General features: G+C 41.1%; 5 protein-coding genes across 9 annotated transcripts; 1 reads left to right on the top strand and 4 right to left on the bottom strand.

The window, feature by feature from the left end:
* Positions 1-18,466: 18,466 nt before the first annotated feature.
* On the bottom strand, positions 18,467-29,943 carry npc1l1 (NPC1-like 1). Its single transcript, XM_026188402.1, has 21 exons — positions 29,707-29,943; positions 28,229-28,390; positions 27,178-28,086; positions 26,500-26,793; positions 26,185-26,408; positions 25,976-26,076; positions 25,700-25,872; positions 24,988-25,116; positions 23,901-24,083; positions 23,694-23,808; positions 23,308-23,573; positions 23,031-23,120; positions 22,751-22,941; positions 21,058-21,185; positions 20,799-20,928; positions 20,658-20,713; positions 20,402-20,552; positions 20,053-20,284; positions 19,664-19,777; positions 19,386-19,548; positions 18,467-19,273 (listed from the first exon to the last, which is right to left on the bottom strand). Exons 1-21 carry the CDS (start codon positions 29,746-29,748, stop codon positions 19,074-19,076), a joined length of 4,053 nt encoding a protein of 1,350 aa, XP_026044187.1. The 5' UTR covers positions 29,749-29,943; the 3' UTR covers positions 18,467-19,073.
* Positions 29,944-37,289: 7,346 nt separating this feature from the next.
* On the bottom strand, positions 37,290-39,030 carry nono (non-POU domain containing, octamer-binding). Its single transcript, XM_026186724.1, has one exon. The coding sequence runs from the start codon at positions 38,764-38,766 to the stop codon at positions 37,438-37,440; it is 1,329 nt and encodes a 442-aa protein (XP_026042509.1). The 5' UTR covers positions 38,767-39,030; the 3' UTR covers positions 37,290-37,437.
* A 77-nt stretch (positions 39,031-39,107) lies between these two features.
* Positions 39,108-43,647, top strand: pold2 (polymerase (DNA directed), delta 2, regulatory subunit). 2 transcript variants are annotated; one of them, XM_026186723.1, is made up of 11 exons: positions 39,108-39,270; positions 39,466-39,693; positions 39,792-39,913; positions 40,000-40,123; positions 40,207-40,321; positions 40,402-40,600; positions 40,731-40,811; positions 42,135-42,292; positions 42,609-42,736; positions 42,825-42,926; positions 43,071-43,647. In XM_026186723.1, the coding sequence occupies exons 2-11, from the start codon at positions 39,468-39,470 to the stop codon at positions 43,229-43,231; spliced, it is 1,416 nt and encodes a 471-aa protein (XP_026042508.1). In that variant the 5' UTR covers positions 39,108-39,270; positions 39,466-39,467; the 3' UTR covers positions 43,232-43,647. The 2 variants fall into 2 exon arrangements, with proteins under 2 accessions (XP_026042508.1, XP_026042506.1); XM_026186721.1 differs by having other exon boundaries at positions 39,461-39,693.
* Positions 43,437-56,768, bottom strand: aebp1b (AE binding protein 1b). 3 transcript variants are annotated; one of them, XM_026186720.1, is made up of 23 exons: positions 55,840-56,768; positions 54,819-54,992; positions 54,677-54,733; positions 52,903-53,295; positions 51,065-51,130; positions 50,514-50,579; positions 50,121-50,204; positions 49,030-49,101; positions 48,826-48,935; positions 48,384-48,523; positions 48,216-48,300; positions 47,985-48,129; positions 47,817-47,905; positions 47,455-47,578; positions 47,021-47,217; positions 46,714-46,890; positions 46,388-46,551; positions 46,098-46,249; positions 45,690-46,001; positions 45,455-45,594; positions 44,657-44,756; positions 44,403-44,569; positions 43,437-44,310 (listed from the first exon to the last, which is right to left on the bottom strand). In XM_026186720.1, the coding sequence occupies exons 1-23, from the start codon at positions 56,069-56,071 to the stop codon at positions 43,933-43,935; spliced, it is 3,624 nt and encodes a 1,207-aa protein (XP_026042505.1). In that variant the 5' UTR covers positions 56,072-56,768; the 3' UTR covers positions 43,437-43,932. The 3 variants fall into 3 exon arrangements, with proteins under 3 accessions (XP_026042505.1, XP_026042504.1, XP_026042503.1); XM_026186719.1 differs by having other exon boundaries at positions 45,690-46,013; positions 46,110-46,249; XM_026186718.1 differs by having other exon boundaries at positions 45,690-46,249.
* A 3,246-nt stretch (positions 56,769-60,014) lies between these two features.
* Positions 60,015-69,414, bottom strand: elmod3 (ELMO/CED-12 domain containing 3). Of its 2 annotated transcripts, none has more exons than XM_026187905.1 (13): positions 69,331-69,414; positions 67,501-68,217; positions 66,661-66,732; positions 66,473-66,547; positions 66,321-66,387; positions 65,899-65,967; positions 65,707-65,795; positions 65,375-65,498; positions 65,128-65,250; positions 64,880-65,010; positions 64,671-64,747; positions 64,436-64,563; positions 60,015-63,917 (listed from the first exon to the last, which is right to left on the bottom strand). In XM_026187905.1, the coding sequence occupies exons 2-13, from the start codon at positions 67,600-67,602 to the stop codon at positions 63,667-63,669; spliced, it is 1,308 nt and encodes a 435-aa protein (XP_026043690.1). In that variant the 5' UTR covers positions 67,603-68,217; positions 69,331-69,414; the 3' UTR covers positions 60,015-63,666. The 2 variants fall into 2 exon arrangements, with proteins under 2 accessions (XP_026043690.1, XP_026043691.1); XM_026187906.1 differs by lacking the exon at positions 69,331-69,414 and adding an exon at positions 69,085-69,324.
* Between the last annotated feature and the right edge of the window lie 792 nt (positions 69,415-70,206).

Genomic DNA, 70,206 nt, shown 5'->3' with positions numbered 1-70,206 from the left:
GCTTTGCGTTGGTGTAGGCGCCCCGTGCTAGCAGTGTCCAAGCATTTTGTTTTTTTCCCCTTTTCATACCGCCCCCCCTCCCCCCACCCTGCAATGGCTCTGCGCCCCCCCCTAGGAGGCGGGCCCCACACTTTGGGAAGCTCTGGCCTAGCCCCATCTTATCTCTCTGAGCTGCTGCAGCCTTATACACCCACCGGCTCTCTCAGGTCAGCTGATCAGCTGCTCCTAAATGCATCTGACTGAGCGTAAACTTAGAGGAGATCGTGCTTTTGCCGTAGCAGCTCCAAAACTGTGGAACGATCTGCCTTTAGAGATAAGACAGGCCCCTTCTCTGCCTGTTTTTAAATCACTCCTGAAAACCCATCTATTCACCCTGGCCTTTCACTCCTTGTGAGATGTTGGTTTTTAGTTTTACTTCAGTTGTTTTAGTTGATTCAATGTTGTTTTAGCTTGTTTTTAAATATAGGGCTGTTTTAATTTTTATGTACTATGTTTTATTTTTTACTGTTTTGTTTTATTCCATTGTTCTTAACTTATTTACTGTACAGCTCAGTTATTCTCCTGACTGAAGTTTGATCTGTTTAAGGCATCCTGCCATGCGATTGCATTTGTCCCTGACCACCAGAAACCCTCATGCTAACTTTTATCGAGTGGAAAAAAGTTAGCATTCATCCTCCAGCTTCACTGTGTTTCTATGCTAACATAGCTGTGTCGCTAGCGATCATGTAGCAATCAATCAATCTTTATTTATAAAGCACTTTTCATACAAAAAAAAATGTAGAACAAAGTGCTTTACATGGTTAAAAGCAGCCCACCCCACCCTCCAACTCACTCCCCACACTGTCATTAACATAAACGATGTGAATACACACACACACACACACACACACACACACACACACACACACACACACACACACACACACACACACACACACACACACACACACAAAAAGAGTAAAATTGGGCTGGGTACGCATGAGCCAAGTGAGGAAACACTATAACAGGGAGCCGTCTGCACCGGGAGCCGGTCACAGACCGTAGCCTCCAGGCTGGGCACACAGCAGGAGGGAGGCAAAGAAGCCCCCCAGCCAGGCTGAGAGGACCCCAGAGCCCCAGCAACCATGGTCGATCACAGCCCCGGTGCAGGGAGCGCCCTCTGAGGAAACACTGGAGATATGACACAATAGGATATATACAGGGTAAAACGATAAAATAAATGAGAACGGGATACAATATAAATAGAGTAACAAGATTAAAAAATAAATCAATAAATATTAGGTAAAGCCTAAATTAATAATAGAATAACAGGATAGAATAAATAAGCATAAAATAAATAAACGTTAAGTAAAAGCTAAATTAAAAAGGTGGGTCTTGAGCCTGTTCTTAAAAACATGTACGTTCTCTGCGGCCCTGAGCTCCTCCGGCAGGCTGTTCCACAGACGAGGACCATACCACTGAAAAGCTGCCTCTCCGTGAGTATGTGTCCTGACTTTAGGGACAATCAATAGGCCAGTACCAGAGGACCTCAGGGTCCGCGAGGGTTCATACGGTAAAAGCAGATCTGAGAGATAAGAAGGCCCAAGACCATTAAGACATTTAAAAACCAATAAAAGAACTTTAAAATCGATCCTGAAACACACGGGGAGCCAGTGCAGCGATTCTAAAACCGGTGTAATGTGGGCCCGCCCTCTGGTCTTCGTCAGCACACGAGCTGCCGAGTTTTGTAAAAGTTGTAAAGTTGAAATATTCTTTTTAGGAAGACCAGAGAGCAGGGCATTACAGTAATCAATGCGACTGGTAATAAAAGCATGCATCAGCATCTCCGTGTTTGCCCGAGAGAGAATAGGGCGGACTCTGGCTATATTTTTTAGATGATAAAATCCAATTTTGGTTACATATTTAACATGTGGGATAAAACCAAGCTCAGAGTCAAAAATAACACCCAGGTTTTTCCACTTGTAGCGAAGGACATAGTGAAAATGCCTCTAATTTAGACAAGAGTTTCTCTCTCTGAGCCTCGGGACAGATGATTAAAACTTTAGTTTTGTCCTGGTTAAGCTGTAAAAAGTTTTCTGCCATCCAAGATCGTATATCTAAAATACAGTTAAAAAGGGCATCCATTGGTCTGGTGTCATCAGGAGACACGGAGATGTACAGCTGCGTGTCATCAGCGTAACTGTGGAAGTTCACTCCATGCCTCCTGATGACACCGCCGAGAGGCAACGTATACAAATTAAAAAGTACAGGGCCTAGAACCGACCCTTGAGGCACACCACATGTCATTTTATGGATCTTAGAGGAGCATGTATCCATACTCACCATAAAAGTTCTGTCAGAGAGATAGGAAGTGAACCAGTTGTGTACAGCACCAGAGAGGCCCACCATGTGTTTCAGTCTGTTTAAAAAAAAAAAAAAAAAAAAAAAATAGCGTGGTCTACTGTATCAAAGGCTGCACTTAGATCCAGTAGCACCAGGACTGAGAGCTTTTGGGAGTCCCAGTTACATCTAAGATCATTTAAAACCTTTAGGAGAGCCGTCTCTGTGCTGTGGTTCACCCTAAATCCAGACTGGAATATCTCCAGGATCTGTCTATCATTCAAAAAGTCATTAATCTGAGTAAAAACAAGTTTTTCTAAGATTTTACTTAAAAATGGTAAGTTGGATACAGGTCTGTAGTTATTAAAATCATTACAATCCAAATTGCTCTTCTTTAGAAGGGGCCTCACCACTGCCGTTTTAAAGGCAACAGGGAAGACACCCAACTGAAGAGAGCAATTCATCATGTATAAAAGCTCAGCTTCAAAAAAATCCATAAAGTGTTTTAAAGAGTGAAGAGGGGATTGGATCTAAAAGACATGTGGTGGGTCTCACTGTGGAGAAAACTTTCTTAAGGTTTTCAGCATTAACCAGGACAAAGCTGTCCAGTGTCTCCTCAGGTACAATCGAGCCCTCAGATGTGTTTAAAATCATATCGCGATTAGATAAAATGTCAGATCTGATGGCGCTGACTTTTCCCCTGAAGTGGTCTGCAAACTGCTCACAGAGTGACTCTGTGGGGGTTCTTTGGGAGCTGTTAAAATCAGGGTTAAATAAATGATCACATCATTATATACCAGCTAGTCCAACTTCAGTAACCCTACAAAAGTTACTGCTGTTTAGTGTTCTGTCTTCATTTCCCATGGAAAAGAAATAGTAAAAACTAAAAGACTTGCATCAGATTTGGCCTACTTTATATAGTGAGTCATATTCGCCCATCCTTTTCTTCTTTAAATGTGAAGTGGTGTTGGAATTTCCAAGTAAGAAATGCATTCCTGCCCTGCTGCAGGCTCTGTTGTGCTGGCTCCGAGTCCATTGTGTAACTGACGGCATCAACATCAACAGTACATTCGAGCTTCTTTGTTGCGGCTCTTCCAACCAGTGGCTGCGGCAGGCTAAACATGAGGACACCAATGACGCGCAACAATTAACGCACAAAACACTTCTGTATCATTTGCTTCTTTATTTTCACATGCAACTGTCCAAACCACAAATCAGCATATGGGATTAACTATCAAACAAACGCACAGACTGCACAAACAAATAACTGCAACTTACGAATAACTGCACTAGCTACTATGTCAAAATTACAAACTGGTCTATGGCATCAATTAGTGCACAAATATACAAACACCATCAAGTTACAGTCCAAATATATCACAATCATTCAAGCTGCTATCAATTGCGATCACGTTGTGTTCAATTTGCATTCATATTGCAATAATATTACGATCATGTTGCGGTATGTTGCAGTCAACAGAAAGTTTTGCCTCGTGCTCACCCTACCTTCTGCTCATCACATTAGGTGCTGTGAACAAGTGAGTGCAACCACATTTATCTTATACCACACCCATGAGACACGCCCCACACCCATGACCAATACAGTGAGTCCATTTAAACCAACCCACTTAGTCAGACGGAAACAACTCATATGGCTCCTACACTCTTATTACGTGTTTTATTTGGGTTTCCGGCAATGCGTTTAATTACCAAAATTAGAGGTGGGATAGCCTAACATATGAAACAGAAAATGACCGCTGTGTAATCCATTTATTTCAGTAACTGTATTCTAATTATCACCTATTTAAACTGTAACTGTGACGAACTGGTTACTCATATTTTGTACTTTACATACCTAACACCTGTACATGTATTACTCCCCAACACTGCACTCAATAATGTTAATGTGGTTGTGTTGAGTAATACTGCGAGTGCTGATGTAAGAGCTTTGAGATGCATTTGTAGATATTATTACGTGTTTTACAGTCTTTATGGTGCTAGCTTAAAGTTACGGTGTAAAGGTTATCTTATATTGTGGTAAAGCGGTTACTATTTAAATGGTGTCTAGACAGAAATATTAACTCCTGTTATGACTAAGTTGCTAAGTTACTAGTTAATGAAGTTACCAGTAACATGGTTAAACGCATTCACAGATTCACAGTAAATATCCCGATTAGCTTCAATGGATCTATAATAAATTTCTGCTAGTTCTAGCGCTTCATTTAAACCGTATGATACTCATACTTACCCAGAGTCAGTGTAAAATAAAATTCTACCTGTGTGAACAAAGTCTGGCTCCTTTAATCCTGCATGACAAACTTCAGGATGCAGGTTTATTGACCCTCTTTCCTGCTGGCACACCTGTGACACCTGAGAGTCAGCTAGAAACTTACAGGAATGTTTACTTCATGCAAAGACTGATAGACTCTGTAATACTGTAAATGATCAGTAACTTAGGTTAATACTAAACATTTGTGCCTCTCTGTCTGTGCTGAACCATTTAGAATCAGGTTTTGAGTCAGGCTGCATTGAGTGTGGGACTTAAAAGCATTAGGCTTGAGGATGGTATGAAAATCTCTACTTACCTTCTACGCTATATTTTTGTTACTGATTTATTAATACATTTTACATTGTTTCTTTTGTTTATCAGTAGAGAGAACACAGATTTCAGAGGCGCAAAGAGAAGCACTGTTGCTTCATACTTAATACTTTAAAGCTGCATTAGGGGAAGACAAGAAGCAGAAGTACTTCCAGGCACAGCCGCAGTGAGGGAGCAGACACCTTACACTGAGTTCAGAGAAGTCAGAATTTCAAGAAGCGTCTGAAACAGCTCAGGTTTGGAAAGAAGCCTTTTATGTTGGGTGTTATAAAAAATATACACATATTTATAAATACATTTTATAATAACAACTATAATATTATTATAAATAGTAGTTATTCTCTTATTATTATAAATAAATATCAAACATTTCAGTTGATTTTCTATCACATATATTGTGTTAGCCCTGTGATAAACTGGCAGCCTGTCCTGCTTTTGCCCTGTGGCAGCTGGGATAGGCTTCAACCTCCCACTGTCACGATCCTGGGTCTTTTGACCCAGCGTTTTAAGTTTTAGTTTATTTTTGATGTTTATGGTTTATTTTTAAGTTCATTAGGTTATCTAAGCTCATTTGTTTATTTAGATTCCCCTTGTGTCTTCTACCCCTGTGTTTTAGTCTCCCTTTGCCCTTTATGTGTTTCATGTCTTATGTTATCAAGTTTATATTGTCTTGTCTGCGTCTCATGTTTCCTGTTTTATTTTGAAGGTCTGTGTCCTATGTCAGTGTAGTCAGCTTTGCTTCCTTTGTCTGAGTAGTGTCAGCTGTTTCCCCATGTGTTTCCACTTCCCCCTAATCACCCTTGTGTGTATTTATTCTGTGTGTTTCTGTTCATTCTTTGTCAAGTTGTCTGTTGTTCCATGTCTCCAGGAGTTTCCATGTTTATGTTTTTTGCAAAGTTCAAGGTTTTGTTCTTTCCCTTTTGTGTTTAGCATTCAGTTTTCCCAGTTTAGTTCTAGTTAGGTTCTTTCTTGTGTGGATCTGCCTTTTGTTTTTGTACTCTTTTATCAGCCACATTAAACGGCTCGCTTTTAACCTGACCATGTTTTACCCAACAGACATTTATTTCAGTGACTCTTTTGAATTTAACGGACTTTGGATTATTTCCTGTGCAGGAGGAGGAGAAGGAGGCTATTCGGTAGTGATGTGCAGATGAAACTTCATGAAGCACTGAAGCTTTTCATCCAATTGGTTCATCCCAGCGCAAAGCTTCTTGAAGCTTCATTTGCTCTAGTAGGACACCTACTGGACGTAAAAATATTAGTTGGCATGAATTTGAAGAGTGTGGCCTTTTGCACACAGCCTGTAAATGTCAACAACAAAAGGAGTGTGTAAAACATGTATATTGTAGTGATGGCAGTATACTGTGTATATTTATACTGGCAGTATGGAAAATGATCATTTACTGTGAGGTGAGGTGTGGTTGGGGTGTGGACAGTAGTTGTGCTTTTGTAACGTTGAGGTATGGACAGCTACACACTCCTGCCTGTTCACATTCTGTTAAAACTAAATGTTCACTGCTTTTATGACCTTTTTAGTGGGGAGAACATAGCTAGGATTTAATGATTTAACAAATCTTTTGAATCCTTTGTCCTCCACATTGCTAAATGGCTGGGAGTCCTCGATCACCATGCTAACTAGGTCTTCATCTATTTGAGATTGTTCTCCTGAGGAAAGACAATAAAGACAAAGCACAAATATAAATATCACACACATAACTTATAACAGTTGTATAATATTGTTATATCATTTAGCAACATTACTGCATGCTATATTATCATTGCATTTGATGGCTCACCTGGTCTTGCTCCTCAATCGGCGTTCCCCTTATTCTCATGCAAAGCTGTGTAGTGCCTAAGCATGGATGAGGTGTTGTTGTTATATCCCAGCTCCCTGGCACATAGCAAACACTTCACCTTGTACAAAAGTAAAGACAGCTTAACATAAATTGTATTGCACCATCAGTATTATGGAAATACATCTTCTGTAGAAATTTACATACCTTGTTGGGAGGAATAAGATCAAAATGTTCCCACACAGGTGAGGATATCCTCCTCTTCTTAGCTGGCTCCATTCTCTCCTGACTTTCTCTCATAAACCTCCAAACTGTCTCCAAATTCTCACTAACCGCAACTCTCCATCAAACACCCACATTTTTGAATGAAGTCTGAGGGGTTTATATCGCTGTCGTAGCTCGCGGCAAAGTTCGAACCACTTCCTGAACCAGTCACGTGGTACAGCCGGGCAGCGAGGCTTCAGACGTCATCATTTTCAGCTCCTCCCATAAATGAAGCAAGCCTCGATACGCGCATCGCAGAAACGCTCCCTCAATTACTCGACACAAGCTTTGAAGCCTCGATAGAGAATGTCACATCACTACTATTCGGGCTCAGATGACCCGGATAGCCACGGCTAACCCAAGGTTTCTGGATTTTCTTGCCTGATGATTTAAAGAACTTTGTTACTGCCTCAACCTCAGTAGTAATATAAAGGCACTTTTTTAACTAGTTTAGGAGCACTTTTCTTTTGTGCTCTGAAAGACACAGAGGCTAGTAGTTTTTAAAACAGAGTACCACAAACAACATGTATCCTTTTAGAAATAAACTTTTCTTGTGATACTTCTAAAAACCACATATTCTTAACTAGCCACAATAGCACTGTATCGACCCCCCAATGTTCCTTTAATGCAACCTATAATTGTCTAGTAGCCACACAAACGCACTGCAACAGTAAGACTTGATGAGACAGAGGGGGTTACAGGTAGGGCCCCAACAGTCAGCAAAACAAGTCATAAAACAATAAAAGCTGCATACTTATCAAGAGCATCCCAGCACACACATCCCAACTGTAGTTCCATAGTTTTTCACCTTTTTTCTTTACAAACTGCTCTTTTCATCTCTCCATGTCAGAGGTCAACTGAAACCAAGTCCACCTATATAAAAACACCCCATCAGACACACAGTATTTTCCTCAGCACTTCACAACTTTCGCAAGGTATATCGTTTTAACTTTTTTTTTCGGACCCCGGACACAGCGCTGTGAGGTAGTTAGCACACAATTTGGCCATGTAGAAAGCATCGTTTGTTTGGAACGCGTCATCACTGTTCATACGAGTTTAATTTAATCAAACCTCATTTTAGGATCTACGTGGTTCCTCATCACTCGCCGATTCATCATTTTATTTAAATATCTGAATTTTCAGAATGGTGATCCAAGCGGGACACAGAGGCTGCTAGTTTTAACGCACCAGAATGCCGCAAATATAAATAAAAGCCTGACTATCGAGTGAGCCTAGCCGCAGCGACACATTTCTTTCAAATGGATGCCTGCTATGGGGCATAGCCTGCAGGTGCGTTGGAGCCGACTTTGCTACCCGCACAGAGCGTTTCGGACAGTCGGGCACTGCTTATGCAATAAAGAAAAACAACAATACAGCATGTTTCTCTGCTCCAAGACATCCGCGGTCCTTTCACACGGTAAGCATGTCTGTTATACCCAGCGCATAAATGTCTGTATGTCAGCGCTGATTAAACCCTGTTTAAAATGTGACACGTTTGTTGTCCAAAAACATTTCCTCTAAATTTGCAAAGTTACTGATTTAAAATCTGCTCTAAGAAATATTTCCTGTGATCTAAAATTTGGCACATTTATATTTGTGTCTGGTAACAACAGCAGCAAATGTGCTGTACAGCTGATTCTTTTGAGGGTGTAGCGCCTTCAAAGGTTGACGTAGGCACCATGTAGAGTTATAAAACGGGGTTTATTCTGGTCTCGACGACCCGGGAGAACTGCTCAAAGAAGAAAACGATTTTTTTTAAAAACATCACATCAAAATGCATTCTTCTACTTTGTGTAAATCAATCACAACGTAATTAATCACAGAAAATAAAACATTTAAAGAACACAAGCAAAGTAAGCTGACCTCCAGGAGGGGCTAAATAGTCCTTTGTGGCCTTACTATCTTTTTCTAACTTATTTCTTGCACTTATTTAATTTTGAACATTACTTTTTCCATGTGTGGAGCTAACCATGTGTGCTAGCAAAAAAGGGGTTGGGTGGAGACCCAAAAATGCAACCAACTCTACATTCCACTGTTCATCACCAGATGGTGCAAAAGCGCAAGAGCCAGACATAAAGCATCAAATCCAAAAGTCCTTTACAGAGGGTTTTTATCATTATTATTATTATTATTTATTATTTAACTAACTTTTTAAATGTTTCACACATTAAACATTAATGCATGAATGGATGTGTATTTTAAAATGAAATACTTACAGAAGACATTGTTAATTATTAACAGCTTAATTATTGTGCTTTGTATATGCTACATGTATATATAGTACATGCAGTATGACAGGAACACAGAGGTTTAGTGCCAGACTTCACATAAAAAGTATCAACTATGTTAGGATCCATGATTATCATGTGTGGTGTTAGTTTACATTAGTGGCTCCTCTCATGAAGGTGTGTGGATCTCTCACCTCTCTCCAAATTGTGGTTGTGTGTTTGATGCTGAAACAGATGAAGACTGCTGATTGGCTGAAGTAGGGTACAATATATATTTTTGGTTTTTGGTTTGGGCAGTGCTCACCGCTACATTAAATAAACTGCTGCTCGTGTGTGTTTGTAGGTTCTCAGTCATCCAGCTCATGGTTGTCTAAGGAGCCTGGAAACACTTCAGCCACCTGGAAATACCCAGCCTGCAGAGTACATCATATGATTTATTGATTTATTTTGTGTTCATGTCACATGGATGGATGTGAAATTAATTTATGATTGTTTTGTTTTTTGTCTGTTTCTAGAGGAGACGTCGTTCAGGTTGCAGGACTTGGTGGTTATAGAGTAAATGCCACCGGCCACACACGTAAGACCATATTTTGTTTGATTATTTCACAGTTAATGCTAGAATCTGATTTCGGTTTCTGTGACTGTTTTATACTTACATTTATGTTTTTTGTTTAATACTGAATGAAGAACAAGTTTTTTTCTTTTTGTAAATTTTGGAGTAGATATACTGTGCGCCAAGTTCCTTGTTTAAAAATCATTTGGAAACATAACAAAAGATGAAACATCATTCTACTCACAATTTTAGCTTTTGAAAGATTATGAATAACTTTTGTTCTTTTCCTTTTTCTCTAGTCCCTGATGAACCACCTAATCTTCAGTGTGCAGACATGTGTGTTGCTGACTGTGAGCCTACCAGATACTCTCAGTGTACTGCATATGTGCCATATAACAACAGGCTGTGTCTGGAAGAACATCAAGTAGATGCACGTGGGGTTAGTTAACTGCTAATATTACTGTATATCATCTGTGTATGTTTTAGATATTTTGGGGAGCACAAACTACATTTCTCTTCTCTCAGGGTGATTCTGGTGGTGGAGTGATTTACAACAACATGATTTATGGTGTAATCAGTTCTGGTTTTGAACGTGTCTGTACTGGACCAGCTGTTACTGTGAATGTTTGTTCTGACATGAACTGGATAAATCAGAAAATTGCTCAAAATAATGGAAAATAACTGAATGAAAATAACATCCAGAATAAACAATCATCTCTACATGAAACTTGTGTGCTGTGTGTTGTTTCTACTCTAGAATATCTTCATGTTAACTGCAAATTGTGAACCTTTTTCTTTGGTCTAAAATATTGTGTCAGATTTGCAGCTTGTGTGTGTTTGAATGTGGTGTCAGGTGTGTAGCAGCTCATCCTGTTGTTCAGAAACTCTCAGACTCACACTGTGAAGATGCAGAAAGGCTTTCTGATCAGACATGCCACCAATCAGCTGCAGGGCCTGAACATGATAGACTTCATAAATCTGAGTTGATTGTTGGGGGTGGAAATGTTTACGTGGAGGCTGTTGGCCTCCGTGCACTGAGGGCATTAAAATAAATACAGTAACCATCAAAATAAGTTTTGTTGATAAAATACATTTCTTGAAACCGTCCATTGTTTTGTCCGAACTCTAAAAACTGAATCCAATTTTCAAACTAAAAGCAGTGCTTTCAAAATTTACACTAAAGCAAAAAACCTACAAGAACAAAAAATAAACAAAATAAAATTATAGTACATAGCGACATATGTGTTTTATTTCTCATAACACATCATTTCCATCTTGTCTTCAGTCCTGCATTTTTATACTTCTAAGACCAAAATGAAAACTAAACTCTTCATATTCACAAACACTATTTGTTTCAGGATTTCATCATGATTCATTTTCCATATGAGGCAGTGCTTTCAAATTACTTTTGAAGTAGTACAGAGAAATTACTCTTCTCCTCGTCTTTTAAATTGCATCAATATTTTCCAACTGAGCAGTAAAAGGACACGGAACTCAAACATGAAGCATCAACGTGATGTTTAGATGTCAATTAATATTACAATAAGAGACTAAAGTAACTCGCTTTGAACACTTCAGTTTTCTCTCTTGATGCTGCTGTTTGTTTCCTCCCCCACTTGTATTTTTCTGCACTTCAGTGAATGTGCATAGCGCCCTCTGTTGTATGTTTGGGAGAACTGCACTACATTGTCATCAAACGAAACTGTGCAGAGGTGGAAAATGAGCAAAGGAAGCACATCAACTGAAGAAGCTTCTTGGATCAGAAGTTAAACATCATCCAGAACCTTAAAGAAGTAAAGTCGCTTTCTTTCCAGGCTCCTTAGACAACCATGACCTGGATGACTGAGAACCTACAAACACACGAGCAGCAGTTTATTTAATGTGGACCTGAGCAGTGCCCAAACCAACAACCAAACAATTTTTACTGAACCCTACTTCAGCCAATCAGCAGTCTTTATCTCTTTCAGCATCAAACACAAACCACACCTTGAAGAGAGGTGACAAATCCACAAACACCTTCAAATGTAAACACACATCACACATGATGAACATGGATCCTAACATAGTTGATACTTTTTTTTGTAAAGCCTGATACTAAATGTATGCAGGCCACCTGAACTGCTTTTTCTCGAGTGCCGCCCACTGGGTTGGTCACTAGAACTGTGTGTTGCCATCACTGGAGCTGTGGTTGGTCTTTTAGATTATTTAGACTGGGACTGTTTTTTGTTGATTAGGCGGCATAGTGTCCTGACGGCTGCCTCTGTTGTTTTTTTTCCCAGGAGGAGGAGAGTGGAGCACAGGTGGACAGCAGCCATGGGAGCAGAGAGCACAGAGTTTTGGGTGAAGACATGACACAGGAGTCGAGGGAGCTCAAGGGATTATTGTGTTGTCTTATTTACTCCACTGTAAATAAAGAGCACTGTCCATCGCACGAGTCCTGCTTTTGGGTCCTCCTTCCCCACTTCACAAACACTGAAACTAATTATACAGGTAATAATAAAGGAACCAGAAGTTCACATCTATAGCTTTAAATTTTGATAAATCTGTCAACACAACCATCAATAATAGAATAAAATACAAACAAACACTGAAACTAATGAAAAATTACACATGATATATGAACTGTGGAAACTAACTGAACAATAAAACTCAGAATAAACAAATTCAAACATTATATGAAAGGTATAAACTGATTTGCATCTTATTGATTTGCAGGCTCACTTTGCTCCAGGACTTGACGACTGGCCCAACCCGTACAGTCTTTGGCTCTTAATACTGAATGTTGAAAACTGATACTCATGGACACCTTATTTCAGCCTCTTTACTTTGCATAAGAGACCCAAAGCATTACATTAACATGATGTTGTCTAGTGGACCAGCACGTCCATTACATGTTTTGCCGTTATTGCTGTTTGTTACGAGTTCAAATATTGAGGGTGAGCACAAAACAATAATGGTCCAGAAGAGCTTCGGTCAAACAATGATTTTAATGAACACGCGCGTGGGGAGATGAACACTGCCCACAGACAGCATCGATCTCCGCCCAATGATACACAAGCAGTTGTTTTATACCATCAGGGTTTACGTTTATGACGCCCCCTCATGCGTCAAGCAGATACAATACATGCATAAGTTTCAAAACCACAAATGTTCTGTTGACGACTTTGGACACATTTAAAAGGACATCTTCTCCGTCTCGAGGCCAGGTGCTTCCTATTAATCTTCTAACTCTCGCTTATCTCCTGGAACAAACTGTCCCTTAGGCAGACACAATTTTGCAGTCACAAGCTTTTGCAAACTATTATTTGAACTCTTACCTAAATATGAGTCTAACTACTGTTTGTGTGTGTGTGTGTCTCGACCTCCAACGCACTCAGCCTCACCCCGCCCGTTGATGCTTCTAACCTTTTACCAGACAGCTCTCTGTGATAGGTGTAATAATCTTAACTAAGAACATGTGTAATCTATTGAATAAATGCTTTGATGAAATGATAATTAATGTAATGGTAATGATGATGGTTATGAATAGTAGCAGTAAAATATTTCCCTGATCTCCACACTCCCGCTTTTGACCTCTTGACCACAAGAGGTCACCATACGTTGCTTGTGTCACTCCTCGGCCCACTCAGCTGCTTCCATGTCCATCAATGGCATCATGGGCCCGGGTCACCGTTCCCTCTCTAGCCGTCCTCTGGCCCAGGGAATGAGACAACACCCTCTGAGACATCAGACAAAAACAAACACCTTTCCCTACTACGCCTCCCACACTTACCTCCTCAATTGGTCTCTTAATTCTTCAAACTTGGTTCAAGCTATCATGTTTGGGACTCTCTAATCAAAAGCGAGCCTGACTTATGGCCTTGGCTCCCTATTTCGTCTACCTTCAACAATGGTGGGGGTGAAGCTCCCGTGGAATGTGCTCTCTGTCTCCTCTATTATCAGAAAAAGCAAGGTCCTGACTCTCTGAAAACAGTATTTCTTATAACTCAGCAGTATAATGTATCATAAAACAATATCATTCATTCACAATAAATCAGCAGCCTAATGTAATACAAATCAGTTTAACAAATGTAATACTTATCACCTTCTTCTAATTCAGGAGAATAATGCAAACTAAAACTACATAATAATTTCACAATCATTAATCAGGGGCATAACGTGGCATAAGATAATATAATAATCTCACAGTCCCCCTTTGATCTCTTTTAAAAGAGATCACTTACACCCTAGAATCCAGGTTTGCGAGGTCCATTTCTTCTTCTTAGTCCTGAGGCCCTGTGTCCCCGTTTAACGAGTGGACCATATTGGACGACCTCTGTGATTGTGCAGTTCAGATGCAAGAAAAACTATGATTACAACAACAATAGTAGTTAGAGATGACACTTCCATCACTCTCCAGTTCTCCCACAGCTTTATCTTGGTGCTCCAGTTTCCCCAACCTCATTTTGGTGCCACTTTGTACCTTTCAAATGTACTCAGACTAGAACCTCTGTCCAAGGAGCTTTTAACCTTTACTTTATTGCTGCAACTATCAGTGTCTTCCAGTCGGATGATTCTCTGCTTTTCTTTCTTCGACCTCAGGGGTTAGACCACCCTTAAGTCGTTGCACAGATCAGGGGATTATTCTGCCCCAATTTTCAAGCAACGATCTGTGTATTCTGGGGTCACAGCCGTGTCCCCCTTCTTACCAAGAGCCTCTCGAACCTCGTTGATCTGGTGTTCTTGGTTTTTCGCCAACCCCTTCATGGTTATTGCTGTGTTTATGGGATCCATCCTTTTGAGGTGACTAGCTGGAGCCCAAACTGCATGACCCTTGGCCCCAGTTGGTGTCTCGGCAGTCTCCACGTCTATCTCTGCTGCGAAGGATCCTCATATCTCCGTGACCTCGTCTGGTGTCTGTTCCTTTCTCTGTAAGACAGAAAACCAAAACACCTCTCTGTCTAGCCTTGATAATCTAATGTTATTATCCATTGTTCCTCTAGTGATTCAAAATTGGTTTAGCATATTCAGAATGTTCAGGACGCTCTGACCCAGGGACTTATTCTAATCATAATCTATGTGTGTGTAAGCGTGTTTGCATTTAGCCCTCTGCACTCAAAGTCAGTACCTGCAATATATCAGTCCGGTCCATCACGCCGAACGAAGCTTATGACCTTCTAAAGACTGAGTGCCAACTCATTATGAGCACATTTGCAATGCGTATATGAAAATAAAAATAACCACTTATTTTAGTAAAAGAAATCAAAAACAAATTAACCATTTTTACTTCTAATCTTTGCCACCTTTTTACAAAAATCATGTGTTTCTTTCAGCCTTCCGTCCTACGATTTCCTCTCCAGTGCGATACTCAGCTTCTCATGAACACAGGGATTTTATCCTCTAAACCAGGGGTCACTAACAGGCGGATCGGGGTCCGAGTCCGGACCCAGTCGCCATCCTATATGGACCCGGACCTATAGTTAACAAAATATTAAATTATATTTAATTTTGACGGGGCGATTCAATTTTAAGCGGTAACCTTACATTGTATTAGACCAGGGAACATACTAACCAATTGTGCGCGAGTTACGCCACCCACGTGACACTACTTAGCCAATCACATCTGCGCATTCAAGGCGATCGCAACGCTGAGTGCAGACAGAGGAAAGACATGGTGAGAGGTGAATGACAAGCGAGACGATTAACGATACAGTGAGACAAGACGTGAGCGGGAGTCACAAGAGGTAAAACAACTATGGCGCTTTCAAAAAAGAGAAAAGTAGACACCGAAAATAGAACTTTCAAGACTGAATGGACTGACGCATATATGTTCATTCTTCCGGCCGCAAGCAGCAAACCAGTGTGTCTCATATGTTCAGAAACCGTGGCACTGATTAAAAGTGGCAATGTCAAACGCCACTATGAGACAAAGCACAAAGCTTTTGAACAATCATACCCACCCAAGTCTGAACTCAGGTCCCAGAAAATTAGCAGTCTCAGAGCCCAGTATGATCAGTCCACAAGGATCTTAACCAGTTCTTTCACCGCCCAACAACGTGCTCATGAATGTTCCCTCAGAGTTGCTTGGATTTTAGGTCAACACAAAAAGCCCTTTGCAGGTGTTGTCAAAGAGTGCATGAGTGCAGTAGCAGAAACATTACTTGAGGGTAAACAAAAAGAAGAGCTTCATGACAAAATAAAGCAAATACCTATGTCAGCATCAACAGCCACAAAGAGAAGTGAATTATTAGCTCAGGATGTGCTATCCCAGCTGGAAGAAGCTATTCATAAGACACCATGTGTAGGCTTGGCTGTAGATGAGTCCACTGATGTGTCTGACAATGCTCAGCTGTTAGTTTATGTAAGGTTCTTCAACAATGATAAGAAAGAGTTCTGTGAAGACCTGCTAGGTGTAACTTCCCTTCACAGCACTACAAGAGGAGAGGATATTTACCTGGCCATTAAGGAAATGTTAACAAAGCGAGGAATAGAGCCAAACCAAGTGGTTTCAATAACCACAGATGGAGCCCCTGCTATGATGGGGAGAGAGAAAGGAGCTGTAGCAAGAATGAAAGAGGACAATCCCGAGCTAATCTCTTATCATTGCATTATTCATCAGTCAGTGTTATGCTCCACCCTGTCAGACGAGTATGCTGAGGTGATGAAAACAATGATGAAAATGATTAATTTTCTCAGGGCATCTTCTTCTTGTCAGCATTACATGCTCAGGGAATTTCTCAGAGAAGTTGATGCACACGCTGATGATCTTCTGCTTCACAACAATGTGAGATGGCTTAGCAAAGGCAGGGCATTGGAGCGATTTTGGTCCATCAGAAGTGAAGTAGCAGCTTTCTTGGAAGAGCTGGAAAGTCAAAAAGCAACAAACTTTTCTCTCTTTTTAAATGATGGGAAAAACATGGATATTGTGGCCTTTTTGGTTGATATCACTTCACACCTGAATGAACTGAATTTGAAGCTGCAGGGCAAGGACAATTCAATTTGTGAACTGATGACAGCTGTCCGCTGCTTTCAGAGGAAACTTGAAGTGTTCAAAGAAGACCTGCAAGGAGACTATGCACACTTCCCAACAGTGAAGGAACAGGTTCAGGGACAGAGAGATGTGTCCTCTTTTGTTGACTTTGTTGATAAGCTGATTGAAAACTTCAGCAAACGTTTTGATAGCTTCAGCTTTGGACAGCAGCTCACCATGTTCATAAAGAACCCATTTGCCATCACTGATGTCAGAGGGTTCTCAAAGGAAGTCACACAGCACTTCAAGTGGGCAAATGCTGGGCCTCTTCAAATGCAACTAATTGATCTCCAAGCAGATGTGGCCCTGAAAGAGCAGTTTGGAAGAACTGAACCTGCCACTTTCTGGCCCCAATTGGTCTCTGAGACAGCTTTCCCAAATCTGAGGAAAGTAGCCCTGTACATCTTGACCATGTTTGGCTCCACATACAGCTGTGAGGCAGCTTTCTCCACAATGAACATAATAAAAACTAAATATCGTTCCAGGATCACCAATGAGCACCTACACATGTGTATGAGAATGGCCCTGACACCATTCCAGCCCAGATTTAAAATCCTAGTAGAGCGAACTAAAGCTCAGTTCTCTCACTGAACAACAGAAAGTTGGGACGTGGAATATAAGGGGGAAAGAAAGAGAAACTGTAAAATTGTTAAAATGTTTTGATGTTATCTGTTGAAAATGTATTGAGACTGTTTAGTCGAGATGTAAAATGTAAAGAAAAAGGGAAACTTTTTTTTTCTGAAATTAAGCACTTTGTTTTAAGATGCACAATTTAGCCATTTTATTTATTTTCTCTAATTCATTTTAAACAGCAGCCCTATTTCTAATGTAGGCCTACTGTGTGTTTCAGTGTTAACAATAAATTTTGTTGAAATGTTTTAACTTGTATTTTCATTGATTTGACAGTCTATTGTTCATACGTTCAGATATAAATTAAAAAAAAAAAAAAAAAGTTGCTTCTCTATCACAATCATAACGTAAGTTAGACATTATGATGTCCCGGACCTCTGCTTGAGAAGATTTTCTCCAACTGGACCTCCTCAAATTTTAGTTTAATACCCCTGATCTATAGGATAAGATGCACTTGTATGACCATTTGTTTTGTTGCGGTAGGATTCCAAAATAACATTTCTTTTCTATAAAGTAATTTAGCTTAAAGCTGCAATGACATATTCCCATTTTAAAAAGAAAATGAACTATTGAAACAAAGGTGCAGGGTTTAAAAATGTAAATCCTTACTATACGTCTTCCTTTTCTGACCTGTTTTTGATCTTAAACTCCTCTTATATATCGTTGTTCTTTCGAATGAAACATCAAATTCATCAAATTTTAGGAAAAATTCATGTCTTATAGCCAACCCCAGCCCTCCAGCTTAATGTCTTCCACTAAGTGCTCATATAAACTACCGCCGATAAATGAGACGTGTGATGTCAAGAACGTGATCAGCAGCAGCACGCCCACCTGCAAAAGTCCTTATTATTTTTTTGGCAGAGTATAAAAAGCCAACATAATATTTTCATGGATAGAATCATTTTTTTCTATCACAGTCAGACTAAGTGCAAGAAAAAACTGAAAGATGTGTATTTTCATTTCATGAAATGACACAAAGTTCAAAGAGTCCTTGATTTATTCTTTTTTTTTTTACTATTTGAAAAAACAACAACAACAAACACACACATTCCTGGACCCAAATTGGCCAAAACTTAAAAAAAAATCCTAACATGTATTAGAAATGTTTTTAAAGAGACAGCTTTGTGAGTCCTGGAAGTCATACAGTGGCAGCAGCACCAAGATAAAGAAAAGCATTTGTGTATGATGAAATAATATATTAAATACATATCACAACAAAAATACACATTTCTGCGAAACAGTTTCAATTTCTAATCATGGAAAACTATAATGTTTTCAGTGGATTATTCATTCACATAATGAATGTAGTTGATATTTTATCACTGATTGCACATTTCCTGCAATAGCTGTGGAGTGTGTGTTCATTTGAATCAGTCACTTCTACAGTGAAGTGTTGAACAAAAAAATTCAAAATGACTAACTCGTGATTCTTCGTTTAAGCCTCTATCAAATACGCTTCCTATACGTTGATTCAGGAAGCCTGAACCTCATTGCATTAGTCCATTGTTGCATTGCTTCAAAAATATTGCACACCTGTGTAGGTCCTACCTTCCATTTTGGACAGAGATACACAAGCAGGCTAATAATTTCCACATGGGGCCAAAATGTCATTTTCTGTGTCCATCGTGACTCTGTATGCTACAATAATTTACCTCAAAACTGATTTTGTTTTTTGTGCTCACAACCTGTCAGTTTTCCCCACCGTTTTTGAACCACTTTCATCCACGGTGTTTGAGTACGGGTCCTGTTTTATTTCATTGCCTTCGTAGCTGATGTTATCATAAACTTGTCTCGTGTGGCTGTTCGTCTCCGCCTTTTCCCTGTCCTTTTCTTTTTCCTGCTGGAACTGGAGCAGCACCGCTTTATTTACACCGGGACCTGAGAGAAAGGAGCACGACACAATGCAACAGCGAGACACTTAGTCTTCACCTTCAGTTTTAATAGTTTCTCTACTACACATAAAGAACCCAGAGGAAAATGATGTACGTACCGAAATAACTGAGCACCACTGGGAGGAATATAAGTCCGTGAGCCATTCCCAGGAGTGTAATGACGAGGTTCAACCGGAAGAAGAAAATCTGGATGAGCTGCGCTTTGGCAAACGCCAGCACGATGATGCCTGGCAGGTTAGTCATAGCAACACCAGCAAACACCTTGAGGGTGCAAAAAAAGGGAAAATTCATTTGAAAACATGTCTTTATTTTCCTTTATTTGGTTCAAATTTTTCTTTAATGGGTGATTAACAACATCAGCTCTTGCTTTACTTACTGCGCTGCCCATTTTGGCTGTAGCCTCGATTGCTCTTTCCACACGTGTGGGCTTGGTGCTGAGTGCAAACGATCTCGTCATATGCGACACAAACTCAACAGAGATGCCCACCGCCTGCAGATTGCACAGAAGATGTGAGACTTTCACTTTCATTTAAACCATCAAAAATGAATCTCTGCAAAGCACGGGAAAAATACAAAAGGCTAGCAAATTTAGTAAAAATATCCACACTCAGTTGATTGTATAGGTTGGTCTCCAAAGAAACCCAGTGATGCAGCTAATCAGCACCTGTTATTAGGCAGACTGGTCAACACAATGTCTTTCCATAACTGTGTCCGCACTTGAGAAAATGAGCCTCCTTCAGTCCCAATGATCTGATTTGCTCTTACCGTGACCAGATTGATGAGAGCCACTGCGTTATAGTCGATGCTCCACAGAGTCATGACACCGACTGTATCCACAACGATCATGACAATGGTGAGCAGATTGAGCAGGCCGGAGCGCAGATCCAAGCCGAGCAGCAGACAGCAGACCACGAAGGTCGGCAGCAGACACAAGGAGATGTTGAAGAGTCCCTCATTCACAATAGTCAGGTACTGCTCATAAAATACGTAGGTTATCCTGGAAGGAGGAGAAACATAAAACATTGATCAGAAAATACAAACCGCTTAAAGACGAAAACAACTTTCTGGCAGAGTGGTTGGAGCTGAGTTGCAGGGAAATGGGGAAAGCACATACGTGTAAGGGAACACTTCAAAGTCAGGCGAGGTGCCTGGCACGAGCCTCATGCCTTGGGTGATCTTGTCAGCAAGCTCCCTGGCCATCTTCAGGGCAGCGGTGAACTCCTGGGAGTTGGTTAGAGGTGTGTGGTAAGCCATGAACCGAGAGGCTGGAGAGACAGGGGGGTAAAAAAGGTTTTATTTCCTATTTTTTAAATCTGTTTTTGAATGAATAGAATCACTTCCACTGCTATGCGGTGTTTTTGGGGACCTACCTATTATTTCCCCACTTTCATCTCTTACCACTGCTTTGTCATACGCTCCTAGACCGCTGTTTAAAAAAGACAGTAAGCCATGAGATTTCCGTTTTGATGCTGGGATTTATTAGTGTGTATGCGCGCATTTACAATACAAACCCTTTGGAGCACTGCAGGTCAGGCCTGTTAGTCAGAAAGTCAGGAAGGTAGCGGTTGAATTGTGCCACAGTGGGCCTCACCGTATCATTATCAGGACGTGCCAGACACCTTTTAGCACAGATTAAACCAGCTGTTAAGACAAATAAGAAGAGTAGGGGTTATTGAAGTCATGTCTTTGTTCATGTTTAGACAGTAACATCAAAAACTGCATGCAAGTATGTTTTTTTAATGCTTTTTTCATTTAAGAAATGATTCTCACATTCATTTGCAGGACAGAAATGTCCTACATTGGGACCGTTGGTGTACAGACGACAACATTTGGATTGGGGGTTCAACCAGTCAATGAAATCATCCACCCACGAGTTCGCAGGGATAGCCACATAGGATCTAAAGTTGAGATCATATAAATAATTATTTATTCTCATAATCATCAAATTCAGAAAAAGGTAAGAAACAGCAATACCTTGTTAGTCTGTTGCATTAAAAGTAACATTATCCAGCACTTCCAAGCAATAATTGATCATTTTATTCAAAATTGAAGTTTAAAAAACCACTTCAGTTTGTGTTTTAAGGGGTTCTGTGCTTGAATATTTGGCCATTTTTCTCTGTCTTTCTCTATGCTCAGTATGCTTCAGGAAGCTAACAACCTGTAGCTACTTCAAATGTAATAATATCAGTCTCATACTTAGTAAATTTCAAACCATCTATCTGGATCTGGGATTATGTACTGAATATTTCTAAATAACTACAGCTGTGTTTAAGAAGGCTCAGCAGCACTTTCACTTCCCGAGGTTGCTGAAGAAGTACTGTGTAGATGAGAAACTGCTGGTTTGCCTTCTTTCGCTCACTGAAAGCATGCCAGCGTACTGTGTTACAGCGTGGTCTGCCGGATGCTCTGCAGCAGATAAAAGAAGCTACCCCCAGGGTAATAAAGACAGCATGAAAGCTCACTGGCTCCGCTCTTCCCTCCCTGGAAGAGACTGAAAAAGCAAGATACCTCTCAAATGTCTTAAAAACCCCTAAAAACAGCTGTCACACTGGATACTTGCTATTTGACCTGTTCCCCACTGGTAGACACTACAGCTCCACCAAAACAGAGGCAAACAGCTCAAGCCCTAACTCAAGCAGGGTTGCTGTAATGCACCATGACACTTTCTATTTAATTCTTTGCTCCTTTTTCATTCATAATCATTCATTGTCTTCTACTGAAAGGCCTGACTTTACTGTGGGAATGACTTTGTTGTTTTATTGTGTGAATGGCTTGTTTTTATGCTTGGGGCACCTGCACAATTAGCATCTCAATTTAACTATTTTATAACACAAAGATTATTAAAGGCGTTCTGATACAAATCTTTCAGTTAAATTTATTGGAGTTCTTAATGATAGATTTATTGTTCCTGTTTTATGAGATGCTGTTTGCCAGCTGATAAGGCTGCTGATAAATACGGCTCCATAATTCTGCTTATCTTGAGGAAACAATTGTGTTTTGTTACCTAAGACGGTCTCAGTCCGATCGAATATATCAAAATGTAAAGTGTTTAGGTGAATCACAGGCAAGCTGGGAAGATTATTTTGTGCATCAGAAGTTTCAAATCTGTCAGAACACAGTTTCTGATTGCAAGCATATTTCGAGAATAATTATAGGGGATAGCTCAGTGATTGCTTTCACTAACTGGCACTATCACTCAGAGACACCCTTCATCTGCTCTGTGGCAATTATGTTGCTGAGTTTATCATTAACTGATCTGACTGGAAAGTGTGTAACAGGTTGCTACTACGATATCAGCAAGGTCAAGGATATGTTGTGATATGAAGGACACATGCAGAGTATCAGAACTGTTGCAAGCAACTGGTAGATACAGAGTTTAAGTGAGCAACAATGGTACAGAGTTTGCTTTTAAAGCTTAAAGTTTCCCGTGTTCAGATTATAAACAATAAATCCACTGACTCACCGTTCAGGGTAGTTTGTGGCGTACTGGATCTTCTGAGTCAGCGAGAACTGATCACAACCCACGCTGGAGCAGACTGCATTCATGCCCTCCACAGAGGTGAAGTTGAACCCCTTTTTTGTTACAAAATAAACAGGAACGCCAACTTCAAAGTACTTGTTCAGGTACTGGAAATAGGTCAGCATGTATGAGTCCTGCATCGAAAACAGAAATATCTTTGTGAACAGGTTTAACAGGAAGAAAATAGTGTCATTGCCATTTATACATAATTGTGCTTACTGACCTGAGGCATAGCCAGCTCCTGATCCAAACCCACTTTCACATTCATCATGAGGAATAAGGCTCCACAGAACATAAAGATGAAAACTACTATCTGAGGAGAACATAGAATAGAGTGAATTTATCAAACATCTGTTTAAAAACACACACATCTCAATATGAGTTTGTGTTCATCTCATTAAATTTCATCTCGCAAGATTTAACATCAGTGAGACAGCTGAGGTCAGTGGTTTAGAATAACTGTGGACTGAACATATTTTATGTTGTTGGTGAGGCATTACCACTATGATCCTGGTGTAGCGGTGCAGTAGAACAGGGGCATAGTATTTCTTCATGAATGGCATCAGAAAACCCTTATTTGGCTTTTTTGGACGCTGTTTTGACACTTTAATGCAACAGAGAAGTTCACAGCGGTTGTTGTCTTGGCGCCGGGCATCCAGGGACAACAGCGCAACAAAAGCTGTCATCTGGAGGGCAAAGTCCATGAGCACAGCCAGAGCAGCATATAGAGCAAAGGACTTCACTGCTGGCATAGTGGACAGGGCCCCTGAAACAAACATGGATAGAGGGTAACGCACCAGACAAAACACCAAGTCCAGCTTGGTGTAAAAAAATTTTATTACATTTTTAAAACTAAGGATTCAGCTAAGGATATCAGATTATATACCTAGGAAGAAGCAGACAGACTCAGAAAGACTGCACAGGAGCATGCTGGGAGCCACGTTTCCAAGGACACGCCCGATCTGCTCCTCTCGCGTCTCGTGAGGCCTCCGCACATCTCTCTGGAAGACAGGAAGAGTAACTTAATAAAAATTCCACCATGTTAAAAAAATGGCACCATTGTACATTTATGGCACACATAGATATACAATACCTGGTACTCCAGAACAAAGATGAAGATGTTGTCAGCTCCCACGGCGAGCACCAGGAAGGGAACGACCTGAAGGATGACCAGTGAGGAGGGTATGCCAATCCAGGAATAAAAACCCATTGAGGCCAGGACAGAGCAGGCGACCACCAGGATCCCACCCAAACCAACCAGAAACTTAGAGTCCACCTACAGGACAAAGAGATGCAAATGTACAAACGTCTCAGTGAACCCATTGACATTTCTTTATTACGCTGTAGTAAGAACAATAATCCTGACATAGGCATACTGTATCAGCTTCTCCTTATCACGTACAGTAGGTGATATATACCATTCTATCATTTTTTCTCTCTGTACAGAAGCCAGTATAACCCAGGGGCATATTTTATGCTCACATTTTTACAGCAACAACTAAATTCATGTTTTAGCAACTTAAAAAAAAAAAAAAAGCTCCGATCATATACGTTTTCAGCTCTTGGTCAGAGGGTTTAAAAAGCATGTTGTTTCTAGTCAAATATGGCTTTATTTGCCATGTTATCAAGGTTACTGCACACTATTATCTAATCTAGGTCAAATGGACAGCAGCTAACAGTTGCATCCAGCACCACACTTAAATGTTAGCAAAAAATGACATTATTCTGATACCAAATGAATGCACATTAACACTTATGTTAAATCCAAACTTAAGTGTTAAAGTGTAAGCAAACCTAACCCATAAGTGTGTATTCTTATGCTTTGCAGTTACTAGTTAGCATCAACGATGTTACCGAACATTTTTAGCATGCTAATCAGCACGAAACAAAACATACAGCTGAGGCTAACTGGAAAGTAATTTCTTTTGCAGATGCTAGATTTGGAAAAATGAAAATACTGACATAACTGTGCTACATAAAAATGTTTGGGCTCCATCCTGGGCAGACCATGAAGGTAGGTGTTAAGACATTTCACCTAAAACCACACAAGTGAAAAGGCAGAGTGTGGCAGGGTTTATGAACACCCGTTCAAAGACTAATGGCACTAAAGGGATTAACTGCTGATTTGCAAGTTGCAATACCCGGGAATACCTGATGCTACCCATTCTGCGGAGACGTACCAGTAAGCGTTTCCATGAAGAGTGCTCTCCAAGTGCCACAGCGATGTAAACGAAAATTACAGCATAGCTGATCATGAAGATGGGGATATCTTCTGCAGTTGTTCGATTGATCTCGTCCTCCAGAGATCTCTATTAACAGAGCAGAGAAGTGAGTGATTAGATGTGTTAAAGGTCACAGAGAGGCCAACTTAACGTTTCTTAGAAAAACAGCAACAGCAAGTCTTTGTCAGTATGCCTGGTAATTGCTTCATTTTGCTTTCTTGAGCATTTTGATCTTTATTAGATAGGACACGACTGTGAGCAGGCAGGAAACGAGTGCAAAGATGGTGTAATGACACGTACAAAGGTCCCTGGACCACCTCAGACAAGTGACACGCGGCCAAGGCCTTAATGGAGCTTTTCTACTCTGCTTCATCACTCAAAGCATTTTACACCTCATTCACCGAATCACTTTTTTCTAAGTGATTCATTTCTATTTCACATTCACACACATGTGCGATTCTTACTCAGCACAAAGCATTGGGAGGAACTCAGAGTTAATTATCTTGCCCCCAAACACTTTGGCCACAAACCCTCAAACCTGCCAATTCTACTTCTTGAGCCACAGTGACTCACGTAAATCACAGGTAACTGCCCCAAAATCCACACAAATTTCTCATTTGAACTTAAATTTTGTAAATATACGAATAATGCATACTCATAGAGTTTTTACCTCTGCCATGTATGCAAAAGTGAAGCTGTTTTTCGGGTCTTTCTGGTATTCTTGGACAATTTTAAGAAACTCTTTCTCCCATTGCATAGCCACTTTGAATTTAGGGTCACTGCGAGCATAGTTGTTCAGGGAGAAGGTCAGGATGAAGGCCTCAGCACTGCTGAATGCATCATCTGGGAAAAGTCAAGTGTAAATTGTTCAAGTGAGTTAGAAGCGCCTTTTTGTGTGTTGTACAATAATTTCAGGGATAAAACAGTGGTTCTAAAAGTCTCTTACCCTCATATCCTCCCACAGCCAGGAATGGGAAGACTGGAGCTCCATAGTCAGCCATGCAGCTCATACCTAAATCTGTGATGTCTTTGAAGGACAAAGGAGAGCTTGAGGAGAAGTGGAAAAAGGGGGAGAAAGGATGGTTTTATGTGCCGGAAGGTGAAGTTTATAAAAATGAGCGGTGTTGGTTGCAGTTTTTTTTAATGAATGCTTACCCAAGGCAGTAGATGAGGTGGTCTCTCCAGTCCACCTCTTTGGTCACTCCCAGCTCAGTCATGTTCACTTTAGCGTTAATGTGGTCTAGGCTGTTCTGGAAGTACTGTGGCAAGCTGTTGACTGCACAGTCAGTCAAGGAAGGGTTGTTGGGATTTAGCGGCGCAAAGCACACATCCTTCAAACTTGCTGTCCGGTTCAGATCATCTGACCAAAACTGAATATTCTAAAAACAGAATGAGGGGGGTTTCAGTTAGTCAACATGGAATGATGCACCTTTTCAAACACTGTCAGCAGTCAGCTTTGACTTTGAGTACCTGTATTCGTGTCTGGAGTTCCAGCAGCTCAATGATGAGCTCTTTGGACATTATCCCACTAAAGTTTTGCGGTCCAAACAGCAACGAGTCATAAATGTGGCTTTTTCTGCCTGGTGCTGTCAAGATTACTTGATTTGTCCTGTAGAAGGGATCAAAGTACGTGTCGTGGAATTCTTTCTCTTGGCGAGCCCGGCTGTTAGGGGCAGACCAAAGTTCAACTGGATCGGTGGTGAGTTTGATGTCTTTGAGGCCAACAGATAAAACAGCCACGACAATAAGAGACAGGAGGAGGACCTTGAGAAAAGATCAAATATTCTTCAGGCGTGGTGTCTTCGTCTGGCTAACAATATACTTTCTCTTAAATCCACTGTGTAAGGTAAGGTTAACGCAAGAAGTCAGAAATGTGCAAATTCTTTGAAATGGGAACATATCTATACTGAATTAGTAAATAAAATATAGATAATAGGGAATTATTAGTATTCTTTATATTCCAAATGTCACTTTGAACAATAAAAATGTAATCTTCCTCATTTTAGTCCACTCAGAGGATTTGTTGCTATAGCATAACTGGGTTTGGTATGAACAGCATCTTATGATTTGACTTTAATTCTTCCACTAAAGCTAAAAGAAGGCCTAGTGGGTACATACGTCCTACTTTTACTGGATCAAAGTACTTACAGTGAGGGGATAAGAGGCCATGATGGTTCCCCAAATCCGGAACTGTGAGCTCAGGTAAGCCTGAGCAGCCAAGCTGTTTGTCTCAGCACATGTCACCTCTGAGGGATGGATGATCTTCTCAGTCACTTTATCACTGTCCTTGTCTTTGCCTTTACCTCTGTGTATTCCTTTCTTTTTATTTTTTTGAGATGCCACCCACCAGGAGACAGAGAGGTATAGGACAAAGGAAAGTATCAGGAGAATGAGCAAGATGATAGAAATTACAAGGTAACCATTGGTGCCCAGCAGTGTAAAGGGGCCAGCGACCGGTGAAGGAGGTAGCACACTTGGACACGATTCTTGGCAGTCCTGGCAGGAGCAAACGTCCCCTCCTGTAGGTGTGGTCTCATTACACATGAGAGCGACCCCGTTGTAGGGAATCACACCTTCTGGCAACCCTGTGGTGTCTCCTTCTTGTATTATTTTAAAGTCGATGTCCAGAGGAGCCAAACCGTTACTCGAGTCCCCTTGGAAATCGTACCAGCGCTGGGGAGTGCATAGCTTTGACCCATAGCGACCACACATGGTGGCAATGGCATAGCCTCCAATCGTGGCAGGAATCCGGACATTTTTACATGACTGGAAGGAGGTATCAGCAAAAGTCTTGCCGATGAATGCCTGGTAACCCAACACGGCCTCCCTCGTCCTATTCTGCTCAGTGACATTCATCACCCTTGTGACCTTAACTGTTTGGCTCTGGTTAGGACTGCAGGTGTTGATGCAGTGCAGGTGAGCAAAGTTGTAAGCACAGGAAGGGCAGCGGACGAGAACAGCCTTGGACAGGGTCAGGCTCTTTTCCAGTGATCCCAGCTGTTTGATCGTACAACAAGCATATGTGCTGCTCTCTCCCTGGTCAAACATGGGGCACACCTGCAGCAGGAACAAATGTAATTATAAAAGGATTGTAACACGCACTTATTGAGAATAGACAGAAATCTACCTCTGCCACACTTCATTCAAACTTCTTCTCTTACAGCAGTTCACTCCACCAAGAAGAAGGATATACACACACCTGTTTGAGTATCTTGTAGTGGTCTCCAGTGACGAGTTTGGCACGAGTGTAATTCAGACATGGGACGATGGGATCAATGAGGGTGTTATTTAGCAGCGGGTTACGACCACACTCATCATAAAAAACACAATATCCCGGCTCATGCTGGGCCTCTGATAGACTCTGCGTGGACGAGACGAGTTTTCAAGAGTAAGTACAATAAAGGCAGCAACAGCGCTTTTAATGTAGAGTCTGCTTAGAAATCAAAAACTTCTCAGCACAGATGTTCGATTATAAAAATTATTTTCCTACTCACAAACATTACAGTTAACACGAAGCGATAAGCTCAATGATATGTTTTCCAAAAACTTGTATAAGTTTGATAGTGTTTATTATAATGCCTATAACATTTTCTAAGGATAACTCGTAACATCTCACAGCCCTGTCACAATGACTCAAACGCTACACGGTGTCCTGCCAGCTCAGCTTCTTTATTGCCAATTTGCAACAATAAAATGGAGATTGTACTAATAAATTGCACACGTTCAAGGTTAATTATAACCACAAACTACATGCGTGCCTACAATACAAGATAAAAAAATGTAAATACTAAGTACAATAAACTTTTATTCTTGATTTCTGTTGGAATATAAATTGACTTTTATTTTTTATATCCAAAAACACAATGTATTCTTGTAACATGCAATGTGATTAAAGGTGACTGTTGCCAAACCTACGGGGCTTAAAAATGTCATCTCTAATTTTTTACAGTTTAAAGCAAAGGCAAATAAAATGTCATGATATAAATTTAATCACCTTTAACACGAGAATAGAAATTTGGGGGAAAGTCACAAATGTGTGAAGGGCATTACCTTTGAAAGTTTTAAATATAATAGAAATAATAATAATAATAATAATAATAATAACAATAATAAAATGTTATATCATACTTTGCATGAGAGTATGTGAGATAAATATAATTGTGACGACTACATTTGAATGGTCAGTGATGTAAAATGTGTGAAACAGCTTTAAAAAATCACCCATATAGAAAAATATTACATGCACATATTTATGTATGCATTATGTGCATATGTTCAACACAGTTTAAATCTAAAACCACAACAGTGATTTTACCTGAGACGCTGTTTGCACACCTTCTTCTCTAACCTCAACTCTGGACATAAAAATCACTACTTACTTATATTTATTTATTGTATTGCTTTTAATTTGGGTTTCTTATCTGCGAATGTACTATAAAAATACATATTGATTGCTTGTTTAAACAGTTATATTCATTTAGGATTTTAATTAAACGTTAATCTTTCTAGTTTTAAGTGCTGATCACAGATCAAATGATTAATACATTTCAAACCCCCCCCCCCCCCCCCATCATGCTGTTAACTGAAAAAATGTACAGTATTACATCTTCAATATATTATAGAAACCAGTGCACAACTGCAATAAATTCCCCAATAAAAAAAGAAGAAAAAACTTACCACAATATTTATAAAAATGACAAGGGCTGCAAGACGCATCATGATTCCTGAGCACGATTCAACAACAGAAGAGTCAGATTCTTAAATTTCAGTAAAATAGGAGTGTAAGGAGTGTTTCACTGTTGACCTATTAGAAGATGCATTAGGAAAGAAGGTGAGAGGTGATGTGGGTAGTCTCTGTTGTCTGTCTGTCTGTCTGTCTGTCTATCTTACAGTGTTAGGGCTACGTAAGGAGAAACGTGTTCTGGTGTGATGTTGCTGCCGGCCAATCACGGGCGAAAGCTACCAGTTGCTCCGTTTGATAATTAACACAGAAAATAGATTTTGATAGGGTTGCTGGGGTGATTCAGCAGAGCTGGGAGAAACAAAATCCCACCCAGATGTCTAAGCCACACCTAGTTCTTCACTTGTGCTTCATCTTACATTGATACTTGAACTGATACCACCTGGAAATTTGTAGTTTTATTGACGATAGATAAACATTCTGAGTGATTTGAATCGTGTCAATCCCTTTACAGCAAGAAGCATGTGTAGGCTGTTGTTGCTTGTTTTCAGAGCAGTGCATGTAGGAAACATCCAAAGTACAGCACACTACTACTGAACCTTTAGACCATCATCAAAGTGACTATCTGATCTATAGGGTACAGTGAGAGAACAATACCTGTGTTCCTGATATGATATGATGGATCATTTTTCTTTAAATCAAAAAGTCATTTAGTGCTTTGAATGGTCAGTAGGACTAGAAAAAAACTAAATGAATACAAATATATTACTTTCAAGTCCAGTGATGGTCTGTAAGCATGCCAAGCCGACATGATCAACTTTGTAATTAATGCTCTTATCATATGTCAAGGTCACAGCTGAGATAAAGAAGAGATCCGATGGTCCAGATGCTATCGTCTGAGCTTTCAGGGTGAAGGTGCGTGAGCATTTAAATTTGTGATAAACAGACATGGTGCAGAAGATGGGAAGAAATGGCAAAGATATGAGGATGTTTATTGTTCTTTCGTGATAAGTGGCAGCATAACAGAATTTTGTAACTATTCATAAAGTTTAGGATTTATCAGCATCTCTATCTATCTACTTTGCGCCGATTTTCAGAGCGATTGCAGCAGTTCCTGTGCAATTCCAGATTCATAACGGGAGCAGGTTTCATTCAGCAGAACAAATCTATTTCTGATGCTACACCGTCCAAACGTTTATCACTAAATTATTTTATTCTCATTCTGTTATATCATGTTTTTGTGACGTTGGTAGATGCGGTGCACCCTGGCATTTATTCTTTATGAGCGCTATTTCTTAAAGGACTCTGCCCAACCATAAAATGATTTTGCAAAGATTAGCCAAAAATTAATAAGCCTCTCTGTTCTTAAAAGGAAAAACATCTTCATGGAATAGATTTATATGCTGCTGCAATTTAGACTTTTGTAAGTAATGACAGAGTCTATGTACATGTTTTAAGGTCCTATGACATTTTCTAGAATGTGCAGACCTGCAGAACTTACTGAAAAACTAACTTCAGGTAAACACTGTTCGGACTGGAAATCCACTATCACCGCTTCAATTGGTTCAACTAAACTTGCACATGAGTCGGGCTGGAAACAGCACTTTACTTCATATCATTTATGTTTGGTGCCAATCAAAGTGATTCTGTGGTTTGTTTGTTTTTTCAAATCATGTATATTTTTTATTTTGTTTTTGTGTGTTTATTTAAACCTGTTTCTTTCATTAGCTTGTGTTTTTGCTGTGCATTCCCTTGCTTATATGAGAAACAACTGTGCAGACCTTGAGAAATTGAAAACATTTACTAATTTTGGAAATAAAAATGAAGAACATTTTAAAGTTAAAATTATTAAAATTATTAAATTAAAAATTATGATCAATAAATCAGGATTTGAAAGCAGTTCCTTTGCAGGACTGGTTGTTGTGCATGTTTTTTTTTTTTCCTTTTTTTTTTCAATTCGGTTTCGATACTTTTCATGCACGAAAGACATGAACATAAATGTGATGTTGTCAGTAACCTGCATTTAAAACAAAATAAAACACCAGGACACCCGATTGTCGCATAGAAGGTGACAGCAAAGGACCAATAAATTAGTGGGATGACCCCCACTGGTGGGCAATCCAGCCACTGCAGGTGGGGGAAGATAAGCAGGGGAAACTGACGGGACAGGTGTGAACCTTTTTGCTTCATGCTAGAAAAGACTGAGGACTCTCTGCACTAAATCAACATTTCTCTGACAATCCAAAAAAATAACTTATATTAAAGAAAACAGAAGTATAAAATATAAGTACTTCATACATATAGGTATAAGTATCGCATTATATGTTTGCCTTTATGTTGTTGTTTCAAAACAGCAGGAGAAATGTTTCATTTAACTTCTGTTTTTGATAATGTTGTAACTGATCGCATCAAATTGAATTAGGCATTAAAAACTATCTGTCATGTGACCTAATGTGATGCATTTTGATGAGTATGATTTTGTTTAACTTAAGAACACAAAGCACATCTTTCAGTGTGGGACACCAGTATGCAATAAACAGCTGAATCAATTTTATGCATGGGTCTGTTATATATAGTAGATCATTTAAATACTGTAACAGACTCATGTGCAATTATGTAATTATTTCTAATGATGGCAAAATACTAAATGTTACACAACAAACGTACAAATTTCTCTAAAAGGGTTATTGGAAATAAAAAGAATGTACCTACTGAAGTTAACACACTGACAGTAACAGTATATTATATATATATGTTTAAGTTTTTGAAGATTAATAATATTATCACATCGACATGTACTAATTAGCAACAGCACAGACAGTTGTGAGTTTAATAGTCTTAGATTTTTATGGCATAAAAAGAAAAGAGAAAGAGCTGTAGCATTCAGGGTGCAGTCTTCAAATAATGCCTATCTAAACCATTTTAGAAAACAGATTTTGCATCCAGATAGCGTACATTGTCCCCTTTTTATGATGGGCTCCTTATCATTATTTATGGACCTCATGTTAAGCTGAACTGATCTGGGGAGAGCCAATCATCTTGACTTGTTGGACTCAGATAAAGGTGAAAGGTAGTTTCCTTAGAAAACCCTCAGTATCAGATTAAAAAAACAACTGTATTAGCAGATAAATCTGTTTCTACATGAGGGAGATTCAAGTTGTTTAAGTATCTGCAAATAATATCAGTGTTTTTCCCAATAACAGTAGAAATATATATTTATATTAGCTGTATTATTTAAGATGTTATTCAGACACTGATATTTTACATGTAGTTGATTTTTCCTCCAAATTTAGTGGTATTTTTACTTAAACTGTACCTCACCTATACAAATTTTACTTGTATTTTTTTTCTTTATTCCCACAACCATGCACCAATGCAGTGTGTGCATATATATATATATATATATATATATATATATATATATATATATATATATATATATATATATATATATATATATATATATATATATATATATATAATTTACGTTTGTTTCATTTTGTTCAACTTTACAGATCTGCTTCACTACTCTCATAACTAAATATTTCTCTTTTTACTCCACAGCTTTACCCGTTCACTTTTCAGCTCATAGCCAATGAAAACCATACATATGCAAATGTTATATTTTCATTTTTCTGGATAAACTGAAAGATTAGATCTTCTATTTTTCCCTGAAATTTCTGAAATTCTTGTTTAGATATCCTCCTGAGGACCGAGGAAAAAAGAATCTTCCCATTGAACTTTCTTTGTGATTTTCTTCCTCGTTGGAGTTGAAAGAAGCCGCCCAAACACATGAATTATCGATGGAAAGCCTGGGATGTCCTCTATTTAGTACATCAGGACTTAGTAGGGTAGTTCAAATAAGTCGAAAGATATAGACCAAAAACAAATGTCCATTACAGAAGACAGAGAATAAATGAATAGGCTGGTTCTCAGGAGGATATTAAAAAATGAAAAGATTCTGGAGTCGCTGAAGGATTGTGTTTCAGTGCCTTTTAAATATATTTGGTAAAATTTATTTGTGTATTTATTTATTTTATTGATTACATAAATGTGTTATATTAATATTACTTTTCTGGGGACCACCAGAGGTCAGTATTCAATATACAAGGGTTCGTCAAAGTGTTTCTATAAATTATGGTCTACTGTGCTTATTTTGTTCTTTATATCTTTGGAAAAACCTCATGTTACATACATATGAAGTATTAAGATTTGATGCTAGAAGACACATAGTTGTAACACCAACAGACTGTAATGACATCAGGATCATAAGTTTGTGCAAACTAACAAGGAATTTGACTGGGCTTCACTTTGTTATCTTTGTGCAAAAAAAAGAAAAGAAGCGTTTTTTATTTTTAAATACGCAGTGAAGTGTGATTATATGACCTCAGCTTTTTTAACTCCTGTAGCTGAAGCTACAAAGTGTTGTGGAACTTAAAGCAATTTCACTCCATCAATACAGCCCTTACTGACAAGTCTGATTTTTTCAAACGAAGAAAGTTTACAAGACGGTTGTGAGGCCTGCTATGATGTAAGGTTTGGAGACTGGAGACTTGGCTCTGACAAAAAGATGTGAGGCTGAGCTGTCGAGCTGAGATGGTCACCTATTAAGACTGATGTGGACAAGGTTAGAAATGAATATATCAGAGTGACAGCTCAGGTTCAGCAGTTTGGAGACGACTTTAGAGAGATTGTTTGGACATGCGCAGAGGAGGGATAGTGGATATTTTGGACAAAGGATGTTGAATATGGAGCTGACGTGGAAAAAGAAAGAAGATTACGGAGAAGAGAGAGATGGAGGCAGACAATCCACTGCAGTGACCCTTAAATGAAGCAGCTGGAAGAAGAAGAAGAAAACAGATGAAGAAGTTTCTTTATGAAACAAAATCGCATTTGTTTCCATTTAGACTTAAAAAAAATACATGGCTGCACAAAGAACTTGTTACTTCTGCATGTTTGTATCATCCTGATAATAAGAATGTTTTATTAAGTATGACACAAACCAAATGAAAAATATGTCAAAATCAGAAACACTTTCTGTTGTATTTTCTAACTGATACTGGCCTGCCCTCCACCCTCCCCATATGAATCAGTACCATTTACAGCTCTGTTCACATGTAGCTTTGCTGTGATTCTTCTCAAAGGGTTGTTGTCCTCTGTGCCGTTTCACACTGCGTGGGCATGAGTGTTTGGACTGTGCTTTATTTGTCATTGAGCAGTCATCAGTCCTCTGCTTTCTTCTCGGCTAGTTCAGTGATTTTATACTGGGGAGCCACTGAAGGGAAGCCGGAGACAACCAGGAAAATGAAAGGGAGAAATTGCTTTTAAAAGGTATTAGTTATTTACAGAAAAAACAAACAGGAGTTTGCTGATTTTTGTGTTTACCTTTTCTTGCTACTGATAGGAGGAGGGGGAAAAAAGCTTGAATCACTGGGCTTGGCAGTGGATGAGTCACAAACAACCTGTGTAGATTACAAAATGGTGAAATCCCCATGCAGGGAGTTACTTGTCAATTAATAAAACACTGTGCTCATAGGGAAAGAAGTGTTAATTATTAAGTGTGATAACAGCTCTTTGCCACACATAATGTTTCAAAGCAGATTTTGTTATTTAAAGGAAGAGTGGTGAAACAAAACCTGTCTGCATTTCTGTATGTCAAAATGCTTTTTCACTAATACTGATGTAACAGATGCTCTCTCTATCAGGCACAGTAAAACTACGATGTCAGTAATTAATGTGTAAAGTTAATTTCCACTGAAGCAAATATCATGTCTTCACTAATAGTGCAAAATCAAAACAGCAGTTGCTTCAAGCTGCTTGTATTGTACAGTAAAGATCCTACAATGAAAGAGAGAAACCCCCAACAATCAAACAGCCCCCGATGAGCAAGCACATGGAGACAGAGGGAAGAAAAAACATTTAACAAAAAGAAACCTCCAGAACAACCAGGCTCAGGGAGCGGCAGCCTGCACAAGGGGGTGAGGATACGCCTTCACATTACCTTCACATCTGCGAGGCTAACCTGTGTTAGATGGCGAGTTTGAGAGCAGAGAGACAAAGAGCGCCAGTAGCGTAATCTGCAGGTGGATCATTAGTGCACCAACACTGCGTCGAGGTAACTGTACACTGTATACGGGGATCGGTCTAAATTATATGTATTATAGCGCTGCAAAAATCAGGTCGGGTGAACCTAACTCACACATAACATAATAACATAATCGCTGCGTTTACTTTTGAGATTTATACCACTGAATGTTGTCGCTAAGGTTGTCTCCTAACCAGCTGTCTGATCATGGAAACCAGTTGACTACGTTAGCTGTAGCGGTGATGAAAAGCGCCTGTTATTGAAGCGGAAAACGCCTTTTGGAACTCTTATCTATCTGAAACATGAACATAACATAAACCACTTTTTTACATTTATTATTCTTGTTTTCAGCGAGGAGGCTGTTGTAACTGTAAAGCCTTGAACTGATCAAAAACGCGCTGCACCCACAAGACTAACAGAGGCTAAAAATAGACATATGTATTTCTCCTGTATCAGCTTCTCCTCGCTGGCTCTCTGGTCAATCTAGAGTTGAATTTAAAATGCTTCCCCTCACTAACAAAGTATTAATTATAATCTGGTTCAATCAAATCTGAAATGCGTGCCCATGAGAGGAGCCTGGCAGCGCTGACTCTACCAAGATGAACATCTCTTAGTTCAGCTGCTGTCAGGATGCTTGGGGACCTCCCAGGATGCACTGAGCATTTCTTCTCTACTCACCTTCCCCCCCCCTCTCACTCTCCAGGTATTTATAGGCTGCTACTACAAGTCTATGACTTCTATCTTCTCTCTCTCTGAAGATTTGTCTCTCTGTGCTCCCCCAACATGCTTCCTCATAGGGGATCATCACCTCATCAGGGTTTTCTCTTATACTGAAGGGTCTTTACCTTGCTATATAAAACGTCTTGAGGCTACTTGATGTGAATTACCACTATAAACAATTAAAAAACACCAACTGAAATCTGTCAATGACTGTGACATTACCGTTTCCACTATCAGTGGGAAGCCAGATTTGGGTATTCAGCAAAACATGCAAGAAGTTCTCAATATGTGTGAAGCATTTTTTCCCCCTAGTTATCAAAATAAAGCAGAAAAACGACCGTGCAAAAGCCCATGTTTCTCGCTTAATATTTAACTGCAACCTATCAGTAAGACTCAGGTTTATGGAGCTTCAAAGCTGTGATAAGACGTACTTGCTATAAATTGCTGACATTTGCATTTCACTTTTTGGTAATTAATAAATCAGGCACAGATGACCAATAATCAATATTGAGTGCCAGAAATGCCACTCTTTACTTTGTTAGTGACAATACTACTCACACTACTGTGCAGACAAAAGTCACTATTGTGTGCAGTCCTGAGCTTGCTGAGGTGATTCTACTCTGAATAAACCAAAGCCTTTATTTAGGGAATCAGGAATTTATTCCAGAAAAGTTATCATAACCAGGACAAAAGCCCTTTCTACCCCTATGAAAATACATTAATGTGAGAAGTAAAGTAAAACACATGGCTCATTTTGGAGTTTTTACATTTCAGAACTAAAAATAATCAAAAGTACAAATAGGCAGGTACAAAAAAAATGACATGCAGTTTTCCAAGTTCAAAAGTTAACACTAGCCGAACTTAAAAGTACAGTGAGTATGAAAAGGAAGGGGGGGGGGGGGGGGGGAATTAAGCTTGCAATTCAAAATCTGCGTTGTTTATTGGGAGGTCCATAATCTCCAGGTCCGGGGAGGCCTCTGGGGAAGCCACCCTGACCACCTCCAGGCATGCTGTTGTTTCCTGGCCCTGGCAACATTGGTGAATTCTCTGCAGCCAAGCCAGGAGTACCAGCTGGACCAGAGCTGCCCCCCAGAGAGTTTCTGTTCATGGGCATCCCATGACCACCCATATGCATCCTCATGTCTTGCTCCCTGTTCTCAGAGAAGTTGCCCCTGAAGCCCTCCTGCTGCCTCTTCATAATCTCCTCATTGCGCAGCCTCATCTCCTCCTCTCTCCTGCGGCGTTCCTCCTCCTGTCGGAGCTCGGCTTGTTTCCTCTTCTGCACTTCCTGATTGTGGAGCTCCTCCATCCTTCGCAGCTCTTCCTGCCGCCTCAGGAGGTCCTGCCTCATCAGCATCACCTGATGCTCGTGTCTGGCTGCCTCCATCTCAGCCTCCAGCTTCTCCTGCGCCTCTTTCATGTTGCGGTCCACCATCTCATACTGCTGCTTCTCCATCTCCATCAGGGCCTTCCATCGCATGGCATACTCATACTCGAAGGAGCCGGGCTGAGCGAATCGTGGCGGCTGCTCACGCTCTTTGTGATACTGCTGGTTTTTGTTGACCAACTTTTCTGGCAGTCCCTCCTCTTCATCAAACTGTTCCATAGGCTCCACTGTAACAGGCCGGGGGAAAGCTGTCAGAAGATAAGCACCATCAGAGCACTTATCCAAAGCCTTTCTTGCAGCTGGCTTTGAGGTGAACTCCACTATGCCCTTCCCCGTAGGTCTCCCTCGGTCATCCACTATGACCACAGCTCTTTCTATCTGGCCAAAGACTGCGAAGGCCTCCTCCAGGAGCTCGTTGGACGCAAACTCTGGCAGATTCTTCACAGTTAAAGCAGCTCCGTGTGTCGCAAACCTCACCCGTATGGGCCTGCCTCTGAAGGGGGTATCATCTAGCTCGGCTCTGGCAATCTCTGCTATGATTCTCGTTTCGAGCCTAATGAAGCCGAAGCCTCTTTCCTTGTTAATAAATATCTCGCTGGCTTTTCCATACTTGGTGAACAGCTTCTCCAGGTCCTCCTCGGTAACACCCGTTGGTAAATTACCTACAAACAGCCTGCTCCGCTGGGTAAAGGTCTTTTCCCCGGGCTTTCTGAAGCTCTGCAGGTCCAGGGTTAAGGCCTCGTTGGGGTTGGTCTGCTCGTTGGGCTCTGGCTGCTGCCCGTTGCTGTTTGTTCCTTCGCTTTTCAGCTGCTCTCCCGGGCGGTTTGGGCCGCGGTTCTGCTGGGGGCCTCTGTTTCCTTGCATTCTCGCAATGGATTTAAAATCTGAAGTAGCAAATGGCTTGTTAAAAACACAGAAACTCTTTGCAAACGGTAGCGCACAAAGAGCTGTGAAAATGGCGAAGGTACGCGCTACGCTATTGTGACCTCAATTCGTTGCGACATCGGCGACGTAGTTTATGTGCGACGGTACGAGAAAAAACAACAATAAAACAAAAACGATGCAGTTATTTAAAAAAAATATGTAAAATGTAAGTGTATAAAAATAACAAGGCTGCTTAAAATGTGTTGTATATATGTTTTGTTCCTTACTACGGGTGCTTTAGATTTTTGACTTTTTTAAAATGTTTTCTTACTTCTCGCGATAGTTTGCCCTCGTACATAGAGACTGTCACCGGTGAGCGGGTGATTTCGCGGGAATTATTCCTGTTGCTCGCAAGCTACTGAAAATAATCGTCGATATCTGAAAATATCAACACACTTGATCTCAGAGGAGTAGCAACTGAAGTGCAAACGTCTATTTTCTTCGGTAAGGTCGTTATATCTGTCATATTATATTAATTTTCAGGGTATTCACATGAAAAGTCGGGGTGTTTAGGAAAAACCCAGACAACTTTCCTTGCACTTGTAAGCATGTTATTGAGTTGACTGTGCTTTAAATTGATAGCCTTTGAAATCTAAAATAGACCCATTTCTATGTCTCCTGTGCTTTTATTCAGGACAGTCATGTTCTCAGACCTAAGTGTACAGAAGGAGGGCTCCTCTCTGCTCTGCCGTCCTGCCTCGGAGGACCAGGGCCCGGTGTTTGAGAGGACGTCTCTGGCTTATAGTCAGTGCTCTGAACGCTACAGAGTTGGGGAGCGGAGCTTCAGCCGCCAGTATGCTCACATTTACGCAGCACGACTCATGCAGATGAGGCCTCTGCTGTCAGAGAGAGCTCAGCAGAAGTGGGGTAAGCTCAGAGCAATCTTACCTACCTACATCAGGGACACTGAAACATTTGATTTCTATTTCTTAATCTGTTTTTTTTTTCTGTTCTGTATCTGTCAGGATCAGATGTGGTTATCAAGAAGCTGTGTGATCTAGAAACAGCGGAGCAGTGTTGCATTGTAGGGACTCTGTTCAAGCGTATGGACTTGCAGCCATCTATTCTGAAAGAAATCAGTGAGGAGGTTGGAAGTAGTGCTAAATTCACCCCACACATTGAAAGCAGCTACTGAATTGTACTTTAACAACTTTCTTTTTCCTTGCTCTCCAGCACAACCTCCTGCCCCAGCCTCCACGAGCAAAATACATTCATGAATCAGATGAGTTGATTCTGGAGGATGAACTGCAGAGGATTAAACTAGAGGGGGAAATTGACAAAGACAAGTGTGTCACAGGTTGGTAGTTTTTCAGGATGTCAGCATCACATGAGCTGTGGACGTATCAGTCTGATGTAGGTGTTTCTTGTTGTCTTTCTTAGGCAGCGTCATTGCAGTATATGGTGCTGAGAGGAACGATGGGAAGTTCACAGTTGAGGACTTTTGCACAGCGGATCTTCCTTTGCAGAAAGCAAGGCCTGCACTTGACTCTGACAGGTATGAAAACACATCTAATTGGTGTAAATCCCTGCCTGTAGTGATAAACAACATTAATTGCTTTGCCTGCCTTCATACAGGTTTGTGCTCCTGGCATCAGGTCTGGGTCTTGGCAGTACTCATGCTGACAGCATGCTGGGCCTACAGTTGCTTGTCGACATGGTAACTGGTCAGCTCGGTGACCTCGGGGAGCAGAGTGGTGCAGCAACAATTTCCAGGGTTCTGCTGGCGGGAAACCTCCTGAGTCAAAACACTCAAGACAAGGATGCATCAACAAAGGTGGGAAAAATGGTTTGAACCTTGTCATATAGTCACGTTCCTCCCAAGTCACTCATGTGAACTGGTTTACTTAAAACATAAAAATAAATATTTTACCCTTTCTCTGTTTTTTTTTTGTTTTTTTCCCCAGGCCAAGTATCTTACTAAGAAGACTCAAGCTGGCAGTGTGGATGCCATTCGTTTGCTAGATGAGTTGTTGCTTCAGCTGGTGGTAAGTCTGAAGATTTTGACACAGTTTACTTTAATGATAAATGTTTATGTTATGATTCATAACATCCAAGAGAGCCAAGGGAGGACCTGTGATACTGTATGAGAAAGTGTGGAAGGAATGATAGATGGGGATGGGATTAAACCAGGGATTGCCTTTGAGCCCTTAGTTTTTTGCAGTGGTGACAGGCTGACGTATGAGTTCGGGCACGAATCGAATCTCCATGGAGTATGATATAGTTAGGCAACACTGCGATCTGTAGTAAGAGTAAGGAGCAGGTGGTGGAGGAGCTGGGGAGGTGGAGGAAAGTCAGTCGAATCGAAACAGAATACATGTGTGTGTGAATGACTGGGAGACGGGTTTGAAGGCGAAGGTGTAAGAAGCAGAGGTAGAGAAGGTGGATGAGTTTAAGTACCTGGGGTCAACCATCCAAAGCAAGGAGTTAGGGCTACATCTAAAGATAATTTGGTAGTCAACTAATCTGCCATTTTTTTTTTTAGTCGATTAGTCCATGATTATTTCAATAACTCTTATCTCCGTTTCCTGTGGGCAAACCACCTGTTCTGGGCTCCAGTATCTCATCTGCCCACCAGTGAATATCACCCTGTTATCTCGTCCCACAGCAAATTGGAAGGAAAGCTCTGCTTTGCACAGTCTGCATTTACTTTATTTGTTTTCTGTGAAATTCTTTCACATTTTTTTTTTTTTTAAATCCCCGTTTCCATTTTCTTCTGTCCTGCTTTGCAGTTAGCACTACTTTCTTCTTCTTTAGTATTGAGTTCAGTCTTGGCAGACGAAATAGGGGATACTGCCCCCATGGCCCCCTGTAGTGTATTGCATTTAAAAAAACAGATTTACGTGGTATTAGACACGTCGACAATAAAATTACATGTCGCTAAATTTTAATTGTTGACGTCATTGATTATAATAAATCGTGGCAGCCTCACAAAGACTACACAAGAGAGGTGAAGAAGAGCAGGTAGACGAGCTGGACATGCTGTAATATATGATGTATTGTATGGAGAGGGTGGTGCTGACAAAAAGACAGGATGTTGAGCCTGGAGGAGGCAGAGTTGAAGATGCTCAGAGTTTCATGGAGAGTGGGCAGGATGGACAGGACTAGAAATGAATTTATCAGAGTTACAGCTCAGGTTGAGCGGTTTGGACACTAAGTTAGAGAGACAGGCTGAGGTGGTTTGGGCATGTGCAGAAGGGTGATGGTGGATAAACTGGACTGGAGGAAAAGCACAGATTATTACCGTCTAAACAACTCTACTGTTTTGTTTTTTTTCTTTTGCTACACATTACTGTCTCCTGCTGATTAAGGCCTCGGTTCCTGTGGATGTAATGCCTGGCCAGTACGACCCCACCAACTACACCCTCCCACAGCAGCCTCTCCACCGATGCATGTTCCCCTTGTCGTCCGTTTACCCCACACTACAGCTGGCATCCAATCCATACCACGCCAGCATAGACGGAGTGAGGTAAGCAGCGTCACACATGTTGTTACAGTGGGCATGAAACACTACAAGTATACAGGCTAATTTACACCATAGAGCCCTGCTCTCAAAAACTAACATGGATATAACTCTGTTTGTGTAGCTGGATTTGAAAAATAAGTGCTTACAGTTTAAATTTTCAACGTGTTTAGCACTATTTCTTAAATCCAACTTCACAGACGCACTTAGCCTATGTCAGTTTTTCAGAGCAGGGCTCCATTTATGCCTCATATCCACTTTAATATTCACTTCTAGGTGCAAATATGTTTAGGTTTACATGTATTTGCTTGTTTCCTTGAAGGTTCCTCGGTACATCAGGGCAGAACGTCTGTGACATTCAGAGGTACAGCAGCAGGGACAGCCACTTGGAAATATTAGAGGAAACGCTTCGACTCCGACATCTGGCCCCGACGGCACCTGACACATTAGGTTAGTTGATACAGAATAACACGCAGAGCCTCTGGTAAATCTAAACACACTATTGGTTTATTGACAAGATTTTCTCTGAATTGCTCAGGTTGTTACCCATTTTACCAAAAAGACCCTTTCATCCTGGAAGAGTGTCCCCATGTTTACTTCAGTGGCAATGCCCCTACTTTTGACTCCAAGCTCATCAAAGGTTAGTGCATGCCATTTGCATGTAAACAGAAGAAACTTTGTGGATGTTATCATATGATCTGTTTTAAGCTACAAATGTACTATTCACACAGACTAATGTGTAATAAATAATTAACTGTTGCTGCTCGTATTCTCATCCCGCCAGGTCCGGATGGTCAGGAAGTCCTTTTGGTTACCGTTCCAGAATTCAGCAGCACACAGATGGCGTGCCTCGTCAATTTACGCACTCTTCACTGTGAGCCAATCAGCTTTTCTGCCTTCTCTGCAGATGAAGATGAGGAAAGTGAGATGAACGTAAGCCACTGAGGACACAGCTGATGCTTTTTTTTTTTCCTTTTGGCCAGAGAAGGATCAAATTAACTTCAATCCAAAAAACACAAGCTTTTCAATAAGATACATTTACCTCATGGGTTCCTTTCAGTGTTTCTGTTAAAGTAACATTTGTGTTTTTGTTTTTTTTCATTGAACTGAAAGAAAACCAGCAAATGAAAAAGAAAGGAAGAGACCCTCGTGGTTTAATAAGAAGCCTTTATTTGAAAAATAACTCTTCTAACCCATCTGTGTCTGAGAAAACATGATAAAAACCTCTGTACTCCTTCATCTGTTACCAAGTTCTCCCACATTTACTGAATGTTCACACTAAAAATATTTCTGCCATATGTGAAGATCGTGTAAATAACAGTTTTTTTTATGTGCATCCACAATAAACTTCTTTTCACGAAGCATTCGTAGAAGTGATTGAATGAGTCAGAGAATAATGAAGTGTGATCTTTGGGGAAAAAAAATCTAAAATGGTTCCATTTCTGTGAAGAGACCTTATTTCAAATGTTGATTAACAGATGTACTATTTTAATATAGCTGATATTCTGTACATTCCCATTGCTTACGTCGTACAAAGACGAGAGCCCTAATTTGATTCTTCAGCCAGCTCTAAGTACAACACGGCAACGTGAACTACAGTTAAGAGAGGACGGTGGTTTACTTGAAACAAGCCACTTGTGTTTTCTTTAATAGTCACTGATCTTGTAGTCATAGTCCATGATGGAGTCTGTGAAGCCGCCAGGAGTTGAGGACTGTCCCTCTCCCCAGACCCAAGATTCATACCAGGATGTGGTGGCCTCTGTTGTTGTGGGAATTGTGGTTGTGGTTGTTGTAGGGGGTAACGTCGTTCTCATCGACATGGCCTTCATTAACTTCCGCTGGCGAAGACGACGGATGAGAGCGATCTTGCGCTTCCGTCGCTGCTCAGGACTGAGTCGAGAATTTGTGGAAGACCCATTACTGGCACCGATCACACTCCTGTGGCCATTGTTGACTGTGGTGTACTGTACTCTGCTATTGCTGTAGGCAATTCGAATTGGCTTGTTGCCGTGGAGGGCCATAATCTGCAGAGAAATTAAAGAAAAAACAAAGAGGCTTTACTGAATACTGCTAAGATGCACATGCTTCGAGGCACTTCAAGTTGGGACAGTCTTACCTGTTTAATGCGGTCCCAGTTGGACTTGGCCAGGTTGAAGCTGCAGGCAGTCGCACCCGACTCATAGCCCACCACACAGAGTTTGGTCAACGAGGAGAAGCCCTCAGCTCGAGCCGTCACGCGGTACTCCCCGGGGTTAAGCAGACGCCAATAATCCCCCGTTGGTGCTACAATGGCAACAGTAGTGTTGAGCACAGTTTGAGCTATGTTATATTTTATTACATCCTGAGTGATTGTGTGAACAGTATACTGACCTGTGGTCACGTCGTGATTTATCCCCTCGATAGATACAGTAGCGTTTGCAATAGGGTTCCCCTGCTGATCTTTCACAATCCCTCTAATGCCGCGATGCACCTGAAGTACACAAATAGTTACATGAGTGAAAGAAGCAAAGTACAAGGTACAGTTGCTGAGTAGTAGTTCTCTTCAACTGCTCAGTAAAATCAGTAGTTTCATTTTTTTCATGAGTGGACTTTGGAGTAAAATTGAGCAAAATTATACTTGGATTGATCCAAAAAGCTGTGGTTTAATGATTCAGTTATTCTAAAATGATTCCACTCAAAAATCATCCATTACAAAAGAATCTTATTTGATCCTACTCCCATTTTTATGTTGCATTTGGGTCTTTTATATGTATAATATAATAAACTGTTTTGATAAGTGGTATATGAATTTAAACACCTGCGATCAACTATTCAAAGCAACAGACAGTTAACTTATACAGCCAAAGCAAACATTTGCCTCCAAGAGCTCCGCAAACTGTACAACATATGACATCCTCTGTCAGTCGACCCTCAGTGGACAAATCTAAGGATAAAGGGGAGCAACCTCGGGAAAACCAATACAGCGTGGGAAACATCTCGGTTGGACAGAGGAGGAATAACTGCAAAATCACAATGCTGTAAATCACAATTTTAGGTACTTTTATTTATTTTTATTTTTTAGAAATTTTAAAATCCAACATTATATCCAGCAGGATGTTGAATAGTCTTTTCACTACAGACTGAAGCACAGTCAGGACAGGTTACAGTTTGTGTTTGTTTGGGACTAACCTGCTCCATGAAGATGAGCATTGCTTCTCTGTTTTTCTCCCACTCATACGCCAGCTCGCTCTGATGAGGGAACTTATCACAGCCCAGGAAAATGGACAGCTCCAAACAGTTGGTGTGCAGGTAGCTAAAGTCATTCATACCTGCAGGGAAGATCAAGAGCGTGTATTGCAACTACTGTCCACCAGGGTGTGCTATAAACATACGTGGGAATTTAAACGCACTGGTCTCTACTTACTGCCTGTTACTGGCTTCCATTTGGCCCGGTTGACAATTCCAAGACCCCCTCCTGGTGTGTCTCCTTGGCAGGAGCCGTGATGGCTGTGTGTCATGGTCAGGTGTGTGGAGGCATAGGAGATAGCTAGCCACCTGAAGAGGGATTCGTCTGCAGTCACGCGGGGCTCATCTTCAGATTCAGCATAATGGTAGCCTGCACTTCTTCCTCTGTCATCGTCTTCTTCCTCCCTGTGCCCATAACCCTGGTTGTACGCGTGATTGTAGCCATGGTCGTACCCAGGGTCATAGCCATGGTCGTACCCAGGGTCGCGACCATGGTCATAGCCTGTGTCGCGACCATGGTCATAGCCTGTGTCGCGACCATGGTCATAGCCTGTGTCGCGACCATGGTCGTACCCAGGGTCGCGACCATGGTCATAGCCTGTGTCGTGACCATGGTCAAATCCATGGCCCCGCCACTCCTCTTCTGGCTCTGCATACCCTCTGCTTCTCCAGTCTTCCACTGGCTCCTCATGGTAGCCCCTTCCCCACTCAGATACATCAAAACCTTCATCCTCATACCTGCAGACATGATTCTAAATGAATCATTAAGCACTATTTTGGTGGTTCACAGAGGTGAAAAATTAGCATTTGGACAATACGTGTGTACGTAAAGGTACAGAAACAACAACAGAACACAGGTAGGGAAACAAGTCATACTGTCTCTTCTTGCGACTCTGAGGTTTCTGGCTCTCAGCAGGCTTGTTGAGACGTAAGCTGTCATAAGGATAGGCCACAATTCTCTCCCCACCCTGGAAGTTTGCACCCAACACAAATGGATAGCTTTTCATCCAGGAGATTATGGCCCTGGTTTCCACAGCAATCTGGAACAAAAGCAGGAAGATCAGGATCACACAGACAGAGGATCAGAATCTCATGTAACATACTTTTGTTTTTGTTTACCACAACCTGGTTAGTCTCAAAGACTTTATATATCTATATCTATATCTATATCTATATGCGTATTTGTTTGTTTGTTGCTTTACCGAACTATTAGCTTCAAAGTGCTCTGGTATAGGCACATGATGGTTGGGGGTCAGTTTAGGCACCATGCCCTTATCCTCAGCATCCCACAGGATACTATTCAGATCAGGGAAGTTCTGGAAGATGTCAAAGCCCTCATTGGTGAAGTGACCGGTGGTCCAACTGCTCAGCTCTGATCCCTGCAGAGTAGAAATTGGGTAAAAGAGACATACTCATCTAAGTAGCCCACTATGTTTCACAGACATTTCCTCTTTGTTTTAGACAGTATTTAAAACATGTTGTCATTAATTGATTGTTTTTTACACCGACCGCTTCAAAAGCTTCCTCCTGTCCGTCAGGGTTGAGCGAAGGCACCAGGTGGATGCGTATTCCCTCCACCAGGCGCTGGGCTCTGGGGTTTCTGTCTTTATACTCTTTGCACAGGTACTGCATGAGAAGCAGGATCATCTCCCGACCCACTGCCTCATTTCCATGGAGACCTGCCGTGAAGCGGATCTCTGGCTCACCTGTGGGGACAACCGGGGCGAGACTGTAATTGTCTGTCAGCCTTAATCTGCTGGTGTCCGCCTGGTGTTTATTAGGATTTGCAGGATACCACAGTGGTGCCATAAAGACCCAGCGTAATTTCAACGAATCAGCATCCCAGACTGTTTGAAATACTGCACATTACAGCATTTGTGTTGTTATAGCACACATTACAATAAGAACACGGCTATCTGCCCGTTTCCTGCTTGAGATCCCACCTATTTCGTGCTCTGTGGGATTGCCAGAGATTATCATGGCAACAATTTCCCGTCCCTTGGAGCTGCGGCCCAGGCTGTAGATGGTGGTGATGTTAGGGCACTCCTCATTCACTGACTTCATAAGCTGAATAGGTGAGATAAAGACAACAGTAAATATGCAAAGCATTGTATTTGATTACATTACGCACTACAAAGCAGATGGTTAATAATGAATATTATGTTATTGTGGAAATGTCATGTTGGTCTCTGGTGGTTCAAATGAAAAACTGGGACAGAATGAAGCTGCAATTTATATTAGAGCATTTAAAGCGGACCTCCTGGAATTCTATCAGCCAGCAGATAAACTTTGCAGGGAAACTCACATCAACCATCTCTGAGTAGCTGTGGTGTTTGAACTGCAAGTAGTCCACGGGAGTCACCTCATTTTGCTTGTACAGAACATTAACTGGATCTGTTTGGAGAAAAGAGCAGCAAAAATTATTCATTTTCTGTGTTTAAGGTGTGTGTGAGTGTGTGGGCATACGACTCACCAGGCAGGGGGCAGCCTAGGACCTCCAGCCTCATACAAAGAGAGCCGTTCCAGCTCTGTGGGATAATTCGCATGTAGCGGGCCACCACGGGCACCGCAAGCTGGTTCATCACTGGGGTGTCCTTATCATTATTTCCGAAAAACAACTGCACAAGAGAGGACATGTGAATGAGGGGGAGAGGAAGATGAGCATTGGTGCTTGTGGAAGTGGCACAGTTTTAGATGAACTCACCCAGTCGGCGTATCCATCGTGAATGGTGGTCCACTCTCTGCTGTCATTGCTGAAAGCCAGGAAGTAGGACGTCACGTAGTCATTGCTGACAGAAGAAGAGGGCAAATTGTTGGGTGTAGGAATGTCAAATGATGCATATTTATGTCTGCGTGTCTGTTTGTCTCTTACTCATTTAAGGAGTCCCGTCCCTGAGTAATGACTCCGGTGAACTCTGTCGCCCTGCGAGCATCTATCTCAAACCAGTGGATAGCATCCTCTGAATTTGCACACCATGCTCCACCTCTTATGTTTTCCTCATCATCGGAGCCCTGGGAGACACATGCTACTGAATACTCGAACCCTTTTAGTATCTTGAGTGCCAAAGCAACATATCTACTTTTGCATCCATTAACAGAAGAATTTGGATACCCCCACCCGCCCACCCCCCCAAAAAAACACATTGTTGATTTAAATACTGAGGACTTAAAAGAATCCGTCAAGCATGTACCACTAAGGCAGCTCCTGGAAGTGACAGACCCAACAATAACAGTATTTTTCAGTGTTGCTGGCAGCTGGTGGTTATTTCAAGGCCTGCTTGTAGGTGCATGGCCCCGCCCTGATTGTTGTGTACCTGCATGTTTAGGCGCGCCCTCTGAGGTGCAAAGTGATACTGAGACATAGAAGAGGCTGAAAGCTGATCTGGCTCGACCTTGTGAGACTCCATCCCCAGGGGAGGACACTCTGCCAAGCAGAAAGAGAACATTTAAATAATGTGTTAATTACATTCAGCAAAAGCTTACGTATACTCTCCAGATTTGAACAGATGTTGACTTACTCTTTGGCTCTTTGAAGACACGTGGCCTGTTCCTGGCTCTCTCCTCTGCCTCCTTTAGCTTCTGCGCTCTCTCTGTCCGAGGCCAGACAAACAGTCTTAATGCAAAATAAATTGCGCTGTCTTGGCTGAATTTTTTTTTCTTTTACTCTGCCCAGAAATGATGGAGGAACTCAGTATTATTTTACAATTTTTATTTGCCAAAAGTCCTCACGGGGACCTGGAGGGCCAGATTACGGTTAAAAAACAAAGCACACCAGATGTTATGATTTAGCTTCTAGTCCAAGTCTGCTCTGAAACTCATCATCATCATCATCATCCCTCTGACCTGGACTTTTACCATGAAGGAAGATTGCAGAGTCTCTCACCCATTGTCATTATTCATATTCTGACACATACTGGAGCGTGATGCTGGTTACATGGCTGACAGTGAGAATGTAAAACATGTTGTAAGCTCTCTCACCCACAACACACACATGCGCCCATTTACACAGTATCTGTAGATGCATATAGTTGGTTTACGGAAGAATGCAACAACTCTCAGAGACGTCTGCAAAATCATTTCACCTTAGACCTAGTCTGGGTCAAACTGTGCACACAGGAAGAGCCTCATTAACAGCAGTCCTGGTGGTGTTATATATCACTTGCTCTGGGCTTTACCCCTTCAACTTTACGCACGGCAGACACGTGGCACAAAAGAGCTGAAATACTTCTCCCTTTGTTGTCACTCCTCTTCATCCCTCACTTCCAATCCGATGCCGGCACAGCCTTCTTAGCTTATCTCACGCTCTTTGCTTTTGGGCCCAGCCCATATGAGATTTCTGAACTCTTTACAGCCCTAATCTCCGTTTTACTTTGGTGGGGTGAACTTTTGTCCCTGTCATGCAAGTTAAAGCAAGTGCCCGAGACACACACATTTGTATGCATGGAAATCACATCTGCATTCTCTTAGTATGACTAGATATGACTGAGGGGAGACAACATCATTGTTAGTACTTTTCCACTTGGGTTCATGAGGCACTCTCTTTGCTTTGACAGGATTACGCAAGGTGGTGCAAATAACAAAAAGAAGAATCCCATGTGGGTCTCCTTACCTCTTTCTTCCCTCTCCCTCTCTTTGGCTGCTCTTTCTCGCTCTTTTTCCATCCACTTTTCATCAGTCTCGTCTTCTTTTCTCTCTGAAAACAACAACAACAACAGAAAAGGAAAGAAAATCACTTATAATTTCATAGAAACAACAATGATTACCACAGAGCCATGCACAGTAGTGTACTGTATATGCATGCTTTTTTTTTGTGGTTTTGCAAGTCATTAAGAAATGCAAACAGGTCATCAAGGAACACTTGAAAGCTATTGACCCAACTGTTGTTTATCCCTTTCTTTTGCTGTTTGCTTTATTGGCAGGAAGTTCTCTGTGACTAAACCAATAATAGAAAACATTCGAGTATGGTTGTGATTCACATGTGTGTGAGCGGGCGGCCACATACTCATCCCGTACTCGTCGTAATCATCATACCAGGTCCCCTCATAGGGCGCGGTGGCGGTGGGCTCTTCTGTGTAAAAGAGAACAAACACGAAGTCAGACAATTCGTTCAGCCCCTCGGAGGCGCCGCTACTTTACAGAGTCAAGCTTTATGGGATTACATGCAAAATTTTACAACTTAGCAGTGGCCCGAATTATTCAACCACAAGAGGAGTTTTCTATTTTGATGCTGGTGTGATGCCCGCTGTATAACGTAGCTGTTAAATCTTCAATTCCCCATTTATGAGAAACATAACTTTGCTGGGCTCTGATCACAGGGCTTTTTGTTGCTCTACAAGAAAACTGTGGAAAGTTTTGTTGGCTGTGTGGAAGAAATAAACCCACCCACTCCTGTGTGTAAACTAGGGCAGGTCAGCTCATAGATTAGCTCCAGTGTTATTCTCATGTGTTGCATTTCTAATGAAACACAAAGTATGGGCTGGCTATTTCATTTGTATCTTAATGCTTACTAGAGGTTTCACATTAGTTGATTTTGTCATGAGAGTCTGCAGTCACCTGGCAGGATTTCAACCTTAATTTCTGGGCTGACCTCTTTACCATCAGGTGACGGTTGCACCTCATCTGCAGGAAGAAGAATTCAAAAGGTCAAGCTGAGAGGTGATTTAAGTGTAACAGACAGAGAAATGGGGGAATATAAGCAAGAATGCAGAAGGGCCAAGTATGAGTGAATCATTGGAAATGCTGAAGGAGCATAGGTACTGTACAGTAGTGTGGAAACAAAGAGTAATGAGAGCATGCCATTCAAATCCAGATGAGTGTCACAGGTCTGCACGACACACTGTTTCCAGCATGCATTTCATCCCGTGGAAAAAAAGCCCTCTGTTGACTTCAGCTGGAAGAAATAAAGAGCGCTCATAAAAGTTTTCTCCAATATGTCTGAAAATCGGATCCAAAAGATTAGCGGGTATCTGTTATTAAACGTTATTTAATCAGAAGTTTACGCAGTTCCTTCAGCTTAAACAAACCACCGAGTTTACTGAGTGTCCAGCTGATTAATCACTGAACATCCTATTCCTAATCACTTATCCAAATAAGGGTTGGTAAGAGGCAGAAGCCTTTTATAGTTGACAGAGGACAAAATGCAGGGTACATCCTGGACAGATTGCTGGCCTACTCTCTGTAAATGTCTCCCATAGTGCAGTTCACTCCTTTTTTGTGTCTGTTCTTTGCTTCTTTCCTTCTGTTTCACAAAGAGTAACACTGTCTTAGATCATCTAGTATGTTTCTGAAGAAAAGAAGCACAAGTGACCACTTTCATGGGGAAATTGAAATATTTAATTTTTTAAATCATGAATTTAAAAGCTTCTTGATAATATCATACAACCCAGCACTGTTAAAAAAGACACCTTTGATTCTGTAACTATTTCTGTACACATGACCTCTCAATTAGCATTAAAAGAATGCACTTTAAACTCTGACAATGATCCTTTTTAACCACTACCAGCAGTTTTTATTTCCACACCGCAAAGCAGTAATGATAAAACAAAGGGGAAATTTTGACCTAATTGAGTTCTTGTTGTTTGACTCCCTCATACTTTTAAAGACATAAACTAAAATTTTACTAACTGCCATTATTTTAAATGTCAAGTTTCACAAGACAGAGAGTAAAGCATTTGTCTCGACTCAAGTTTCCACTGGCAGGGGAGTGCCTAGAGGAAGGATGTGGGGTGGCATCCATCCCCTCTGAAGGTGAGGGTGTTTCCTAATCTTTTAATGCTATTGGAGTACATTACTATTAATGCTACAATACTTAACACCATCAGATGAGAGAATTTACTTTACTATTTCATCGAAGTAAGGTTTTAATTTACTTGTACCTTAGTATTTCTATGTTGTTGTCTACTTCTACTCCATTACATCTTGTATATAAGTGTCACATTTTCTACTCTATACCAGTTATTTTCAAGTTGTAGTTACTTGTTAGTTCGAAGTATCTAAAGCAAGCTTTTTAAAGTACAAGCTGATGATAAAAACCTTTACTATTACTTAAGTGAAGAGTCAGATTGCTTGTAAAAGTATTTTTTGTGCAGCATCAGTTTCTTTAATACCAATTTTCTGCATTTCTGATAAAAAAAAATTATTTAAGTCAATTGTTTTTCCTACGGGGCCCCTGCCTTAATCGTGCCCCACACCTTGGCCTACCCCACTGAAAAATTCCTGTAAACACCCCTGTCAGTTAAGTAAATTCATGATATTTCTCAGAATTGTTTCAGCGCCCCCCCATTTTGCCACATGGATCTAATTATGCTTTCATCATCTTATTCATGTTACATAAACTGCCTCCACACTAAACATCCTCAATCAAAACAAAGACACGAAAGACTTATACGTACATGTGGCATCCCAGTAATCGCTGTCATCTGTTCCAGGCTTTGTATCAGGGGCAGCAGGCGTTGGGTTTACTTCTTGCCAGTAGCTGTCATAGTTATCGGTCACAGAGGTGTAGAGGTCTGTCTCGTCTGGTTTCATGTAATCATCGTAGATGGCAGGCGCTGAAGTGGGCACTTCTTTCTCTGCTGGTTTCCAATAGTCATCGTAGGCATATGTTACAAGAGCAGCTGGGTCTTCCTCATCTGGTTTAAAGTAGTCTTCATAGGCATCTGTTACGGGGGCGTCTGGCTTCCAGTAGTCGTATGGGGGATCTGTGATCGCAGCCTCAGGCTTTGGCCTGGAAGGTGTGGGCTCAGGACCCCAGTAGTCATCTTCTGGGCTCCAGTAATCAGTTTCTGAGAGGGAAACAGACACAAAAGCTGGCTGATGGTGAGCTCACAAGTCTGGACACAAATATTTTTATGGTTCTCTGGTGTTTTATAATGTTCTGATTTTTGAACTGGATCTGAAATTATTTTTCCTCCTTTCCACTACTACTTAGACATATTTCTAGTTTTAAATTTGTATTTGAATAAAAACAACAACAAATCCTCACAAACAAACAAACAAACACTGTAACCCTCGATGGGTAAAAAATCATAAAAGAGCACAACTTTTTTGCCTAATCGGAATAGGTGCTATATTTACATCTAGGTGTGTGTGCCACATTTCAGTCTTCATTTCAGTGTTGTGATTTAGAGATTTAGGTGTGTTATGTGAGGCTAATGTAACACTGAGCTGGTAGCTGGCTCAGAAATGAGGAGGGGGCTACATTTGATCTTTCTAACTCTAAGTTTTGTCATTTTCAGTAGCTTCTGGGTGCAGAAGCTACTAAGCCTAATGTCAAAGGGAGAACAGCTTTCTGTCTTGACCTCTGTAAACACTTTCCTGTTGAGCTCAGTCTTTCGTTTTGGGTCACGCTGGATAAAAATGGTCTGTTTTAAAAATCTTGGTCATTCCGTGTATCAAAATGGAAGATTATCTGCCGTATAAAACTGCCCTCTCATGAGCTCCAGTTTCACCAAGATGGCAGAAACAGCTGAAACACTCATCTCAAGGCCAGACTTCAGAAACCAATGGGTGATGTCACGGTAGATTCCTCCATCTGTCTACAATCTGGTATTGTACAAAATAAGCTAATGTGGAAGTGACTTAAACTCTCTAATATTCAACAGTGTTGGGACAACGAAGTCATGCTGCATAAAACTTTAATGAGATTAATCATCCCTGTCAAGTTTTTCTGTGGTCATTTTATGGCCTCTGACCCTGGTGTTTGAAATCTTCTTCAGTATTGCATGATCATGATTTGAATGGTCAGATTTTATGTGGACAGTGTCCTCAGGTTCTTACATTCATCCCACACTCCTCTGCAGCTCACCATTGTGTTCACATCCAGCCCTCAAAATGCTTGAGGTTACGGCTTTCAAATCTACAAACCAGAGGCAAATCCACTTCTTTTATGCTCCTGGTCCACCCCAAAACAGACTTGAATGACAACAATGGTTGAAGTTTCCATTTATATTGTCATGTTTATATCCCATTTATATTCTTATATTCCCAGCCTTTAAAAAAAATTGTTAAACATGTTTTTCCAAGCCAGTAGTGGGAGGCAATTTAACACACAGAATATTAACATATTAACATTAACACATATTAACAATATAGTTATATGAACTCAAATTTAGTAGTCAACTGAGTCAATATTCTTCAAGCAGCCCCTGCATGTGTGCCACTCACCGGCATCGGGATAGGGGTAATCTGTATATGGTTCGGTGGGTGGCTCCGTTGGGATCGCTGGAAATATAAGATACAAGATTTAACAACAATCAAATCCAAGTGATCAGTGAAGCAGGCTCAAGGCTTAGTATTCTCTTCTCACTTGTTGTGGTCGGGGGCAAAGTTGTGGTTGTTGTTTTCTTGTCCTTCTTCTTTCCCTTCTTGTCGGTTTTTGGCTTTTTGGTGGCTTTGGGGTCTTTTGGCTCTTTGTTCTTCTTTTTGTCCTTCTTTTTCTTCTTGTCTTCATCAGGTGCCCTCCTCACCCGGCCTAAAATATCTGGAAAAAAGGGGAAAAAAAGAAGCGGCAGAGAGAGAGAGAGGTTTTCCAGAGCCCACTCCTCACGGTTCTGTGACAAAATCTTTTGAAATGAAAACATATTCCTCCTTGCATACAGAAGCTAAAGACACAATTAGTTCTTTTATGAGGCTTGGGTCTGAGATTATGCAACTATTTCTTCACTGCATCACATTGCAGTGTTTCCAAGGAAAGTCCAGACTGCCAATTACATTTCAGTGGCTGCTTGAGGTCCATCAGTATTTCCTTTTGACTTTTCCTCAAGTCCTGTGGCACCTTCATGGAAACCATGTTTCTCTCTTTCCATTAGTTGTGCTCTATTAACCACAGTTCAGCTTTAATGATCCAAAATCAGTCCAGATACTCAATAAATGTACCGCTTTCACCTCAGCAGCATAAGCGAGACTCATCAAAGAGCTTATTTAATGGCTCCAAAAACTGGGCTTATTGCTTGAAGTGTGTTAGCGGGACTGTACAGAAGAGTCAGCATTATTCATGCAGGGCTTGAGCAACTGAGGCAGTGGAAAAGGTACGCGTCATAAAAAAATCTGTCTGCAAGATGCTCGACTCAGTGTCTTCTTCTCTTGTCTGGTGTGAGTTAAACCAGCTCATCTGTCCCGCTCCCTTGTGCGGGGAAGCAGGAGTGGACAGACGAGCACATGGACTTTGTCACGCTGTTGGAGCTGTCAGAGACCGAATCGTTGTGTGTTTGTGTCTGCATTTGCTCCATGTCATGCCACAACTCAAGCAGTACCTCAGCAGCTCTGATATCTTGTCGGCATAACACATCTGTGCTTTAGAAGTACAAAATATAATTTCTTCCACTTACCTGCCTGGTTGGCTTCTGCTTCTCTCTTGGTCTTGATGCCACCCTCCTCTGGGAGTAAGTCTGCTACAAGTCCTTGCTCTCTTTCTGGGTCATCCGGCGATTCGTCTCGCAGCTGATCCCCAGCCTGCCGGAGAGAAACTATTCCCCCGGCGCTCTCTCCTCCTCTAGGGATCATCAGCAGGCAGCACAGGGCCAGCAGAGCCGCAGACGCAGTCACAGCCTGGATCTTCATACCTGCTGCTCTTCCAACTCGCACAATCCTTTGGTTTGGAGTTTGTACAACCGCTCAACACTCACTCCAGTTTAATTGCCAGAAGGTTAAATTTCACCCTTAGGCCCCCTTGTGTGCTCTTTCCTTGTGATCCACACTTTTACTCGAGAAGGGAAACCTCTGCAACTCCACACATACCCACACAGCCACAGTGTCAGCCAGCCTCAGACTGCTCTAGACAAGAGATGGAGTGGGAGGGGGGTAGAGATACACAGGGAGGGAAGGGAGGTGGGTTGTAGAGACAGACGGAAAGAAAAGATGCAAAGCAAAGCAGTAATCCAGTCAAATGAATAGACAGGGTTCCTAATTACCCCGAAGCCAGGGTCAGCTGAAAAAACAGCGCAAGGCTAGAGGATCCCCTCCACCTGGCCGACAAGTCAGAACAGGTGCAGTGCTCAGACAGGAGTTGGAGGGGGAGGATGAAGGAAGGCAGGTGAGGGCCCCAGACTGCAGGGTTTGCACCTCCTGGAGTTAAACGCCAATTTTTCTTCGTCCTCGGCTCTGGCTGAATTCCTCAGTCACCACAAAGCAGCAGGAGAGGGGAGTGATTCCTAGGACATTGAATTCCACAAGCCGAAGAGGAGGAGGAGGAGAGAATGGGCAAAAGGGGGAGGATTGAGACAAACACAAGCTAATCCTCAGAGTGAGGAATTCCAAAAAAGAAGAAGAGGAGAAAAAAAAAGGGAAACAGGCAGGAGTAAAACATAGATTCTTCTTTGGTACTTAAAAAAAAGGGGATCTCTGCTTTCCATCACTTCAGTGTGGTGCACTGTCGCTCATTCCTCTGAGTGTTACGTATTTTTCTTTCTCCTTTCTGGAGAAAAGGTTGTGTTACACAAAAGGGTGGGGGGGGGTTGGAGTAATACACACGCTGGGCAAGAGAATTGTCTGAGCAGATGACAGAATTAACATTTGCTGTGTTTTTTTTTAACCATCCCCCATCCTCCTCTTACTCTGTCCACTGTTTGGAGAGCCTGTCAGGGCCTTTAAATTCTGGGTGTGTAGAAAAGGTTGCAGCTAGTCTCAATGAAGAATGACTGATCCATTAATAAGTCTAGGCTAAGAGTTTAGATCATTTCAGTTTCTAGATTTAGAATCCAGATATTAAGCAATGTGGTAAAAAGCATTGTGAAGCCCGCAGAACTCCTATAAACTCTGCTTAGGAGCAGAAAAAGAAGAGATGTCCTCTGAATGGGTTTCAGACTGTGATGAACAAGACAGATACACAGGTACAGACGTCCAAGTGCATGAAAACCTGCTAAAATCATTTAGTTCGTACTGTCTCAGACTCAGAGGACAGTGACGCAGAAAAGGAAAACAGACTGCGTGGGATTTGATTTTAAGAAAACTATGGTGTTGTGCAATCTTATCGATGGGGGATATGACTACTGCTGTGAAGAATGCTGCAGAAATCTCGGACTACAGTAAGGTCAAGCACAGGGCTTCTGAGCTGGAACTAACACAGAGCTGGATAACTTTAGTTATTACTATTGCTGTTATTATTACAGCACAAATGGAATGATTTTATTTGTTGGAAGCTAATATGTTACAACAGTGTAAAGGATGTGAATGATGTTATAGATAATGCAACAGTTCTAGCATTTGTTTTTTTTGGCAGCTATAGTTTCTGAAGGAAAGTCAGTGGATGATAACCACAAAGAGAAGATAGGCAACCCTACAAGGCCTTAAATCAACCTGCAAAAGGTGACATGGCCACAGGTAGTACGCACACATTGTTTGATGTCTGCAGTGCAGACAAGAGAAACCAGAGCACAGAGTCGACTGAAAATGGGGCTGACATCAGTGTTGTACGTGTCTGTAATTTCCTATATGTCAGCATTTCAAGCAGAGTGCTGTGCATTATGTTTAATGTGTGTGCACACAGACCTGAACTGAGCATCAGAAACTATTGGGCAGGAAACAATGACATCAGAGAGAGAGAGAGAGAGAGAGAGAGAGAGGAACAGAGTTGGGGGAGGGAAGGCGAGAGTGAAAGTGAGAGAGAAAGACTGTAATCCAGCAGGCTCACTAGGTACAAATGGAAACAGATTCATAAAAGTCAACCCTGCTCTGTTCTCGTCATTCTGACTTGGATGCCAGAGGCCTTGACACACCGGTAGGATGCTGGATATGTGGCTGAGTTCTCTGTTTCACATTATTAATCCTTTAAAGGGTTTCTGAGTGGAATCATGTCAGTTAGGTTGCTCTCAGCTGAAATCACTCCTTCAATAAAACATTGCTAATGTAAGCATGGAAGGGAAAATAGGTTAGGGAAGGGTGATTTTGATTCAGGTCATAAGAAAAGGGGGGAAAAAAGGCTTAGAATTTTTCTTTTCGTCCTGTGTGTGTCTGCTGTGATTCAGCAGATCCACCACATCCCAGTCATCTGGGACTGTGGGACTGGAGCCACAAGTCTGATTAGGCGCAGATGTAGAGCATCCAGTATCAAGATTCCATTGAGGCATCTTTGTTAACTCAGTACAAAAGTCTCTTTCGTTTGATTTACATTTTCAACACACCAGCATGTAAACAAGCCAGTAATTTGCTTATCTTATGAAAGATGAGGGGCCTGCCAATACTGCCGATTCCACCCCACTGAAGCAGCGCTGGGACTTATGAGGCTCACTAAAAACTAAACACTGGAAAGGCAAAATGAATCAAGATCAGGTTTAATTTTAATAGGAGTTCACCGATGTTGTTTTGAAAACTAAAAACACTGACAAGGAATTGGAAAAACAGATCAAACTTCAGCTTATGCAACTGAACAGATTAGTCTTGGCAGACTCGCTCTGTGCGTGCGATTATTTTTGCAGCACCACAATAAATGAAACACCATGTGAGTCATGTAGCTCTATGGCAGCATGTTAAAAGTGTGCACTCTAGTGGCTGAACTGCAGAAAATGTACTGACGCACTGCAGAGTACAGATAAGAACAGAGTTAAAAACCTCTGCAAAAGAGGAAAAAGTTGCAGGAAAAAAAAATAAACACTTCATTAGTTGCTAAAAAATAAATACATTTATTACCTTTTTAATCCATCTGTAAAGTTTCTTTTTAAAAAAAAACAAAAAACCCACCACATACATAAAATGCTCTATCGGACTTAAATATGGCGACTGTGGAAGTCGTTTGAGTACAGTGAAATCACTGTTTAGTAAATACGAACAGCTGATGGACATGGTCAGCAAAAGAAAACCTGGGTAGACCATGACATTTAAACAATGCTCAGTCGGTAGTAAAAAGCCCAACACGTGGGAAGAAAATATCCCCTACACCCTTACACCTCCACCACCACCAGTACTGTAAATGTTAGCAGGATGGCTCCATGCTTTTTCCAACATGTTATCAGTCTTCTGTTGTCCGCTTTTGGTGAGCCTGTGTAATTTGTAGCTTCAATTTCCTGTTCTTGGTTGACAGAAGCAGCCCCCGGTATGGTCTTCTGCTGATGAAGCCCCTCTGCTTCAATGTGCTGCACATTAAGAGTTGCTCTTCTGCATACTTTGGTTGTATGGAGTGGTTATTTCAGTCACTGTTGCCTTCCTCTCAGCTTGAAACACTCTGGCCATTCTTCTCTAACCTCTAGTATCAACAAAGCATTTTCCCTAAGAACACTGCCACTTACTGGATGTTTTCTCTTGTTCAGACCACTCTCTGTAAACTCCAGATAGTTGTGTTGGGAAAATCCCAGCAGTTTCACAAATATTCAGACCAGCCTGTCTGCCACCAACAAACACACCACACTCAAAGACACTTAAACCAGCTTTCTTCCTCATTCTAATGCTCACTTTGAACTTTAGCAGGTTATCTTTACTGAAAGTTAAGCTTTCCACATACTTGATGGCCACCTTTTTATTTAATTTATAAGATTTAAGAGGAAGTTATGATGACTCAATGATTTCCCAGAGAAACAGTTTTTAAACAGCATTTATTTAGCTTTCTCCATACAATACATTTAATGTACAACAGCACATACTGTATTCTCAAATAACTCTCAGTATAAAATAGGGCTTCTACAATCAAGGTACAGTCATAAAATGCTCTGAGGGACATGACGACAGCAACAGTAAAACACCTTCATATAAAGCGCAGGATATTGAGAGAAGTGATTGTATTTGCCAAGCTGCTGCTGTAGGAAGCAGAACTTCAGACCCCACCTCTCAGAGCATCTGACATCCTGCAAGAACCCGTTTTATGTTTCTCTTGGTTCTGGTTTGTCAACTGAAGCGGCTCCAAATGATGATCAAATCATAAGAACATGATCTATTACTGCTGAAAATACAACTTTTGTTAACATGGGAGGATAAAATCAGGCCTTGTTTGGCTATTATATACACATAGGTGATAATACACCAAAGTCAAAGTGCACTCAGCATTATGACTGATGATCAAGCGTATCTTAACAATCATTTATTGAACTGTTTGTGACTGGAGCTGTAAAAACAGGATTGTTTCTGAGTGTTTCCTGACACAAAACACTGAATTACAGCAAAAGTATACCATACTATCACTGAAGCCACAAGAAAGCGATCTTATTTCAACATTATAAGTAAACATCAGCCAATTATAGAATGTCTTTAAAAGGAATTTTATCTGCAGATGTGCATCGGAGTGCGCGCGGGCCTATATAGCGTCGATAAATGTGTCTTTAAATAGAATACACGTAACACTGACCAGCTTTTGTGTTAGTTTGCTATTACGTAGTGCTTCTGGTGGAGGATATACATTACATATCATATCCAATTAGTATGAGAGAAGGCCTAGATACAAGGAAACGTAAAAATAGAGAGAAAGGAGAGATTTGTCTCAAGTCTTGAGGTAAGCAGTGTGTTTCGATATAATGCCCTACAGACAATCATACAGTTACAATCATTAATTCTCTATATACAAACTTCCTGATTTACATACACTGTACTGCTCCTCAGTTTGTAATTGAATAAAACTAAATATGAGACTATGGTGCAAACTTTTTCAAGCGAGGAGGGGAGTCTGACTTCACAAAGCCCGTTTTCATGATGTGGGTGATAATGAACGTTACAATATGGCTATTGAAGATGGCCTGCTTCCTCTTGCATACGTCACACATACTATCAAATATCTACAACAGTGCAAATTTTCCTGATCGATCAAAACACTTGCAAACAATTGGAAAAACTACATCAGCTCACTTTTGAAGTTGTACGGTGGACGAGAAGAATGCAAGTTGGCGATGGACAATTGTCTGAATAGATGCCGACATCGAAAACTCACATGCCTGTGCATTTAACAGTATATATTAATTAATTTGGCATGTTTTAGGGGTAACATTAACTCTGCGTACTGTGTCACACAAATGAATAAAGTCTACCGTGGCACGATGGCTCGAATGAAAGACAAAAGTAAGAGGACAAACCTGCACTCTGCCCCGCATAGCTCTGCTTGGATGTAGGCACCGGGTTTACTATCACCTTCTTAGAAGACAAGTTTGAGCTCAGAAACATATCGAGCCTAGCCCACATCTCTACAAAACACACGCTGTGCCACCTAAATGTGCATCTACTCGAGGAGGCTTCGCAAAAAAAAGGGAAAAAAAAGAAAGAAATGTATGTGCTATAGTAATAACAGTTTGCGCACTCATTAACACTACAGACTGTAACTGAGACGCGACATCAACAAGCTTTTACGAAGAGGAGGAGGCTATAGGATGCTACAGTACTAGTGCTACCTGAACATGCTACAGATTGAGACTACAAAGATGGAGGACTGATTCACATTAGCACAAAGCAGGAACCAGCTTTGCTGAGGAGCTCTACCCATTTCAGCCCACAGAGCTGCTTGCAACCAGCTGTGCCTGGAACCAACATTTGATTATTTAAAAACGCAAACCAAAGGTTGTGTGTGTCTGTGTGTCGTTTGTTTTAGGAGAAATATTGTCTTCACAAATGTTATGAACCATTTTTAAAATGACAGAAGTACCATCTATGCAGCTTGATGGATCAAGTACTTAGTAAAGCTGGCTTATTGTGTGCAGAGGAAAGCACCCCATCTGTAGTCAGTTCCTGTCATATGAAACACACATACAAACATACTCACACACATTCGCTTGCACAAGTGCACAAACCCTGAAGTTAGGAACGATTTCTATCATCACACGGCACTAGCGTTTTGATAATCTTAGAGTAAGAGCTGGGATTGCATACTGTAGCATACATCTCCTGGGAGAGGCGCCCTTCATCAATATCAGCTCATTTGTTTTTAACCACACATGCATCCACACACAGACACACACTCATACACACTGGAATAAATTTTCAAACTGGTCAAAAAATTAAAAAAAAATAAAAAAAATTTACAATCGCATGCTTTTTAACGGAATGTAAGAAAGCTCAAACCAGAGCTTCGGCTACAGCTGGGACCAAGCTGAAGCCAAAGTGTCTCCTTTGCTTTAACCAGGAAAAGCAGAGACTTAAGAATTTTGTTCTGGTGGAATTTCATAGTGTTCAAACCGTTCTCACCATCACCAAGCCATTAGTCTGGTAACAGAATTCTGAAGTGTTTTGACACACAACTGTAACGTTATGATTAAAGGGACAGCTGTCCCTTAATAAAGGACTAATATATAGTTTATCTATATAAATAGATAAACACACACATACACTTTATATGTTTTTATATATTATTTAAAATATATTCCCCCATATTAAGTGGGAGCTCTGGACCTAGTCTATTAGACCTCTGGCAACAGACACCTACTTAAAACTGACTACAACCTCACATTTCGACTGATGTCCAAATGACATATGCCATTCACACCAACAGCAAATGCAAGGTGATCAGACCTTTAAAGTAAGCTGCATTCAAAGCCTACAGTGTAGCTGTGAAACCAGTATCTATTAACATTTTCCATCTTCCTCTTCCCACTCAAACTAATGGAAAACCTGCTATTGTATTCTCTAAAGCAGGGATTCAGACTAGTTCATTTTATCTTGTATTACCATAATTTCAACAGAGCCTTTAACAACATACCAGTCATCGCTGCTCTTCAGTTACATTGCATGTGACGGAGCAGTATTTTGGTGCAAAGAAGAATGCCAAGCCTTTGGGGGAAAAAAAAAAAGACACTCTCTGCCATGCTTCTCTATAACATTTAGATAACCTGGATAAGAGATCCTTGGAGCAAAATTGTGTATATTTTGTACTTTTAGACAGGTAGACTTCAACCACAATAATTTGGCAGCTATTGATTTGGCTACAAAATCCACAGAAAAGTGCAAATATTCACTTTATTTTGTTTTTGTGACATCTTGAGTTTCTGACCTCTTTATATCTGTTCTATGCACCCATGCTTAATAAATAAGTTAATAACAAAACTCAAACATAACTCTGAAAGATCCCCTAGCATAATCTGATCAAAGTGCAGCACCCCAGCAACAACGGAAGGAGTGGAAGTGTTTGATAAGGTTCAGATAGCAGGTTCTAGATCATGGTCTTGTGGGGCTCTTCTTCTAGCTCCGAGTAAGCCACTCGCACATAAAGTAATAGATAGACTCACACACACAGAAACACTCGCATAGAGTCTAGCTTAGATCAGTCTGGCCTCTCCCTCCATGTCTGGCGGTAGATCACACACTCCTGTGAAGTGCATCTCCTTTCCCTTGCGTGCCTGTGCAGTGCCAGCTTTGGCCCCTCGCTCCCCCAGGCTGGGAGAAGGCTGTTGAGCCACAGGGTCTGGTGACGTCCCACGGGGGATTCCACCTGCCCGCCTCTCTTTCAGGAAGACCTCTAGCCGGCGCAGCATCTGCTTGGGGTTCTTTTTGGCAAACAGCTCCACCTCTGAAGGTTACGAAATACAGAAAATGTGAGATTTGCGGAGGAATGGTAATATGTGTTTTTTCCAGTGTGGAATTCAATGGATAGACCCCTAACTTAGACTAAAGGAAGACTCTTGACATTTGGGAAATCCCATATTTGCTTAGATGCTGAGTGTTGCTTTCAAACAATGATACCAATCACATATTTGTCTCTAAATATGAAGCCAAAAGCTGCAGCTTAGGTAAGAGGAAAACTATCAACGGTGTGTGAAACAGTTCACTAACCAATAACCAATTATTGAAAAAGTTCAATAATCTCATCTGTGTTAAGGATATGAAAACAGAAATGTAAAAATCACAGGTTGCCATCTGACAAAAGGCTTTGTAACAGGCTGACCTTGGACCTGTATTTTTTTTTTTTTTTTTTACTTTGCCCTTTAAAGCAGATTAATTTTCTGAGGTTTCCAGTCTTTGTGCCAATTGGCTTCTGACTGCAGCATCACAAGTAAGAGGTAGCATTAGTGTGATTATAAGCACAACCTTTCAGAACAAAGCCAGAGTCAGCGATGGTCTTCTGCTGGGTCTTCCACAGTTGATAAAGGTGCAGATACGTGGCAACGTAGAATTCGTTCAGCACGCCGACCACTTGCTGACGACGATTACACTCCCTGGTATGAACAAAACACAAAGGACAGAGGGTGTCGTGACACCCATCAAACACACTTCTGAAAATGGGATAATTAAAAAAACAAAACAAAACAAATATGAGTCTCACTTGGACAAGGCCTCCTCTCTTAGTACTTGCAGAGCGATGCGGGTCATGTTGATTGACATCACACTAAATGGAAAGTTCTAAAACAGACAAAAACACAATGAATTATTGTTAAAGCAGTAAGGGACAATCATTAAATCAAATGAACACATTTTCCCACTTTGGCTTGAACAAGCTGCCTTGTGAGAGTAAATTTTACTGCCAGGTAACACCTGTGTCGGGTGTTGTGATAATTTGTAGATGTCTCTAGCCAAGGGTAGAGTCTCTGGGTCCATCACAAAATATAGAGTATGCATCAGTCCCAGGAATCCAGTGCCACGTAGGTCAGTGGCAGGGTCTGTACCTGCAGTAAAGAAAGTAAATAAAGGCAAAGCAGCATGATGTTAGCACAGGAGTGATGTCATATTATTAATTATGAATTGAGAACTACCTTTTTACAACAAAATAGAGAGTGTCTTACCCTGAAAGCCAATGTTTTCCCAGTGTACGCCATACCGTGGACAGTCCAACTTGCTGCCAATCAGCTTCTTATAAATGGTCTGGAGGACACGCATGTGGACCGTTTGGCTGTTGTCAACAGGGCCTGTGTAAAGAAAAGTAAAACACACATGTGCAAAAGACCCAATTTTTGTTTTTGGAAACACTTAAGGAGTTTTAACTACTTGTGTGATGTTTAGACCAAACAGACCCTTCTAACACACACTCACACTGTGCAATGGCAAAGACGAGATCTCTCTCCTCCAGGAGCTCCCTGTGAAGTCGCGGAGGTCCAAAGAGGAAGTGTGTGATCGCAGCCAGACCAGTCCTGCGAATGGTTGGCTGGATGTTCTTCTGCAGGTGGACATTGAGGAAAAATTTGAAAAAGTGTACTCATTAAAACAATGTATTTATTTGTTTTCAAATGCATCATCATTCTCATACTTTATATTTTTCTATTTACTACACTTAAGACTAGTGATTTTTATGAATAAGATCTAATTCAGATTTCCTCTGTTTGTCATTCTACTTTCTTTGCAGTTTTGTTTTTAGCATTCCTTACCAGCAAATCCCCAAGGTCTGTGGTCTGAAAGTACTGCAGGGCTTCATTGAAGGGGATAAGTGGGGTTGGGTTAAAGTCCTCAGTGAGAGCTGGGAGATCAATATTACAGTTATATTATTATACCATCAACTAACAGACCAAAAATCAGCAAAGTCATTATCATTCTCCTACAAACGGCAAGATTTATCTGACCTGGCTGGGTGTGCTCTAGAGCCTCCCACTCCTGCCTGGCCTTTTCCAACTCCACATTTTCCTTATCATCTGTAAACAAAACAAAGTTGAAGAAAGAAAACGTGCCAATTCAACAAACAGCTTCATTTGGTTCACAGCTTTAACTTAGCACTCCAACAGGGTGAGCTATTTTGCTATGGTGACGTCCACCCAGTCAATCCCCTGTCATGAATCCTTCTTGTCTAACAGACCTGCACCCTCCAGGGTGCCTCCTGTGCTTCCTAAACCCAGGCAACCATAACTCCTGGGTCAGGTGTTACCTGCAATAATTGCTCTGTATCTAGGACGCACGCGCACGCACGCACGCGCGCGCACACGCACACACACACACACACACACACGAGAAGAGGATGTGAGACAAAAATCAAGGTTGTTCATGTTACCTTCAGGCTTGGGCTGGTCTCCAGCTGCCAGGGTTTGCAGAAGACCATTCTGTTTTAATGCTGAAATCTGGAAAATAAAATATTTGGAGACATTAAATTCAAGGAAGTGGCGTGCTGTTTGAAGTCAGACAGTAACAATAGGCTTTAATTACCGGCAGAGATCTGAGTGGTGCGCTGCCATTGGTGTGGTCTTTGACATTATGACCAATAACCAGTCCATTCATGATCTATAAAGCAAAAAAAAAAAAGAAGACAATATGTAGATTTTTTTAAAAGGACACAACACAAGCAAAATCTAATGAGAATGAATCAATGAGAAGTGATTTTTAAGTGTACTCACAGGCTTATGATTGGAGTGTCCATTGGTTATCTCCTCTAATGGTTTACATTCATGAGACAAACCATTTAGACCCTAACAGCAGAGCAGCAGCAGCACAGAACAGGTGCATCAGAAAAACACAATGTAAAAACAGTGCAGCATTCACCCCCTCCATGACAGAGCAACACATTATTACTGGAGGCCATATGCAATTCCTGAAAACTAATACACATATGATTAAAAAAAAATTTAAACAGTGAAATATTTAGTATAATAGGCCAAATTAAATAACAGGTATCCTTTTGAAAGTGGCCTGCTTGGAAACATGCCACTTTTACTGGGATGCTTCTTGTGTGAGGCACACTTATGCTTAAAAACTATGAAAATAATTTAAGGGTGCACATCCACTGGGGAAAATGGCAATAACCTGACTTATGTTGCACCGAAATTGCAAACACACTTACTGATCCAACTGTTTACAAATGAAACTGTACACAAGGACAGCAAAGAGGCCAGGGAGTTAGAGGTAATGTTTTGGCTAGGAAACCAAGCTGGGGATAAAGGAAATGCGCTGTCAGCTGCCACTGATAACAGAAAGGACCTTGACCTTAGACCTTAGGTTAAACACATAAGACATAAGGACTTAAAGCACATCATGTGACATTAAACAAAAGTGCAGGGCAGGAAGGGAAAAATGATTCCTCTGAGAACAATAAAAATCTCCGTAGCAACAATGGTCAGACGGCAGTACTTCTGTTTTGTTGACCAACACGGCAGGTGCTGCTTTCGGTTTTAATGGTTTTAAGTTCCTGTAAATCTAAACACTGGAATGAGATTAAAACAAAGGTCAAATAAGGTTACCTCAATGCGGGAGGCGACATCAATGTCTTCTTCCATTGCATGTGAGCGCGTTGTCTGCTGAACTTGTTTCTGATCCTGGCCTCTAAAGACTTCTGAAGTCATAAACTGAGATTGGCTGATGAGTTGATGCAAGGGCCACCATGGCTTCAGCTGCACACACTTGTAGCTACTGCAAGTATCTATGCGTTTATCATTTTCCCCTCATATATGTAGACAACACGACATCCACAGTCACCTGGTCGATTTTAGAAAGGTGTCGCCGGCAGGAAAAAAAAGTGTTGTTTGAACATCATATTCACGCAAGAGCAATAGTTGTGTGGTTTTCGATGCCAGTCTAACCACGAGTATGGATGCTGACAGGAATCTACAGATATCAGTCCACGAGAGCTGACTGGAGGAAATGGCTACCCATCAATACACAAGTTGCCTGGAAACCTGCCTCTTTTCTCTCCACCACTGACCAGCCCTGCTCTCTTTAGCCCCTCCAGAGGTGCCCGAAACCTGAATAATGACATTCCTGTTCAGGGCTGGGCTCTCCCTGTCCGAGACACTTCATCACTTTGGCACTTAAGATAAATCCAAAGTATCCCAGGCAGTATTCACAAGCACCGAAGCAGCCCTACGTCTCTGGCCTCACGTGAAATGGCATCGAACATCCGAACTCCAGCTGTGCAACGAGATGTGGGGTCATGAAGAGTTGTTGTATGGCAGGAGACACTGTGTGAAAGGCAGTGGTTTAAAAACGCAAAGTTAATAAATGGCTACACAAAAGTAACAGAAAAACCAACCAACAGGCGACAAAGACACAGAATTATGGGTTCTTCCCAGCACGTTTGGCTCATCATATCAAAAACAATAAAACAAGCAAAGGTTCATCACGTATCCTTTAAGTCACAATACATCACAACACCTGGAACAAAAATAGTTCACTTATGCGTTTACCTGTTAGGATGGGCCAAATTATTTTGCTGTGAAAAAAAAAATCTAATACCTGAACTGAAGACCCTGTTTCTTCCAATGTTGTCTCTGTGTGGGAGGGTCAGAGTATATTGCGTGGTGTAAAATAAATACCTCCTCCCAAGCACTGGTTTTCATACTTATATCTCAAGAACATTTTCAATGCATGACTTTAACTACTCTTTTCTTTTTTCCTTCTTTCTTTTTGTTTACTTTTTTACAGCGTAATATTGCTACTTTTACTAAAGCAAAAGCTCTGCACACTTTCCCATCCGTTTAAAAAAAAAAAAAAAAAAAATCACAGCAATTTTAAAATAAAAGGATAGCACTACAGAAATCAAACACACAGCCGCGACAAAAAAAAAAAAACAACAACAAAAAACTAGCGAATAAGTTCAGCTTAGTGAGGTGACAGCTGCCTACAGTAACGCTCCGCCGCTCTGACAGCTACCATTATCTGTAGCAACCGAAAAGCTAGCATTATGTCAGCTAGCAACCCCGCAGGCACAAAGACGCAGCTACAGCTTCACCTCAAACGGAGAATGCCACGGCGCATATACTGCATGCAAGTCCGCCGAAATTTACGGCAAACACCACAACATTTTAATTCGTATATAAAACAATCACCTGCATTTAAGGACTCCAGTCCTAGTTAGGTTTTGACACACGAAAAGCCAGCTGCCAGGCTAACTAACGGGCTAGCAGTAGCTCTGCTGAACTGTAACAGGGATGGAGGGGGGGTCTGTCCCCAAATCCAACAGCAACACGAGAATAAATCTGCTTTTGTCTCCAAGTTCCGGCAAATGCAGCAGAAACATTGCGTCCCGCGGCCTGTCTGAAAATATTACGTGATATGAAGCATTTTAAAAGTACCTCAGTTTATGATTGTTTCTCCCTCCAATCTCAGCTTCCCTTCCCCCTGTTGTGTCGAAAAGTGATTGTCTGCCAGAAAGTGATTGCCGTCCGCGGGAGCGCGCGCAGCTGCTTAAAGCTGCAGCGCCCGGATTACTTGCGTTGCCAGCTACTTCCGTGCAACTGATATAACGTGGGGGAAAAAACCCAAACACATTTATGCCTTTGTTATTAGGCAAAGGTATGCATTTATGGAGCTTTAACGTTTCTTGTAACCGAATTATGACGCTTATCAGAAGGTTGCTTTCAGTGTGTAGCGCAGTCACGAATGACTACACGCATCACGATGGAATAATTAATGCCTACAGGTTTAGTATGTCTACTCTCGTTGTTCATATTTGTTATATTTGTTATAAGACTGTCGAATAGTAGTTAAAGACCTATTGTGCCAGTATCACCATGACTCTTTCTTGTTTGTTCAGAATAACGACTGAGAACATGGCATTTTAGCGCTAACAAAAAGTGATTGTGGCCTATAACTTGTCACTGAAACAATATTTCGGCTTCAAACTTGTTGGATATATTCCAGAAGGGTTACATGTGATATATTATATCCCAAAAACTCTCCAAGAACTGCTGAATAACTTGTACAGGAACAATAAAACTGATAATATGCAATTTCCAACCTGCCAAAAAGTGATTGTGGTCTATAACTTGTCACTGAAACAATATTTCTGCTTCAAACTTGGCGTATGTCATTCAGAAGGCTCATATGTCAAATATTACATCTCAAACAGTCTCTTAGAACTGCTGGATAACCTGTAAAGGAACATTAACATTGATAATATGCCATTTTCAGCCTGCCAAAAAGCGATTGTGGCCTATATTTTGTCACTG

The sequence above is a fragment of the Astatotilapia calliptera genome, chromosome 12 (assembly GCF_900246225.1).
Source record: "Astatotilapia calliptera chromosome 12, fAstCal1.2, whole genome shotgun sequence".
In the NCBI taxonomy this organism is placed as follows: domain Eukaryota; kingdom Metazoa; phylum Chordata; class Actinopteri; order Cichliformes; family Cichlidae; genus Astatotilapia; species Astatotilapia calliptera.
The sequence above is the reverse complement of the archived record's forward strand: the minus strand, read 5'-3'. Positions and strand labels throughout refer to the sequence as shown.

Excerpts from the sequence above, each read along its gene's own strand:
- npc1l1 (XM_026188402.1), bottom strand. The coding sequence starts at position 29,748 with ATGATGCGTCTTGCAGCCCTTGTCATTTTTATAAATATTGTG. Across the intron at positions 28,391-29,706 it reads TCATTTTTATAAATATTGTG|AGTCTATCAGAGGCCCAGCA; the intron begins GTAAGTTTTTTC and ends TCGTCCACGCAG. Across the intron at positions 23,574-23,693 it reads GTCTGTCTGCTTCTTCCTAG|GGGCCCTGTCCACTATGCCA; the intron begins GTATATAATCTG and ends TGTTTGTTTCAG.
- nono (XM_026186724.1), bottom strand. The coding sequence starts at position 38,766 with ATGCAAGGAAACAGAGGCCCCCAGCAGAACCGCGGCCCAAACCGCCCG.
- pold2 (XM_026186723.1), top strand. The coding sequence starts at position 39,468 with ATGTTCTCAGACCTAAGTGTACAGAAGGAGGGCTCCTCTCTGCTCTGC. Across the intron at positions 40,322-40,401 it reads CCTGCACTTGACTCTGACAG|GTTTGTGCTCCTGGCATCAG; the intron begins GTATGAAAACAC and ends GCCTTCATACAG. Across the intron at positions 42,927-43,070 it reads TGACTCCAAGCTCATCAAAG|GTCCGGATGGTCAGGAAGTC; the intron begins GTTAGTGCATGC and ends TCATCCCGCCAG.
- aebp1b (XM_026186718.1), bottom strand. The coding sequence starts at position 56,071 with ATGAAGATCCAGGCTGTGACTGCGTCTGCGGCTCTGCTGGCCCTGTGC. Across the intron at positions 53,296-54,676 it reads TTACCCCTATCCCGATGCCG|AAACTGATTACTGGAGCCCA; the intron begins GTGAGTGGCACA and ends TTTCCCTCTCAG. Across the intron at positions 45,595-45,689 it reads ATGGAAGCCAGTAACAGGCA|GTATGAATGACTTTAGCTAC; the intron begins GTAAGTAGAGAC and ends TCTTCCCTGCAG.
- elmod3 (XM_026187905.1), bottom strand. The coding sequence starts at position 67,602 with ATGACTTCAGAAGTCTTTAGAGGCCAGGATCAGAAACAAGTTCAGCAG. Across the intron at positions 66,733-67,500 it reads ATGTCGCCTCCCGCATTGAG|GGTCTAAATGGTTTGTCTCA; the intron begins GTAACCTTATTT and ends CTCTGCTGTTAG. Across the intron at positions 65,796-65,898 it reads TCTAGAGCACACCCAGCCAG|CTCTCACTGAGGACTTTAAC; the intron begins GTCAGATAAATC and ends TTGATCTCCCAG.